A 71650-nucleotide genomic window follows, 5' to 3' on the forward strand; every position below is an offset into this window, starting at 1 on the left:
GCCCCATCTCTCCACCCATTACTTGGGCACTTCCTCCCTGCTCATAGCCTGCCCCCACCTCCCATCCATTTGCCTCAGGCCCAGCATTCCTCTTTCAAGTTCTTCCCTTGCTGACATGGGAAGGTAACTTAGGAGAGCATTTACCATACTGCAATCTGCCCTACATCCCAGCTGGTCCTGGGCTTTCACTTCTGGTAGCAGGAGGACATGACAATTATGCAACAAACCCTATGGCAAGTGCAGTAGACACTGCAGTTACTGAAGCCACCTGGGTGTCTGACAGGCAGTGACACTCTTGCAGGAGTCATAAGTCAGCAAGGTCCTTTCCTCCCAGTCTGGGTAGGGCAGAATGGATTGTGCTAGAGAAACAATGAACAGAACTCACCCAATCACATGCAAACTTCATTCTGAGACCCAAATTCAGCAATCCTGAGCTCACAGACAAGACCCCAGCTGCAGAATTCACCACATTGCCGCAGAATCAGGCTCCAGGACCTTCAATTTTATTTAAAATTAAAATATTTTTAGCCTTTATGGTTGTGACAAAAGCCTCATAAATGTGATCAAGTGTAACCAATACAATAATGCCTGCCTGAGTCTTCAGAGAGACTGAAAGTACAGCTTGGAGAGGTGAGACCTGTCCTGTTCCTCTCAATCAGAGTTCATGGGCTCTATGATTCCACAGCTGTGGACTAATACATTTTGCCAAGATGCCTCAGAATTCAGCATTTTTCTCCCACATCCCCCATGGTGCTGCACCAGATGACTGACACTGTGGTTTCTGTATCCCTGGCTGGGAACTGCCCACAGCTGCCTCATGTTCCCCAGCTTTCCCACAGGTGCAGGAGCCAGGCTGCAGTGTATCAGGGTCCAGCGTGCAGCCCAGGGGGTGGGGGAGCAAGAAGCCCAGCTAGATAGAAGCCTGGCCTGGAGATCAGCTGACCAGTAAGGAGGAAGGGAGCAGAGCAGAGGACCCTGGAAAGCACAATGGAAACCCAGCTGTAAAAATACTCACAAGCCTCACCCCAGTGACCATTTTCAGTTCGGCACTAAGGGGTGGGTGTATGTGGAAGGGGTGAGCCATAGGGGTATGGGAGGGCAGATGAGCCATAGGGTGTAAGGGAGGGTCTGTCATGGTGGATGGTGAGCTTTAGAGGTGTGCATGTGCATTTGTGAGAACTAGAACATGGGGGAAGAGAGGGAGCTAAGTCTTGGGGGCATGTATTTATGGTGTGGGGTGAGCCATATGCCATAGGGCTGTGGGGAGAGTGGATGAGCCCTGGGTAGGAGTGGCTTCCTTGCAGATCAAGCACCACCAAAACTGATCTCTGGTCTGGCTGGATGTTCACAGTTTGTCCATCACTGGCACTTATCACACCACTGAAGCTTTTGGCACCCATGTGATCGCCAGCCAGTTCATGGCATTCCTTGGTACACGTGCTTCAGAATTCATTGATCTTCCATCCTGACATGACCATGCCAAGATAACTGTCAAAACCAAACCCTTGCCCATTTCTGATCCTGTCCTGCCTTAAATAAACAGTTGATGATGATGGACAAGAACTGAAAACGTCAGTCCATGCTCTTCAGTCTTCCTCAGCGTCCATGTTTCACTTCCATAGAATAAAATTGGTATAACCATAGTTCTATAGACCTACAGTTTTGTGGTAAACTTATGTCCAAACATCTTCACAGAGGCCACGTGAAGGGCCCAAAACATGGCAGTAGCTTCTGCTGTATGAGTGTCCATGTCTTTTGAGCATCCTCCAGCACTGACACTACCCAAATATTTGACAGTTGTCACCTGCTCAACGTTCCACCAGACAGGTTAATACTGAGGTGCTTGTAATCTGGAGCTGGAGGCAACTTGTTGGCAATGGCCGGGGCCTACTTAAGGCCAGTGGTGAGCTGGAGCCGGTTCCCACCGGTTCGCAGGAACCGGTTGTTAAATTTAGAAGCCCTTTTAGAACCGGTTGTTCCGGGACAACCGGTTCTAAAAGGACTTTTAAATTTAACAAAAGCTTCGGCAACTGTCCACCCCACCCCTGGCCCCAGCTCACTTCCCCCTCCCCCCCCTGTACACTCCGCCCCCCTTCTCCCCCTCCCCTGCTTCCTGCGAATCAGATGTTCGTGGGAAGCCTGAAACAAGCAGCAGGCAGGTAAACTGGGGCGGGGACGCACGAGGAGGGCTCCAAGGAGGCGCGGCGCAGCCCAGTCCGACTCCGGCCGAGCGGCTCCCTCCGGCCTGGCCCCCCAGCCCTGGCCTGGCCCCACTGAGCGCCCCAGCCTGGTCCCGGCCCCGGCCGAGTGCCCCCAGCCCCGACCGAGCGCCCCCAGCTCCGGCCCCAGCGGCGCCGGCCCCAGCGGCTCCGGCCCGACCTGGCTCGGGCCCCGGGGTGCCGGTCCCGGTCGAGAGGCTCCAGCCCGGCCTGTGCCCCGCGGCGCCGGTCCCGGCTCCGGCCGAGCGGCGCCCTCCAGCCAGGCCCCCCGGCCCCGGCCTGGCCCCATCGAGCGCCCCAGCCCGCTCCCGGCCCTGGCCGAGCGCCCCCGGCTCTGGCCCCAGCAGCGCCAGCCCCAGCGGCTCCGGCCCGACCCAGCTCGGGCCCTGTGGTGCTGGTCCCGGTCCCGGCCGAGCGGCTCGGCTCGGGCCCCGCGGCGCCAGTCCCGGCCCGGCCCGGCCCGGCTTGGCTTGGGCCCTGTGGTGCCGGCCCCGGCCCTGGCCAAGTGGCTCTGGCCCTGTGGCGCCGGTCCTGGCCCCGGCCGAGCGGCTCCGGCCCGGGCCCCGCGGTCCCGGCCCTGGCCGAGTGGCTCCGGCCCAGTGGCTCCGGCCCGGGCCCGGACCCAGCCGAGCGGAGCCGGACCCGGCCGAGCGGCTCTAGGCAGCGCGGTAAGGGGGCAGGGAGGGGGGTGTTGGAAGAGGGCAGGGGAGTTCGGGGGGTTGTGGGGGGGTGGATAGGGGTTGGGGTGGTCAGAGGGCAGGGAACAGGGGGATTGAATGGGGGCAAGGGTCCCAGGGGGGCAGTCAGGAAGGAGCAGGGATTGGATGGGGCGGTGGGGGACAGTCAGGGGCAGGGGTTCCGGGGGTAGTGAGAAGGGGTGGTTGGATGGGGCAGGGATCCCGGGGGCCCATCAGGAATGAGAGAAGGGGTTGGATGGGGCGGCAGGGGGCAGTCAGGGGACAGGGAAGGGGGGTGGATGGGGCAGGGGTCCTGGGGGTGGGGCGTCAAGGAACGTGGGGGGTTGGATAGGGCAGGAGTCCTGTGGGGGGGGCACGACCCCCTCATGGGGTGAGGAGGAGGGAACCTGTTGTTAATATTTTGGCAGCTCATCACTGGTTAAGGCTAAGCAGCACTTTCTGTTTAGATGTACTGATAACTCCACTTTAGTGTCTCTCTTGTTACAAATTTTGAGGTGGGCTCTCCAAAACAACGGCATTTCCCCAGAGCTGGCAAAGTACCAGCACAGGGCCAAAATTATCTAGTGAATGCCCACACCTGCCCTGCCCTCTCACTACCTTTCCCACGTGCACAGCAGTTACAAAGCTTTGTTTTGTGTGTGTGAGCACAGCAACCCACAGCAGGAATAGACATTGGGGGGAGGAAGGGTCCATTTAAAGGAGTGAAAATGAAAAGTCATTTTGGGGAGTGGAACTTGCTCCCAATTATCCATCCCCTTGAGAGTGCCTTCTACATGGCGTGGCTGGCACAGGTGATAGGGCAATGCAACCAAAAAGTCTCTAGCACTTGGAGTTCTGTAACTTTTCAAAAATCAAATCCTTCTAACACTGGACTCTCTAAAATACTTTAAGAAAAGTCCAAAGATCCTTGGAAGCAAAAAACAGTGACCTGAAGGATGGGGCTCATTCTTTGCTGCTTGCACCATCTTATTATTAGTTACACCACTAATTCTTCACTACTTGCTGACTGCTGAAAACAAAATTGTTTTTCCTCAGCAACCAAATGACTGTGAGGCAAATTCTGGCCCAGCCACAGGCCTGAACTCCTCTGCAAGCTACAGGGGAGGTGCTTGTGGCTGTGGGGGAGCTCAGCACAGGAGGGCTTGCTCTCATCTCAGACTGAAGGTGTCCCACAAACACAGCGAACAATCTCCCAACTTTCTCACCCTGCACTATTTAGCCACTGGATTTATTTGTAGATGACAATAAATTAGTGAATTAAAGAGGAGATTAATTCCATTCCCCTAGCTTAGCCTTGCTATGCTTCATTTCCCCCCCGGTGAGTCCTATAACAAAGGAAGGGGGTGGGGGCAGCTCCCCCTTCCCCCCCCCCCCCCCCCCCCCCCGCAGCAGGGAGATGATGCTCAGGAGCAGCCCTGGTTATTATGAGAGTAGGGAAATCCGTCGGAGGGATTTCCTGCCAGTTGCATCCTGCCTCACAAAGGAAGAGCAAGTAAACTGAGTGGCCTTGAATGCAAGGCCACAGGCTCTGGGAACAAAGGGGGAGCCTGTACCCTGCAGTTGCAGAATGGAGGCTGGAATTGAGAGCAGGTGCCAGGGGACAGCTGCTGTCGTGAGGCCAGGCCTACACGCAGAGAAGCACCAGTTTGACTACAGGGAGAATTTGCTACTGAATTAAAACAGTCCAATTTGTGTGTAGATACTCTTAACACAGATTAAACCCTGCTTGTATCGGCTTAGCTTGTGTGGGTACATGTACAGGCGCAGGCAGAGATCAGCATCTGTTTGACTTAATCGGCTTTTAACTGATTTAATTAAACTGCTGCAACTTGTGTGTGCAGAGCCACTGTGTGACCTGCAGCCCTGGTGGCAAGTCATGACATGGTGCCAGACACTGCCAGACAGTACAGGTTGGGGATGGACCAGAGAGCCAAGTGCAGCTCCAACGTGGAGCAGAGCATTGGTGTTCAGAAGAGGAGCCTCCAGCAAGGCCTTCAGGCCAGCAGAGACAGTGAGGCGCTGGCCCAATTCACAAAGCATGGGGGCTGAGCTGGGTTGGGCTGTGTGAATGCATGTAGTTAGGCCCCTGGGCCAAGTCAGAGTGGAGGAGCTGGGGCCCGGGGTTGGCTGGGGCAGTGTGAACTTAGGCCAGGTAGTGCAGAATAGTAACAGTAGGGCACAGGGAGACTGCTCTGGAAGCACCTGTATCATTCCTGTTCCATTAGAGAACTTGCACTGCCCCCTCCTCTCCATACACCATAGCCCACCCCTTTCCGCCATCACCCCGCCCCCTCCACACTGCTGCCTCTCCCCAAGGGCAGGTGGAGTTACGGGAGGATGGTACTGCTCCTCTTGGGCATGATTTCCACAGGAAGGGATTGTTTCCATTTGTACCTACTAGCCAAGTGCTATCCCCTGAGAATAGAGCACTGGCTGTGGCTCCAGGCGGGAAGAATCCAATAGACTTGCCGAGTGTTCTGGGGCTGGATTCCATCTCAGTCAGCTGATGTCAGCCCCCGCCAGACTGCCTGTGCTCCAGGAATGGGGCAGGGGTAAAGCACGACATCCCGTCGGAGGGGCCTGGCGCTGCTCTGCTAGTTGCTCCAGGACCCAGAGGCAGGGGCTGGAGGAGAACGCTCTCATTCCAGAAGGTGCTGGATGGCTGCTCTCTGCGGCTGTCAAGCCCACAAAGAGGAGACGTTACTGAAACCCTCAGGTTGCAGGTGAGCAATCCCACCATTCAGCATCCTCAACAACCAACCAGTGAGCACAGGGCAGGGTGGAGAACAAGAGGAGAGACCCTTACTGCAGCAACATCGACAGCCGCGGTGTCTCCCCTCACGGCAGTGTTGTCAGGGCCTCTGGTGACAGGGGCTTCCCACTAATGGGGGCCCAGCCTCTGGTGACAGGAGCTTCCCCCCACACGGGAATGCTGCCTGAGCCTTTGGCATGTCCCTTTTGCCCTGAACCTCTGCTGCTGTAGTACCTGCCATCTCCTGCTCAACAACTTGCACTCTCTCCTGAGCATGTCTGTTTCCTGCAGCAGCCGAGTGCTGGTAATGCTCCATTGCTTCTGCGAAGTTCTGTTGTACTCCAAGGCCCTTCTCATAGCAAACACCAACAAGGTATCTGCTTTGGGAATCCTAGATGTAATATACACACAGCAGTCAGGGAGGAGGGGGGTCAGACTATTCAATTCAATTGATATGACATACATCTTTGGCAAATACAAAAAGAAAAACATTCACAATCTAAAAACAACACCAACATCCATATAATACAATAACATGTCAATCAGAACTTTAAAAACCTATCTTCTTCAAGACAATGCTAAAAGGGCAAAAATTGCCACCGATTTCATTACTACCAGGGATTGAGAAAATACTAAAAACATTATCTTCTGAGATGATGATAAAAATTATTTATTATCGAAAAGAGTAAAATCCAGCGTGCTTTCAAAAGCTGGAAAATTCTACAGTCCAAAAGATAATGAGGTAAATCTTCCAACACTCCAGATTTACATGGGCAAAAACACAGACATAAAGGGACTTTTCCATATTTACCTTTAAGGACAGCAGTTTCCATGGTGTGAGATCTTTACTGAGTATATACTTTATATACCTTACGTAAATGAGGATTTGATAATTCATTCAAATATGGTTAAAAAGCATGGACTGTCTTCAAAATAGAAAACCAAAAGGCAAACTAAGACTCAGACTCATACTAGATCATCTTGTTGGGTAATATCTGTCACTCTCTTGTTGAGCATATACTCTCCTGCATCCATATATGATCATGGATGCAGGAGATATCAATAATAACTGAGTGTGACAGGGTGGACTAGGTCCAGAGGCCCCCTGCTAGAGGTCTCAGGGTCCTGCCACATCCGTCCCAGGAAAGGAGCAGTAGAGAGGCCCTCCAAACGGGCTAGAGGGACAGTGCAGAAAGCAGCCAATGAGAGAGGCTGCAGGGAGCAGCCAATCGGGGCCCAGGAGGGCCATATAAAAGGAGCTGCAGAGCCAGAGATAGGCACTTTCTTGCTGGAGCTAGATGAGTGCAGATGGCACTCCTGGCTGGCTAAAGGGAACTGCAGGAACACAGACAGCTCAGTGCTGGCAGGGACCTGGGGAGCAAGGAAGAGCATTGGCTGGCTGCTAGGCCTGAATGTAAAAGAGCCCTGAGCTAAGGGTGAACCTTTGGTAAAGGCTGGGGCCATGGGGAAGTGGCCCAGGGAACTGAAAGCAACATAGTTAAAGGGACACGGCAATGTGTGGCTGCTATTCTTAGGGTCCCTGGGCTGGGACCCAGAGAAATGGGTGGGCCCAGGTCCCCCCCGCCCCTGATAGGCCACTGGGAAATTGGCTTACAATCAGACAATAAGAAACCCTCAGAAGGGGAAAAGAACTACTTAGTGGCCCAGCTGGAGAGCTGGGGCCAGAGTAGATCAAGAGAGTGAAACCATTGCCTTCAGGGAGGAAGCCCTGGGGGTACGGCCCAATACCAGGGCTGGGACTGGTTTAAAGACTGCAGGCACACCCAACCAGAAGGGGTGCTCATGAGAGGTGGGTGCCACGCTACTACTGTGAGTAACAGAAAACCCCAACCTAGACTGGAAGGTCTTATACCATGGAAATATGGAGTATACAAATTATTCCTCCATTTCCTGGAGGAACAAAGATAGGGCAATCTATAATCTGGAAGAGTACAGACCTTTGACCAAAATTTAAGAAAAGCAATATAAGATCTACTACAGGATCAGACTACATGAAAGGGGAACTGACAAGCTTTAATAAACATAGGAGAGCCCAAGTCTTGAGGCTTCTTTTTGGTCCTCTATCATTCACCTTGGCTCTCCTAGACTGCTACTTACTCCTCTGAGCATCTCTTGAGAAAGAATTTGTCAGACACCTCCAGTCTGTTCCTTTTACCATCCCTTGCTAAACAATTTGATTGCTCCCCCCAACTTCTAGGCCTATGCTAAAGGAAGAAACCAACCCCCTAGCTCAAGCAAACATTCAGATTGCACAGGGAAGCACCCAGAAATTGGGATACCAGAGCTAAGGGGGCATGTGCAGCCCTATGTATGTTCCCTTGTCCATGAGCAGAGCAATCATTAATGCACGGTCACACACAAAGGGTGCTTGTCCCTCAGGACACCTTGCCTCCTGCACAGAGGACACACTGAATTGTGAGGATTTACAAAGTCCTGTAAAGCTGTACTGAGTGGCAACTCACAAGCAGCCCACAGCTCTGACTCAGCAGCCACAGCTCCCCATTGGCAACCTAAGCACTATAGCCTGCCTGCCTGCCACACAATGGACAACCACACTACTGCTCAGTCAAGCCTAAAAGAGGATTGCGAGGAACTTCAGGAGATCAAATAAAGCTAAGCAAATAAGTAACACATAGGGACAATCTGGATTACCCAGATCCCAGATTTACTGACTGGCTCTAAATAAACTGTAATCTCTTGAGTAAAAGACCTGGGGGTGTCACTGTAAACAGCTCACTAAAACCACACCTAAATCAGCACAATTCTGGATAGATATGCAGCTCTGGGCAGCCCATCCCAGAGATCTAGAAGGAAGAGAGGGGGCCTAGAGATGGGCCCTGCAGAGAGGGGTTGGAAAAAGTAGGACTGCTTAGTACCGATAGTTGTGTAAGAAGGGACATGACAGAGACATACAGAAGAACCAGTGCGCTAGAGATGATCCCTTGGGCTCTATTTACCCTCTCTTAATGGAAGAACAAAGGGATATTTACTGGGTACATCTATGCTGCAATTGAACACCCACAGCTGGCCTGGGTCAGCTGACTTGGGCTCGCAGGGCTCAGGCTATGGGGCTGTTTAATTGCAGTATAGATGTTCGGGCTCAGGCTGGAGCCTAGGCTTGGGACTCCGCGATGAGGAAGGGGCTGTCACCCCCAGGGTGAGATGGGTGAGTGTAGTGGGGTGTGTGACGTTGTGCAGTCTATATGGTTTTATAAAAACATGATAATAAGTGAATATAATGTAACTGGGATAGTTTTAGAAAAATATGGTAATAAGTGAATATAACGTAACTGGGATATGCTTCATGCAAAAGGTCTCTTGTAAGGTATCATTACAAAGCTCATAATCTACTGAGTGTGATCATCCTATTTGTATAAATGTACCACTCTTGTATCTAAAACTAGAAATATAAAATATAACTCTGAGGGCCTATTGTAATTATGTAAAGTGTGGGCCATTAATGATGGTTTGGAATCTTGATGACTCCCATTAACAAGGACCATTATCCGCAGATGGCTGTGTTTACCTGTGAGTCTTCCTGTATATGTGTGTGCTGGCAAGTGGGCAATGAAGTCTTGCAGTGACATGTGATCATGTCACCTGAACTGGAATCCATCTTTAACCTGGTGCTTTTCCAGGGGGGCGGGGCGGGGGGGGGGGGTGGGAACCCAGAGGGACAAAGGGTTCCCGCCTTATGCAAAAGATATATAAAGGGGTGGAAGAGAACAGAGGGGGAGAGGAGCCATCATGAAGAATCCCCTAGCTACCACCTGAGCTGGAACAAGAGCTGTACCAGGGGAAAGAATTGTGCCCAGGCCTGGAAGGTGTCCAGTCTGAGAAAAAACTTACTGAAGCATCTCTGAGGGTGAGATTATCTGTATTCAGTTTGATTAGACATAGATTTGCGCATTTTATTTTATTTTGCTTGGTGACTTACTTTGTTCTGTCTGTTACTACTTGGAATCACTTAAATCCTACTTTCTGTATTTAATAAAATCACTTTCTACTTAGTAATTAACTCAGAGTATGTATTAATACCTGGGGGAGCAAACAGCTGTGCATATCTCTCTATCAGTGTTATAGAGGGCGAACAATTTATGAGTTTTACCCTGTATAAAGCTTATACAGAGTAAAACGGATTTATTTGGGTTTAGACCCCATTGAGAGTTGAGCATCTGAGTGCTAGAGACAAGCACACTTCTGTGAGCTGTTTTCAGGTAAACTTGCAGCTCTGGGACAAGTGATTCAGACCCTGGGTCTGTGTTGGAGCAGACGGGAGTGTCTGGCTCGGCAAGACAGGGTGCTGGAGTCCTGAGCTGGCAGGGAAAACAGGAGCAGCGGTAGTCTTGGCACATCGGGTGGCAGTTCCCAAGGAGGTTTCTGTGATCCAACCCGTCACAGGGTGGTCCCCCGCTCCTGCCCTGAAGGGCTTGAAACAGCCCAGAAGAGGGCTGTGGCTGGGGCAAGAAGCCTGGGCTGATTGGGGAAAGTGGGCTCAGCTGGCCCCTATAAGAGGCTGTGAGCCAGGGAGACAAGGGCCTGGCTGCAGGGAGCTTAACCAGGTACCTGGAGTGGAGCAGGGCTGGGGAAAGGCCAAGGGAGCCGGGGAGCTCCAGCCTAGGAAAGCCCCAGGCTGCAGGCCTGGTAAGGCCTATTAGGTACTGGGTTGCAGGGGGCAGCCCTTGGGTAGCCAGAGGCAGTAGGTCCAAACCCCTTTGCCTGTGATGAGTGGCTTATACTGCAGTCTGCCCCAGTGAACGGGGGCTAGATGGAGACTGGGAAGGAGCCAGGGCCGGCTCGAGGGTTTTTGACGCCCCAAGCAGAAAAAAAAAAAAAAAAAAAGCCGCTTCATTCTATGGCGGCAGGTCCTTCGCTCCGAGACGGAGTGACAGCCCCGCTGCAGAATTGCTGCCGAACAGCCGGACGTGCTGCCCCCCTCTTCATTGGCCGCCCCAGGCACCTGCTTGCTACGCTGGTGCCTGGAGCTGGCCCTGGCAGTAGCCAAGACTGAGGCAAAGTGGGGATAGTGGGTGGGGGTTCCCCTGGGTGGGAAGACCCTGAGACTGAGGGGTTACTGCCAAGGGGGTAGCACCCCAAAGAAAGGGGCACCGGGGTCCTGGGAGGGACACAGGCCCAGCGGTAGCAGATCACCGGCCGACAGAGGGCGCTCCAGAGGGCTGGAGAGCATTCCTGCGGACGACCAGCAGGAGGCACCGCTGGGTGAGTCTGCGCCTGCTTACAGGGAGGCTCCAGCTGTGAGCTTGGGCTGTCAGCCCCAGGGTGAGGGGGCTCCAGCTGTGTGTGCCCCATACTGCCCCACTTTAGTGGGTGGAAGTGCTCCGGGTGAGGACACACACCACCGACAGAAGGAGCACGTGTGGGCACGAACCGCCACTTTAATTACTGTGGTGGCTGTATTTCGACTTAATTTTGTAGTGTAGACATGCCCAGAGACACTGTTTTTACGGTTCATTACAACAACTGGTAACTCTTAATTGCCCACTTAATTTTAAGTGGTCTACTACAGCATGTATGAACCACTTACACTTAACAATCTGTCCCATCTTGTATTTAGCTTAGACACTCTGGTTACCTTCTCCTTATCTGAAGAAGAGCTCTGTGATGCTCAAAAGCTGGTCCCTTCTACCAACAGAAGCTAGTCCAATAAAAGATATTACCTCACCCACCTCGTCTCTCTAATATCCTGGGACCAACACAGCTACAAAAACACTGCAAATTTTTAGAGAGAATCTCACTTCCAGCAATCCTAGCTCCTGGCCTTTGAGCTCAATTGAGAAGACCCAGCGAGCCCACAACCAGAGCAATTATCGCCTTCCGCAGGCAGAGAAAGCACTTACCCCATTCTTGGCCGCCAGCCACAGGTATTTCAGAGCCCTCTGCTTTGCAGACTGCAGCCCCTTCATGTAGAGCACCCCAAGGTAGGCCTGTGCCTGCAGCAAAACCACACAGCACAAATCACTAGGGATTATCTGTCTTTATTATAGATCATGCCCATCACCATAGTATCTGTGTGCCTAGTGACTCACTCCCTGTGGGGTGTCAAACCATGGTCTCCGGTGCCACAGGCAAGATGTTCACCAGTAGACTGGAGGGGAGAACATCCTCCCTGCTGCACAGCCCATGGAAGGGGAAGAGGTTGTCCTGAGAGGATAAACCTGGGCCTCTGTCATGGAAAAAATGCGGAAACCACAAGTGTATAAAAATGAGGAAGGCACAACTGTATAAAAAAAAGGCAAAAGGCTCCGAAGCAGGGTGCTTGGAGGTAAATACCCTTTACTTTGCAATAAAACCACTGCACTAACACTCAGGTTACGCTCTCATACTCCACTGCCCTGGGCAAACAGAGCCACATGTGTGCATGACCATGGAGGAGTCCTGACCACGAGCTGTTACCCCAAACCCTACAGACTGTCACTTATACAGTAGCTATGCGTGTTTGAACACCGCCAGCATGGAGTGCTCCACACAACGCAGAAGCTCTGAACTTTCTGGGAAGCAGTGTCCCTGGGGCTGGCATATACCGTTCCTATATATTGCCATGTCCTCCCCCATCTGAAGATACGTATGAGGGAGCAGAGCCCCAAATACAACTCAGTGCCTGCCACAGAATCACCACTTTGGTAAAACCCCAAACTAGTAGAAAAGGAGGGAAGGGAGCATAGATCCATGCAGGTGAGTCATGTCAGAGAACTACAATTACTGGGTAAGTAACTGTTCTTCCTTCAAGCATAGCCTGCAGCAATCCCTCCTTGTGGGGATTTGCAAGGCTTCAATGAGGTGAAGTTTAGGAGTCTCAGTTGAGAGTTAAGATTGCAGGTTGGTTTAGGTCCTAGAGGCTAAATCTGGTGAACCTGGCCAGGGGCATGTGTGGCTGGAACTCCAGATAATAACCTTGCATGTCTCAGAAGTGGAGGCATTTCGAAAGCATGCAGTCTGGTGGCATGTGCTCTCTTTCTAGTACCGGGATCCTAGCTACTTCTTAGCAAGAAAGTGCACAATGTAATCTCCTTGGAAGAAGTCTGTGTGGAACTTTACTGACCCCTTGTACTATTCCCAGGCGCTACAATAATCTACGTTATTTATGAAACCCCTTCATCCTGTTCAGACAGTTGGTATGTCTGCACTTGGTTGTGCCATAACCCTATTGTCCACACCTAAACCTCACAATCACGTCTGAAGGCGAGTAAAAGGCACGTATAAGGCTAGCACCATTGAGGGCCGTGGGTAAGTACACACTGCAGGCTGTGGCATAGCTCCATATGACTGCCAGTTTGCAGTATGGACAGGGGTAAAAGTCCTCCACCCCCATTCCCACAATGCACTGAACTCTTTTCTTCCTGACTCTTACCCAATCTATAAAGGTCCCGGTCCCCCTGTTTTCACCAGTGATAGTGAGCTGCACTAACCACATGAGAACAGCTTCCTGGTGCACAGATCAATCCAGGTGAAAATGGATCCTGCTCCAAGAACAGCCACTTGGTCCAACGACCACACCTGGGTGTCAATCAACATGTGGTCGGAGTACACCATCTTCCACAATGTCACCTGGTGTGGCAGGAACATGCACCTGTACCAGGAAACGTCATGGAAGTAGGACCGGGCAGGCATTCAGCAGACTCTGGCCTAGTGCCTGGAATGTATCAAGCTCTTGAGTTCAAATGCAAGAGGGCTAAAGATTCCAACAATCACTCCAGGAGGGTTCGCTGTACATGCCCCTTAATATATGGAGATATACCTATCTCATAGAGCTGGAAGGGACCCCGAAAGGTCATCGAGTCCAGCCCCCTGCCTTCACTAGCAGGACCAAGTACCAATTTTTCCCCAGATCCCTAAGTGGCCCCCTTAAGGATTGAACTCACAACCCTGGGTTTAGCAGGCCAATGCTCAAATCACTGAGCTATCCCTTCTACAAGGAGCTTGTCCGGGTGCTGTCATGGGCTCCCAGTAGAGTCTGGAGTGGCTCACAATTCTCTCCTCAATCTCCCCAGCCTCCTGTGTCTCTGTGTTTGTCAGCCAGTGGTCAGGCTGCAATGGTCCCAGCGCTGAGCAGACTGAGGGATGGGAGTGGGTGGGTTACACAGCTCCTGACTGGGGAAGGGAAAGTTGTAGAAAACTTATAGTTGGTTGTCTAAAGTTAGTCACAGCTGTCTTTTGTCCCCTGGAAGATTACACAGTTTCAGTGCTTCTCCCACCCCACTGATCTTACTGCCCCTTTACAAGTAGGAGACAAGCAGAACAGGGCCGGGGAGTTAGGTTTGAGAAAGAAGGGGACAGAACACAGTTGTAGAAAACTTTTGTTGTCTGTAGAAAAATTAGTCACAGCAGTCCTTTCTTCTTTGGTAGATTACAATTTTTTTTACCATCCCTGAAGTCTGGGTTCTCCCTGCACTAAGCCATGCTGCACAAGCGGGGAAAAAGGGAACAGGAGAAGGATATCATCTGGTGGTTGGATAAACACAGTGAAGGGTCCCTTTGCAGTGGAGAGGTGAGGGGCTTGCAGTGCTTGTCAAGCTGTCCTGCAGTGACTCAAGACCATAAGTACCAACCTCAGGGAAGACGGTTAAGAAAAAGGGCACAAACCCCAAATTGGTTGAGAGTTCTATACTTAGATTTCACCACTCAAGTGTGAACTCCTCAAGCACTATAACCTAAACTATAGCCTTAACATGGAGTTACAGACAGTCCCCTTGGGTACTCTGATCTATCTTGCTACCCAGAGCCTGCCTTTGTGACAGATGGTCCCTTACACCAAAGATCACAGCAATATTCAGGTTATATCCAGTCCTAAAGGACCAGTCACTTACCCTGGTCAATTGCACATTCAATTTCACACTGAAGACAAAGCTTGTAGCCAGTCCTATAATAAACTAGCTAAAGATTTATTAACTATGAAAAGGAAATAAGAGTGTTATTCAAAAGGTTAAACATATATACATAAAAATCAGTTCCAATCTTAAGTTTCAAAAAGTAATAGAAGCTTCTATAATAAGCAAGCTCTATGTGTCCTTTTGGGCTAACCCAGGCCAAACACTGGGGATCTTTTGTTTATGCTTAGTAATCCTTGCCCCTCAGAAACCAAGCAGCATAAAAGATACTTGATAGTGCTTTTAGTCCTTCCCCCCTTAAGTTGCAAATTTGGCTGTTCGGAGGAATTCACTTGTTTGTCTCCCCTTCGGGGGGGGGGGGGGAGGGGGGGAAGAAAAGGGCAATCAACAAAGTCTTTTGTCCTCTGATGTTCCACAGTAGTTCATCAGGCATTGATGGGCCTCCTTTGCTGGGCAACAGATAACACCTCTTGTTGGAAACTTTCACACTCAGTGTCTCTTTCCTCTCTGGTGATTTACATACAGAGCAAACTACCTGAAGGGGGGTCCCAAAGAGGATGGAGCTCGGCTGTTCTCAATGGTGGCAGATGACAGAACAAGGAGCAATGGTCTCAAGTTGCAGTGGGGGAGGTCTAGGTTGGATATTAGGAAACACTAATTCCAGTGGTGAAGCACTGGAATGGGTTACCTAGGGAGGTAGTGGAATCTCCTTCCTTAGAGGTTTTTAAGGCCCGGTTTGACAAAGCCCCTGAATGGGATGATTTAGTTGGGGTTGGTCCTGCTTTGAGCAGGGGGTTGGGACTAGATGACCTCCAGAGGTCTCTTCCAACCCTAATCTTCTATGAGTCTATGAAACACTTAAACATTACCTTAGAACAGGGGTTACAGGTATTATAAGTGAGATTAATGCAGGCAGCAACTTAAAAGCATTTCATAAAGTCTGAACACTAAACACATTCTTATAATTCTAATACTTATTTTAACAATATCAACACACAGGTGGAGCCAAACTGGTTCCAGCTATATATTGATCAGTGTTCAGTTGAGACCTAGGGGCCTTGGCACAAGCTGGTGCCTGGTCCGCCAGCATCACAGTGCTGATTTGAAACCGCAGGGAACCAAAGTGACTGGGGCTTTAGGAAAAATACAGGTAGATTGATGGACTGATTGGTTTGGTAGAAACTGGAGGACATCTTTGATGGATTTTAGGGTGTGGGCATAGGTACCACCTTGTCCTTAGAGGGCACCGCATACGCTGGGTGAACCAGTAGTGCCTGTATCTCAGACTTTCCAGGCCAATGTGATTCCCAGAAGGAATTCAGTCTTCAGTGAGAGAAATGATGATACCCCGACAATGACTGGGGCGGAGTGTCACATTGATGTTCCAGTATGGAGGTGGTTCCTGAAGAAGTCAGAATGTTAACTGTAGGTGAGAGGACATGGTAAAGTCCTGTCTGGTGTGTGGAAGGCTGAAATCTCAGTGGGTCAAGCAGCATCCGGCTCAGACTCAGGGCAGGATGCAGAATCTGGCTCTACCCATGAGACAGCAGATCCAAGTTGGACCAAAGAATCCAGTGGCAGGTCCAGCAGGTTGGAAAAGTCCATATTGGGAAGAGAGCAGCACCTTGGCCCGGTCCACTGCCTGGCAATGAGGACTGGGGGCTGCCTGGTTTCAGTCCAGGAGGAGTGGGTCTGCTAGAGACCCAGGGCTGTTTCTGCCCCAGGAGCAGAGCTGGCTGCAGGTGGCATTCTGTGCTATTGCATCAGAGTGGCTCCCTATTCCAAGATCTGAGCACTGGTTAGTGAGTGTCTGAGCACTCCCTGCTGTGGCAACATCCCAAGCAGCTCTCTGCCCAGAAAAGATGAGAAGTGGTGAGTCTGATGTGATGATGGACACACCATCATGTGAGCTGAGCCAGTTGAGACAGACAGTGATAGTGAGTAGTGAGACCTGTCCTTTGCCTTCTGGTTGCCTTTGTGCAGATCGCTGTCGTGGGTCTCTGCTTGGCAGCTGAAAGGGGGATGTGTCCCTATTGGCAAGCGTTTTCTGGGCATGGAATATAAAAGGCTGCTGGTGTCAGAATCCACAGTGCAGGACCAAGACCTTGACACCGACTCCTGGATGCTTGGCATTGGGGAGGAGCCCTCTTTGAGGGCCTATCGATAGCTGGCTCCTCCGGCCTCTCTCCTTGTTTGAGCTTAGTAAAGGCCTAATCCAAGGGGAATCAATGCTGACAGAAAAGGCACTGAGTGTGCATGTCCACCACGGGCCTAGCACCATAGTGGGAGCAGGGGGCTTGGACTTATCTGAACAAAGAGCTGCACACTGGAGTGGGGAAAGCTCATCACAACTTTGACACACAGGAGCCAAAACAACCTAGCATAGTGCCAAACCCCAAGGCTTCTACACGCCTAAAAATACAAGGGCAGGAACAAACCTTGCTGAGGAGGTGATGCTAATGCGTCACTGCAGCTAGCTGACTCTGGCATGCCCCGTATATTGGAGGGGGGGAGCAAGGACACAGGCAGGGTTTCCCGCAACCCCATGGACACTGCCCTACAGAGGACCCGGTGCTGTGCAGAGCGGGTTCCCTGGTGGCTCCATGCTACTCAAACACTCAGCCTTAGCAATAACTCATGTGCTACAGACACTCACCTCCACTAGCCCTGCTGCTGCTGCCTGCTCCAGCAGAGTCACAGCCTTCTGCATGTCAGCCCCTTCAGCTTTGAGCCCATGGCGTAAGAGGAACCTGGCATAGCGGTACTGGGCCGTGGGGTGCCCATTGCTGGCTGCACGATGGTAATAGAGAGCTGCCTGGAAACAGAGAAACACCATCATGAGCGCCCGGAGGTATGCATGCCAGGCCGCGTTGTCCCAGGCATCTTTGTGAGGAGGCTGCCACTCTCCAATACTTACCCAGCCTGGCAAGGACACCATAGCATGCATCTGCATCCAAACCCCCTTGCCGGTTCTCATCACAAGCTATGCATACTCCCCCAGGCAGCCATTAGCAGAAATACCCTCCCTAACTGTGCAGCCTCCTTCATACTCAGCGCCCTGCAGATCCCAGACATGCACCAGATTTAGCTGGGGATTGGTCCTGCTTTGAGCAGGGAGTTGGACTAGATGACCTCCTGAGGTCCCTTCCAACCCTGATATTCTATGCTTCTATGAAACATAAGACTATTTGGGTGAGATCCTGCTTCTCAGGTATGATCAACAGGGAGAGAACTGACTATGGGAGACATGCAGCCTCTCCCCAAGTGTGCACCATCCCTCAGGAACAACCCAACCCCAAGCACACATAGCACATGCCTGGCACCACTGCCCCATACACAATCATACCCATCCTACCATCCAGATGCCATCACATTACAGCCCTGTGCTAGCTGCAGCAACTGCTCACATAGGAGAGTGAAAGTAGGGAAGTGGGATGATTGGCAGCTGGGGACTGCACCCATTCCCTCTTTTCCTAGCCACAACCCCTATTCCATAGCGGGTGGCATAGGGCCAGCTACACCAAAGATTCTTCTATGCCTTGGGACTGGCACAATGCCCAACTAAGCTGGTTTTGCAGTTCCTTTGCACCAGCTGAGTGGCACAAAATAGCCACAGCAGGGGCACTCCTACAAACAATACTCCCTAGGTTCAAGATGTGCATCTCAGTACACCCACACAAAGCTGCTGGGAGGTGGTCCAGGCAGGACATGGCTCCTGCACATGTGGTGGTGTTTTACATATGTACCGTATGGTAACAGGATTCCCCAGTACTCTCCCAGCCACTACTAATGCTGCATACATAAGTGTATGGAACAGGGCCTGGGAAGGTATGTTTGAAAAGGACAGGGCTGCAAAGGAGCCCAGTCTCCTCCTATGAGGGGCAGTCTTCCCTAGGCACCCATGCAATTAAAGCCTACACTGGCACACGTGCAGCCTTAGCTTTAGCATCTCCCGATGGGAAGGTGTTTGACTCTGCAGCCCTAACCTTCCCTCCTAGGAGTTTCCTGGCTGGAATAATTAATAGTTTGCATTTATGTGTACAATACCTCCCACTAGAGCCCTGCAACGGGACTGGAATCCCGCGGGTCCTGCAGGACCCGCTGCTATAATAGCTGGAGTGGGATAAAAATTCAAGGAACAATGCGGGAGCGGGTGGGAGTGGGCACTGCGGGGCGGGATGGGAGCAGGATTAAAAAAACAGTCCTCCATCACCACAAACATAAACACCCCAGCCAGCAGTGGCTGCACTCTGGCCCCCAGCTCTGAAGGCAGTGCTGCTGCCAGCAGCAGTGCAGAAGTAAGGGAGAGCCCCCATTGCCAAACTATCTATATCTGGAGATGGCAGGGCGTGGAGGCCTTCCATCCCCTTAGCATGATAATGCAGTGGCTCTTCAGCCATTTGCATGGAGGGATGGGGGTTTCTAATCCCTTTGCGTGGGGAAGGGAAGACACAGGGGCTGCTCATCCCCTCATAGGAGGGCATGAGGACTCTGACCCCTCTGTATGGGTGATTTGGGCTGGTTGGGCGGTCCCCATCCCATTGCACGGGGATGTAGGGAGTGGGTGGGTGCCGGTGGGGAAACATCTGCTGACAGCAGCACATCCAGCCATTGCTGGGACAATTTTAGATTCCTGCAGTGGGACTGGAATCCCGCGGGTCCCACAGGATCCACTGCCATAATAGCAGGAGCGGGATAAAAATTCAAGAAACAATGTGATAGTGGGTACTGTGGATCTGAACAGTGGGATTAAAAAAATAGTCCCGCACAGAGCTCTACTTCCTACCCCAGGACTTCTGAGGGCTCCCCCACACACCCAAGGGTTTCGGGGTGCCCCTGCACTGAGAGGCATTCACTAATGCACACAAGGGTATAGATGGGAACAGCGCCTTGCTCCCTGAGGCAAGGGACTTTGGAGCAAAGTGTCTCACAGGCACTCCCTCCCCATCACTGCTCCTACTCATGCTGCTGTGAAACAGGGCTAATAGTGCTCCCCCAGCCTCCTGGCAGGGGTGTGTGTGTGTGTGTGTGTGTGTGTGTGTGTCTCTCTCTCTCTCTGCATGCCACCAGGTACCTTTGCCAGGTCTTTCTCCGTGCCTCTGCCATGCTCATAACACAGGCCCACGTTGAACTGGGCTTTGCTGTAGCCCCGATCTGCTGCCAGCTTGAAGCAGGAATAGGCTGCCCTGTAGTGGCCATCACTCACACTCTCAATCCCTGGGGAGGGAACAGTGCATGTTCAGCAAAGCAGCATAAAGGCAGCAGGCAGGACAGGGTCATGGAACTCATCGTGCCCCACCCATGGCAGGTGGCCTCACTGCACCCTGCCAAGTTTGCCAACTCTTGGCCCCGCCCCACCTTAAGCCATGGAGTTTAGGAGGTGGGAGGGACCAATGACCCGACCCTATGTTGAGGGAGGGGTTCTCTGGCCTCCTCACCAGCCTCTCCAATGCTCCAGGCTCCCTGTCATTTCATTTCCCAGAGTTCATTGCAAAGCAGGGTGAATGCCAGTAAGAGGTGGCACAGAAGAATCTGAAAAGCCTGACAATGGTTGCAGGAACCCCTCCCTCTGGACAGGTAATGGGACCGTGAGAACAGCCAACTCACACAAAGAACACCTGGGAACCATTACTAGTGCTGCAGATTCCATAGACTACAATAGCAAGAGGCTTCCCAACATATTTGAGGTCCTCCAAAAAGGAGAGGGTGTGTGGGTGTCCCTGTCTCTATTCCTGCTATCTGCAGTTTAGGACACAATGAAGCCTGGTCCACGTTACCACGGATATTGAGCGCAGTGGAAACGCTGACCCGGAACACCTGCTGCAGCTGGGTAGCTGCTTCCTCCAGGCGTTCCTGCTGTGCTGGCTTCCCCTGCAGAGTGGAAAATGACAGCCCCTAGGAGGGAAGAGAATTAGAGGAGTGTTAGCAAACCTCAGGCCAGGTAAGCCACCTCAACGCTCCCCTAGCCCACCCAAACAGCCCTTGGAAGCCAGAGGTTCCAGCTCAACATTCCCTGGGTCCCATACAGGCTCCTCAGACCGGGGTAGCCGCATCGACGTTCCCCCAGCACAGTGCCATCTAGACCCTTCTCCAGCCCGGGGCAGACCCCTCAGGCCCGGGGAGCGTTGTGCCACCTCTTACTCAGCAGCAGGTCAGTAGAATCCAGGAGAACCTTGAAAAGGCAGTCAGTAACTCTCCCACACAGAAATACCACCCGCTCCTCCCCTTCCTAGGTCAGGTTCAGCAGCATAGGCAGCATCTCCCTACAGCGAACATGGAGCAGCCCATTTCCTGGCACTCTAAATCATTCAAACTTAAATAGCCTGTCAGCTAAATAAATCCTTCCCCATTGTCCTTGTTTTATGGCTTTTTCCTAACTTCCCTGCTAATTAGCAGCATCCCCTAATTTGCCTAGTCAGGAGTGGGAGGGAATCAGGCTTGGAGTAATTGTTTCCTAGTATCTAGGATACAGTTTGGTGCCACCAAGTGGCAGCAGTGCACACTTCAGCTAATTTCAGATTAGCTCCACACTACTATTTACAATGCAGTTCTAATCAGGAGAGGAAGGATGGATTCCAGCAGGTTCGCTTCCCACCTGTCAGTCAGAGCAACCCTCAGTAAACAGAAATATAGGGATCTTTTCACTCCTGCAAGCCCTGCAGAGCCAGCCCAGCCATGGAACAGGGAGCTGGGGCCATCCCTCAGGGCCCTGCAGAGCCAGCTCAGCCACAGGGGAGGGAAAAAATAGTGCAGAAGTATGTAATTAAAGACGGTACAATAATACAGATACAGGAAGAGGTCTTGAACTAAGGCAGTCTTGATTCTGATATTTCCTATTTTTTTGTGCTTGAGTTTGCACTTAATGTTATTTGAGTGCACTTTGTGTGATATGTACGTACAATGGGGTCCTGATCAATGTTCCCTCTAATTTTTTACATCCATGTGCGGAATGAATTTTGTTATGTGCACCAATATGGAGGTGATGTGTGGCAGAGGTGGGGCTGAGGGGTTCAGTGTGGGAGGGGCTCAGGGCTGGGGCAAAGGGTTGGGGTGCAGGCTCTGGAGTGGGACCGGGGATTAGGGATTTGAGGTGTGGGAGGGGGCTCAGGGCTGGATCAGAGGGTTCGGGTGCGGGGGTGTGTGTGTGAGCTCTGGTTGGGGGCTCTGAGGTGGGGCCAGGGATGAGGGGTTTAGGGGTGCAGGCTGCTGTGGGGAAGAGGTGCCTCGCCCCACTGTGGCAGCTCTGGGGCTGGGGCTGTGGGAGAGGCGCCTCTCCCCGCCGCATTCCTGCACGCCCCCTACCTCACTCCTCTCCAGTCCAGGCCCCTGTGGCTGCGCACCTGCACCTTGATAGTTTGCTGTGCGGCCGTGCGGTTTAGGTCCTGATCCCGACTGGGCCCTATCAGTAGCGCGTTCCCACAGCACTAGTGTGTGTGCTGTGCAGACTCCTAGGGCAGGATGCCACTACACACAATCTGTGGAAAGGGGGCAGAAGTGCCATAGCTATGACTCTTGCTCTGTGACCATGACTCTCCCGGGATATGGTGCATCAGTCAGGCTGTACTGGAAAAAGCACTGACTATGTGCTTTGGGACAAGCTCCTTCTAAAGCCAAAGACCCACAGAGAAACAAAGAGACTGTACCTGTGCACTGCAGTGGGCTGGCCCCAGGCTGGTGCTGCAGCTCTCAGGGAATGGACGCTCCCCTGCAAGGAGAGATCAGGGTGAGACATGGGCCTGAGACAGACCAGTAATCCTACAACCCTTCTGCCTCCCTCCTTCCACTCCACCCCACTCTGGAGAATTGAATCCTATCCCTATTCTGCAACAGAGTTCCTATAGGATGCCAGGCAAATCACTGCAACCAAACTTTCACACTCATTGTGTGTTCCTCATTTCCTGGGTGCCCAACCTGAGCCCTTTGGGTCTGATTTGCAGAAGCTCTGAGCGCCCACAGCTGTAACTGAACTCAACAGGAGCTGTGCTTTGAACACAAAAAGTGCTATGTAATGCTGTGTACTCTAAAAATCAGGCATCCAAAATTAATGAACACTTTTGACTTTAATCTTCCTGTGCCTCATCTGTAAAGCAGAGATAATAACCCCTGACCGCCTTACAGGCATTGTGAATACAAACTGGACTGTGAAGTGCTCAAACACTGGAGTGACAAGTGCCAGGAAGCAATGAATTCTGCTGTGTTCAGTGTGGGGTTTGGATGGTAGCAGCAAATAAGGCAGAGGCCGCAGTGAGAATATATACTGAACAGGTAGCTAGCCATTCAGTGAACACCTTCCTGTAGCAGTATTCTGGATTATGACACCAGCGTCCCTCCTTGATGCACCGCTGCTCTAGGGCACTCACAGACACAGCCTCACACTCATTGACATCAGGAACTGGAACATATGCTATAGTTCCAACTGGAATTGTTTTGGGGAAGTCTCTGGCCTGTGTTATATAGGGGGTTAGACTAGATCAGTAGTGGGCAATCTGCGGCCCGTCAGAGTAATCCGCTGGTTGGCCGTGAGACAGTTTGTTTACATTGACCGTCCACAGGCATGGCCGCACGCAGCTCCCAGTAGCTGCGGTTCGCTGTTCCTGGCCAATGGGAGCTGCAGGAAGTGGCGCGGGCCGCAGGGACGTGCTGGCCGCCGCTTCCCGCAGCTCCCATTGACCAGGAACGGTGAACTGTGGCCACTGGGAGCTGTGGGCAGCCGTGCCTGCGGATGGTCAATGTAAACAAACTGTCTTGTGGCCTGCCAGCGGATTGCCCTGATGGGACGCATGCGGCCTGTGGGCCGCAGGTTGCCCACCACTAGACTAGATGATCACAATGGTCCCTTCTGGCCTTGGAATCTATGAATCCTCCTCTTCTTAGTGACATCAGCTCTCCACATGGAGAAACTGCCATGATGGGTTATCTGGATTTATGGCTCATTACAACAATTTGTAACCCATTAATACCCTCTTTTTGTTTTACGAGTACAGGGGGGTTAACGGGCCACTTCACCTTGAATGGTTTAATACAAAGTGTGTTAACGACTTATGCTAATCATAGAATCATAGAATCTTAGGGTTGGAAGAGACCTCAGGAGGTCATCTAGTCCAATCCCCTGCTCAGAGTAGGACCAACCCCAACTAAATGTGTTCGTCAGTCTGTTTGTTTGGTTGGTTGTTTGAAGGACCGTGTGCTGTGGCTGGCAGTTGGAAGCTGTGAGCTTCAAAGGAAGGTTTGAAACCTAGAAGCCTCTGGTAATTGGCTGAGCCTTAATCAGTGGGCGGGGCATTCATACAGGCCAGGGCTTTATAAAGCAGCGCACAAGCGACCAGGGAGCTTTTGCGACCAGGGGCTGCTAACAGGGAGTTTCGCAAGGGAGTTGGGAAGGGGTGAGGGTCCCTTGCCGGTTCTATCTGTTTTCCCTTTATTCCCCTTAAAACCTAAAACTTCTTGCTTAAACAACCCTTTCAGCGGACAGGGGGCTGCAGACGGGAGTTTGACAGAGGGAGGCTTACGATGGTTAGGAAGACCCGCAACACCTGTGCCAGCACTGCTTCTGTCTCCTCCACCTGCGCCTGTAGCCAGACAGAGCGCCTGAGCATGGATGCTTCTACCCAGATCCTGGTGTGGTTTTGCAGAGACTGTAACTTGCAATTTCCACTTACTGATATCCAGGCTGGGGGGACCATCCAATGTGAAAGGTGCCTGCTGGTGGAATCTCTCAGGCAGCAGGTGGGAGAGCTACAGGAGGAGGTGGCTAGGTTGAGAAGCATCCAAATCCACGAGCAGTTCCTGGACAGTGTCCATGTGGAGACAGCTGAGGTAGCTGTCCCAGTACACAGGACTGCTGATACACCACTGGTGGAGGAGGAGATGGCTCATGGTGGACACTGGCAGCTGGTTACTTCTGGCAGCAGGCAGTGCTCCACCCCTGCTCCGAACCCTCCCGCTGTGGTAATAGGTAACCGTTATGCTCTTCTTGATACAGGAAAGAAGGCATCACACCCTACAGTAAAGGAGGAGAAGCCTCGTACCCCTAAGGCTGGGAGGTCTGCTGCCACCACTGCGAATAGGAAACGTAGGGTAGTGGTGGTCGGAGACTCTCTGCTGAGGGGGACGGAGGCGCCCATCTGTCGCCCTGACATTTCATCTCGGGAGGTATGCTGCCTGCCGGGAGCCCGTATCCGAGACGTTATGGAGGCATTGTCGAGGATTATCCAGCCCTCTGACTACTACCCCATGCTACTCATCCATGTGGGCACAAATGATACTGCGCGGTGTGACACTGAGCGGATCAAGAGTGACTACAGGGCTCTGGGAGTACGGGTGAAGGAGTTTGGAGCGCAGGTGGTATTCTCTTCGATTCTTCCTGTCAAAGGTAGGGGCCCGGGCAGAGACAGATGCATCATGGAGGTGAATGCCTGGCTGCGAACATGGTGTCGCCAGGAGAGCTTTGGCTTCCTAGACCACGGGATGCTATTTGAGGAAGGACTGCTAGGCAGAGATGGCGTTCACCTTTCGAGGAGGGGAAAGACCCTATTTGGACACAGACTGGCTAACCTAGTGAGGAGGGCTTTAAACTAGGTTCGACGGGGACAGGTGAGCAAAGCCCGCAGGTAAGTGGGGAACATGGAGACCTGGGAGATGGGTCGGAAACGAGAGGGAGTGTGGGCTATATTGGCAGAGAGAAAGGAGGGTCAGGACAAAACTGGGAGGAAAGATCAAACCAGTATCTTAGATGCCTATATACAAATGCGAGAAGTATGGGTAATAAGCAGGAAGAACTGGAAGTGCTAATAAATAAATACAACTATGACATTGTTGGCATCACTGAAACTTGGTGGGATAATACACATGATTGGAATGTTGGTGTGGATGGATACAGCTTGCTCAGGAAGGATAGACAGGGGGAAAAGGGAGGAGGTGTTGCCTTATATATTAAAAATGTACACACTTGGACTGAGGTAGAGATGGACATAGGAGATGGAAGTGTTGAGAGTCTCTGGGTTAGGCTAAAAGGGGTAAAAAACAAGGGTGATGTCATGCTAGGAGTCTACTACAGGCCACCTAACCAGGTGGAAGAGGTGGATGAGGCTTTTTTTAAACAACTAACAAAATCATCCAAAGCCCAAGATTTGGTGGTGATGGGGGACTTCAACTATCCGGATATATGTTGGGAAAATAACACAGCGGGGCACAGACTATCCAACAAATTCTTGGACTGCATTGCAGACAACTTTTTATTTCAGAAGGTTGAAAAAGCTACTAGGGGGGAAGCTGTTCTAGGCTTGATTTTAACAAATAGGGAGGAACTCGTTGAGAATTTGAAAGTAGAAGGCAGCTTGGGTGAAAGTGATCATGAAATCATAGAGTTTGCAATTCTAAGGAAGGGTAGAAGGGAGAACAGCAAAATAGAGACAATGGATTTCAGGAAGGCGGATTTTGGTAAGCTCAGAGAGCTGATAGGTAAGGTCCCATGGGAATCAAGACTGAGGGGAAAAACAACTGAGGAGAGTTGGCAGTTTTTCAAAGGGACACTATTAAGGGCCCAAAAGCAAGCTATTCCGCTGATTAGGAAAGATAGAAAATGTGGCAAAAGACCACCTTGGCTTAACCACGAGATCTTGCATGATCTAAAAAATAAAAAGGAGTCATACAAAAAATGGAAACTAGGACAGATTACAAAGGATGAATATAGGCAAACAACACAGGAATGCAGGGGCAAGATTAGAAAGGCAAAGGCACAAAATGAGCTCAAACTAGCTACGGGAATAAAGGGGAACAAGAAGACTTTTTATCAATACATTAGAAGCAAGAGGAAGACCAAAGACAGGGTAGGCCCACTGCTTAGTGAAGAGGGAGAAACAGTAACAGGAAACTTGGAAATGGCAGAGATGCTTAATGACTTCTTTGTTTCGGTCTTCACCGAGAAGTCTGAAGGAATGCCTAACATAGTGAATGCTAATGGGAAGGGGGTAGGTTTAGCAGATAAAATAAAAAAAGAACAAGTTAAAAATCACTTAGAAAAGTTAGATGCCTGCAAGTCACCAGGGCCTGATGAAATGCATCCTAGAATACTCAAGGAGCTAATAGAGGAGGTATCTGAGCCTCTAGCTATTATCTTTGGAAAATCATGGGAGACGGGAGAGATTCCAGAAGACTGGAAAAGGGCAAATATAGTGCCCATCTATAAAAAGGGAAATAAAAACAACCCAGGAAACTACAGACCAGTTAGTTTAACTTCTGTGCCAGGGAAGATAATGGAGCAAGTAATTAAGGAAATCATCTGCAAACACTTGGAAGGTGGTAAGGTGATAGGGAACAGCCAGCATGGATTTGTAAAGAACAAATCATGTCAAACCAATCTGATAGCTTTCTTTGATAGGATAACGAGTCTTGTGGATAAGGGAGAAGCTGTGGATGTGGTATACCTAGACTTTAGTAAGGCATTTGATACGGTCTCGCATGATATTCTTATCGACAAACTAGGCAAATACAATTTAGATGGGGCTACTATAAGGTGGGTGCATAACTGGCTGGATAACCGTACTCAGAGAGTTGTTATTAATGGTTCCCAATCCTGCTGGAAAGGCATAACGAGTGGGGTTCCGCAGGGGTCTGTTTTGGGACCGGCTCTGTTCAATATCTTCATTAACGACTTAGATATTGGCATAGAAAGTACGCTTATTAAGTTTGTGGATGATAACAAACTGGGAGGGATTGCAACTGCTTTGGAGGACAGGGTCATAATTCAAAATGATCTGGACAAATTGGAGAAATGGTCTGAGTTAAACAGGATGAAGTTTAACAAAGACAAATGCAAAGTGCTCCACTTAGGAAGAAAAAATCAGTTTCACACATACAGAATGGGAAGAGACTGTCTAGGAAGGAGTACGGCAGAAAGGGATCTAGGGGTTATAGTGGACCACAAGTTAAATATGAGTCAACAGTGTGATGCTGTTGCAAAAAAAGCAAACATGATTCTGGGATGTATTAACAGGTGTGTTGTGAGCAAGACACGAGAAGTCATTCTTCCGCTCTACTCTGCTCTGGTTAGGCCTCAGCTGGAATATTGTGTCCAGTTCTGGGCACCGCATTTCAAGAAAGATGTGGAGAAATTGGAAAGGGTCCAGAGAAGAGCAACAAGAATGATTAAAGGTCTTGAGAACATGACCTATGAAGGAAGGCTGAAAGAATTGGGTTTGTTTAGTTTGGAAAAGAGAAGACTGAGAGGGGACATGATAGCAGTTTTCAGGTATCTAAAAGGGTATCATAAGGAGGAGGGAGAAAACTTGTTCACCTTAGCCTCTGAGGATAGAACAAGAAGCAATGGTCTTAAACTGCAGCAAGGGAGGTCTAGGTTGGACATTAGGAAAAAGTTCCTAACTGTCAGGGTGGTTAAATACTGGAATAAATTGCCTAGGGAGGTTGTGGAATCTCCATCTCTGGAGATATTTAAGAGTAGGTTAGATAAATGTCTATCAGGGATGGTCTAGACAGTATTTGGTCCTGCCATGCGGGCAGGGGACTGGACTCGATGACCTCTCGAGGTCCCTTCCAGTCCTAGAATCTATGAATCTATGAATCTTTGTCAAGCCGGGCCTTAAAAACCTCTAAGGATGGAGATTCCACCACCTCCCTAGGTAACCCATTCCAGTGCTTCACCAATCTCCTAGTGAAATAGTGTTTCCTAATATCCAACCTAGACCTCCCCCACTGCAACTTGTTCTTGTTCTGTCATCTGCCACCACTGAGAACAGTCTAGATCCATCCTCTTTGGAATCCCCCTTCAGGTAATTGAAGGCTGCTATCAAATCCCCCCTCACTGTTCTCTTGTGCGGACTAAATAACCCCAGTTCCCTCAGCCTCTCCTCATAAATCATGTGCCCCAGCCCCCTAATAATTTTCATTGCCTTCCGCTGGACTCTCTCCCATTTGTCCACATCCCTTCTGTAGTGGGGGGACCAAAACTGGACGCAATACTCCAGGTGTGGCCTCACCAGTGCCGAATAGAAGGGAATAATCACTTCCCTCAATCTGCTGGCAATGCTCCTACTAATACAGCCCAATATGCCATTGGCCTTCTTGGCAACAAGGGGACACTGCTGACTCATATCCAGCTTCTCGTCCACTGTAATCCCCAGATCCTTTTCTGCAGAACTGCTGCTTAGCCAGTTGGTCCCCAGCCTGTAGCGGTACATGGGATTCTTCCTTCCTAAGTGCAGGACTCTGCACTTGTCCTTGTTGAACCTCATCAGATTTCTTTCTTTCTAAACAATCTGTTGACATTCCATTTTGCTGTGACACTGGGAGTTCCTTTCAAATACCTGAAAAAGAGCTCTGTGGCTCAAAAACTTGTCTCTCTCACCAGCAGAAGTGGGTCCAGTAAAATATATTATCTCACCCATCTTGTCTCTCTAATATCCTGGGACTGACATGGCTACAACAGCAAGACCCAATGATGGCTCACCGGCAGGTAACCCTCCAACACACACCACTTTCACTGCCCCCTACAGCAAACCGTTAGGGGATGCAGCTCTTCTGCAGGCCCACCCCTCCCACAGCAAACTGACAGGGGCCCGCAGCTCTTCCTCTCCCACCAGCCCCACAATGAACTGAGAGGGGCCCGCAGCACTTCCTCACTCTCCCCACCACTGCCCAGCCCTGTTGGGAAAACACAGCTGTTTCCTTACAGCCCCTTGCCATGACCCTCACAGAGGGAGGGATTTGGCTGTGGGGATGAGGCAGTTCTGCTGCTAGCACCCTTCTTCCCAGGCCCTTCTTGGCAGATGCCTTCCCCCTCCGCTGGCACCCATACATCCTCTCCTGAACAGCAGGAGCTCTTGGGAATGGGCAGAAGGTGGCATGGGGAGGTTGCAATGATGATTTCATTGTGTACAGGATTACTAGGAATCATAGTGGCACTATAAAGCCGGGTGAGATCCCATGCTCCCACAGCTGGCTCAGAGAATGCAAAATCCATCACAGCCTGAGAGCAATTTTCCCAATGGTCAATTCCCTCACTGTTAAAAACATGCGCTCTATTTCCACTATAGATTTGTCTGTTTTACGCTCCCAGCCAGTGGATCCTGCTGCTTTTGACTGCTGCATAGGAGTCCTCTGCTCTCCAAAATCAACTTGTGCACAACTAGCTGCTCATGATCAAAGTTATCTCCTAACCTGGGATAAGCTAAAGCAGTGAGTCTCAAACGTTTTTACTGGCGACCCCTTTCACATAACAAGCCTCTGAGTGCGACCCCCCTAATAAATTAAACACCCTTTTTAATATATTTAATATCATTATAAATGCTGGAGGCAAGCGGGGTTTGGGGTGGAAGTTGACAGCTCGCGACCCCCCTTGTAATGACGTTGTGACCCCTGAGGGGTCCCGATCCCCAGTTTGAGAACCCCTGAGCTAAAAAGATGGGACTCCCTACAATTCTGACTGTGAGGCAGGTTTCTAATTGCTCTTGAGGCTCTTTCCTGGACCCTTTCCAAGTCAACATGCAGAATCCCAGGTGCCAAGGCCAATCAAGCCCACCCTCAGTTGCATCATAGGCTCCTTCCCCACCTCCAGGAGACACCCTGCACTCTGGGCTCCTTGAGACTCCCCAAAAATCCCTCTGCCTTGGGTACCCTGCCCCATACACCCTGGGCTGGTACCTGTTTCTGGGCAGAGCTGAGGCTTTCCTTGCCCTGAGGGGATGCCAGGGGATGGATTCTCTGGTGCAGCGTCTGGAATCCCTCCCAGCAGGAAGCAGGGCACCTTTTGGTTACTGCGGCAACTTGATGAGCCTGCAGCTGGCACTGAAACACAGAAGACAAGCCCCAACACCTGAAAGCCATGCAGGATGTCACCTGTGGGACATGCCTGGGGTCGCCCCTCCATGTTTGGCAGTGCCTGGGGCCCCTGAGCATTTGCCCAGAGATCTCCCATCTCTGAGCATGGGGCCAAAGGGCAGAAGAAGAGAGAACTCCACAGAGTCATGGGCAGGGAACACAAGGAACCTGCTGTGTGTGTCTCAACCCAGAAGGTGCCCAAGCCAGTGTGAAGGGATAGGGTATTTCCCAGCGACATGACCCCCAGGCTCACAGGACTTCACACCCTGCTGGCTCCCAATTTCAGACTGACAGGTGCCTTCTGCACAGGGGCAGCACAGCCCTCCCTGTACCCTCACAGCGCTCCCACAGCAGAGACCCTCAACCGACAGTCACCCTGGGCCCCCGTCCTCCTGCAGGAGGCAGAACTGACCTGAGTGCTGATGAGATAGCAGAGAAGAGAGGAGCCCGCCCACATGGGGATGCCCATCCTCTCTTCCTGCCCCTGGCACAGGGCTCAGCCATGGGATCTGCCTGGCCAACTGCAGAACAAGCACAGCTAGTGCGCCCTAAAGGAAGGAAAAGACAAGTCAGAGAAAACAACCACCCCTTCCTCTCTCCCCTCCCTGCAGCACACAGCTCTCCCTTTCCACTGGGTGCCCAGACACAGCAGAGCATCCTGCCCACAGCTCCCCACCTACACAGCATCCCAGCTGCAACTTCCCTTCACACTGCCATACGCATCCCGTCCTCAGCTCCCCAGACATCCCTGACTCCCCACCCCATTCCCGCAGGGCATCCCAGGCTCAGCTCCCCACCTCACTCCCGAAGAGCATTCCATCTGCTGCTCCCCATCCAACTCAGCTGCCCACCCCATTCCCACAGGGTGTCCACCCCACACACCTCTGCAGGGCTTCTGGGTCACAGTTCCACAGCATCCCATCTAGCCACAGCTTCTTCCCTCCAACTACCCACATCCCTGCAGGAGACATCTTGATCACAGTTCCCTCCAACCCCCCAGCTACAGCTCCGCCAACTCCCTCCTCACAGGTGCCTTGGCCACAATCCCTTTATAGAGGCATGTTTTGGTTGCAGCCCCCTCCCCCACCACCAGAAGAGACTGTCCCTCACCCAGGTGAAGGCATCCAGGACTGTGTAGTGAGGCTGCAGGTTCAAGAAGGGTCGCTGCGCATTCCCTTGCTCCCAACCATCTCGACCCCGTCCGTTCTGCCAGCCAGGTGAGAGAAAATAACTGGAAAACAAACAATAATGTAAAACTCCTTTCCCTGCAAAACTGGGTGAGATAATGAGCTCTCTAGACTACAGGGGCCCAACCCACACCACAGTTAAGTCAACCAGAGTTTTCTATTTAGATCTGAATTTTCAAAGGGCTCTACAATGCAAGGCAGACAAAAAAGTCTGATTGGAGACCTGAGGCTGGGTTTGCAGTGCAAATCTGAGGTCCATCGATGCAGGGGTTCAGGAAATACAGGACCCCATCCTCCCCGACCTGCTTTTAAAATGTTCAGGTTATGAGGCTTTTGGCAAAGACCTGGGGGGAAAACTATGGCCATGAGCCACATAAAACTAGCATTGTAGGACTTCTTGATCCAAACTAGTGTCCAGCACCAAGAACCAGTCTGGTAAACCAATATTTCAAGTTACTGGACTTTCATTCTGGTTCTCCCAGCACTAAACTGAGCTACTATAATCCCGAGTCAGCTGACATAGGCCAGACCTGGGTGGTTTACTGCAGTGTAGAGATGTCCCCATTCTGGTTCTCCCAGCGGTGTACTAAGCTACTGCATGCAACAATCCGGAGTGGAGACAGGAAGCCACTGCACATGTTCGTTAGTGCGCTCAGTTCTACAGATCAGCCTGAAACTCACTTCAGACCAGGGGTTATGGCACAAACACAGGGTCATTAGGTCAGGTGGTTCCCAGGATAAGGCACTCCCATCCATACACACCCAACAATGACCTGGCTCTGTTTATCAGCCTGTTTTAAAATGTACATGCAGAGTTAGATTGACTTGAAAATGTGAATGTTGGGTAAGGACCAGCAATAGACTGAAGAGAACAAATCTGGGGGCATTCGCACAGAGGTTCCTGAGATGCAGCCCCCTCAAAATGACCTATCTGCAAGAGCAGCGTCGCATGAAAATTGACCTGCCAGTTGAATGCCTGTATAATGTGCTATGTGGGAAACTTGGCATCATTTAAGGGGACTCCCAAGCTATTAGGTCCCAAAGTATAAGCATGAAATGGAGTGAACATGGAGCTGGCGCTAAAGCTGTGTCAGGAGAGCAGCTACCAGCTCAGTTTCTCTGGAGGCTTGCTACTGCAGGTACAGAGCTGGCAGCTGTGGGGTCTCGACTCCCCTTAACCCTGCTCCCAGGGAGCCAGCAGTAGGCCATGGGAATGAAACATAACCTCACTCCTTCCTAACCCTGCCATTTTCTCTGTGCCCAGCACAGCTCCAACCTACCATTCCCATCCATGTCTCCTGATGCCCATGTCACAGGATGCATCAGGGAACACCACCAGCAGCTGGTGCCCCACACCTGACACTGACATCTCAGGAGGCTCATGGCTGCAGCTGTAGGGATCAGAGCTTTAAAAACTTTAATGCCACTATTCACCAATTCTCCTTCTGTATCCCCGCCAAGCTGGCAGAGGGAATCCAGTGCTGCTGCTTGGCTGCTCCTGCCTCCACAGCACTAACTACAGCTCTGTTATTCACTTCCCAACCTTTAGGTGGCACTGCTTGGTGCTCTCCCTGAGAGGTATTGGGTGGGAAGCAGGGCAAGCAGCAGCAATGTGGGCAGTGGCAGAGGCCACAGCAACTAGGGGCAGTGAGGGGAGCCCAGTGTGAGGGTGGGAAGGAATGCAGAGAGGATAGATCTGGGATGGAGCCATGATTTGGACAGTCTCTGGTGCTGTGGATACAGCTTAGCCAAGATGCTGGAAGGGCAAGGATTGCAGAGATGATCTCAGCAGTGGCACTAGAGGGCATCTGGGCAGTTTCCTGCTCTCTGTTACTCCCTCTGTTCCTGGATTTCATAGTTGCAGCTGTTACCAAGAGCACTCTTTATTGCCTGAGCTTTGCAAGAATGTTCCAGTCCAGCCTTCCCAGGGCTTCTAGGCCCCTGTGTTACTGCTGTATTGCTCTCTGCAGGGCAACGTGCCTGAAGAGCATTCACAAACTGTTGCAGATGCCTGCCTGCAAATTAAGCAGTGCCTCATGCCAGGGGCCACACTGATTGCTGATTCCTTTCTAGGTGACGTCTGAGGTCCTACTGGTGACCTATAAACATGGCTTGAAAACTCCACTCAGCCAATGGCTTAGGGCAATGAAAATGAGGATGAGTAACTGGGCTGAGTTTCCTCACTGAAATGCCTTGAGTGCTGGGTTCCACGATGAGGTGACCTGCTCCAGCAAATCTGCAACTTCTTCTCCATTCAGGACAATGCAGGGAGTAGGAAAGTGAAGCAACTGAGAGCCCAAAGGCAGAGCAGCAAACTGAACAGACTGGGATGGGGGCAGAGGAGAGGGTCAGCTGTGGGAAGCAGAGGTACTGGTGAGGGTCTGTTACCGACCATCAAATAAAACCAGAGGACAGATGGTTACTCCTGTCTGTAATGTATGGACAGAAAAACTATGTTGTTTTGAGAGGCTTTTAGTTTAGGAGACATGTTGGAAGGTGTCCTACAGTCAACAGTAAAACATCATTAATTTCTAAACATTACGATTTTCTATCCCAAAAGGACAACATTGGCTAACCCATCCTGGTTCAGTGGCAAAATCAAGGCAGCAATTAGATATAAAAAAGCAATATATAACAAATGGGTAAAAGGGGAAATAGACAATCATTATGAATCAAAAGTTATGATGTGCAGAAATATAAGGGAAGCTAAAGATGGAAAAAATCCATGGTTGACAGGACTTCATATGGACAGTATGAAGGAATTTTTTAAAGTATATTAGGTACAAAAGTATCCAAGCAATGGCGTAGGCCTGTCACTATATGGAGATGGTAAAATTGTTAATGATGATGCAGATAAGGCAGAAGCGTTAAATAAATGTTTCTGTTCTGTGTTTGGAAAGAAGCAGAATGACACACTCACATAACATTAGGATGAGGAAGTACTTTCCAGTACATTAGTTACTAAAAAGGATATTAAACTACATCTACTAAGGACAGATATTTTTAAATCATCTGGCCCAGATAACTTGCAACCAACATTCCTAAAAGGGTTGGCTGAAGATATCTGTGGCCTGCTGATTTTATTTTTTAACAAATCTTAGAATACTGGGGAAACTCCAGAAGACTGGAACAGTGCTAATGCTGTGCCAATATTGAAAATGGGCAAGGGGGATGATCTAGGTAACTATAGGCCAGTTAGTCAGAAATCAGTCCCATACAAAATAATGGAAATGCTGAGCTGGGATTCAATGACTAAAGAATTAAAGGAGGGTAACACAATTAAGGCCAGTCAAAGTGGTTTATGGAGCATGGGTCTTGTCAAGCAAACCTGATTTCATTCTTTGATGAGATGACAAGTTTGGTTGATACAGGTAACTGCACAGATGTAACATACTGGTTTTTGTACAGAAAGAGTTTGACTTAGTACAACTATGATATAATACACTCCTATGTTCACACCCAATACATTATTGTAATAATCTTTGTACAAAGTATGCCCTGTAAGGTATCATTTGAAAACTCAATTTGCCGGTCAGTATTGTCCTGATAAAATGTGCGGCAACATTGTATATGAAGTTCTAAGATTCCCCCGTATGATGTTATTAAGGCTATGTCTATACTAGCACTTTTGTTGGAAAAACTTTTATCAGTCGGGGTGCGAAAAAAACACCTCCCCTGACCGACAAATTTCACTGACAGAAGCGCTGATGTGGACAGCACTATGTCAGTGGGAGACACTCTCCTGCTGACACAGCTATTGCCGCTCATTGGTGGTGGTTTAATTATGCCGATGACAGAACTCTCTCCTGTTGGCATAGAGCAGCTACATGGGAGACCTTACAGTGGCACAGCTGCAGCATTACTGTGTCGCTGTAAGATCTGTAGTGCAGACATAGCCTAAATGTTCCAAATCACACAGCTCTGCCCAGGTAGAAGTGAGGTCTGTCCTAAATAAAGGAAGGAATGTCTACTTGGCTTAATTTGGATTTAAGTAGTAAATCAAGCAAGGAGAGAAAACAAAGAAGTTCAAACATGTGGAAAAAAGCCCAGCAGGGAATATCCTTCCACACAGACTCTTTGTCTTCTGGGTCTCAGCTAGAAATGTTTTTCAAGAGGGGACTGAAACTATAAAAAGTTGGGACAAACATCCTAGGCACCTCTCTCTCTCCCTGCCTATTGCTTTCTCTGCACCTGAAGAGACAAAGGAAGCAGCTGTTGGATTCTGGGGGAGGGTTCCGACCTACGAGTTTGGTTAGTAAGAGTGCTGAAAGCATGTGGTGAGAAAACAAACTACACCTCTACCCCGATATAACGCTGTCCTCGGGAGCCAAAAAATCTTACCGCGTTATAGGTGAAACTGCTTTATATCGAACTTGCTTTGATACACCGGAGTGCGCCGCCCCGCCCCCCCGGAGCGCTGCTTTACTGCGTTGTATCCGAATTCATGTTATATCGGGTCGTGTTATATCGGGGTAGAGGTGTATATTAGATTCAAAGCAAAGTTAGGTTGGGCACCCAGATAGCATTCTACCTTTATTTTTCTTGTAAGCAATTCTGACTTTTACACTTCATAACTTGTACTCACTTACAATCTTTTTCTCTGTAGTTAATAAACTTGTTTTAATGTGTTCGCTGGAATGTCCGGGAACACCATTTGGGGTAACAAGTTGTGTGCATATTATTTTTTCAAAAGAAGAACAGACTCAATATATTTGCACTGTCCAGGAGATGGCTGGACAGCACAGATATATGTTTCTGGGGAAAGATCTGGGACTGGGAATGTGCTGGGCTCACCCTGTGGACTCTTTAAGGCTGGTAAGAGCCAAGGGGTGGCTGGCTGGCTGCAGCACACACAGACATAGCTGGGAGTGACTTACATACTGCAGGCTGTTTGTGAGCAGTCCAGGTTGGTGGCTCCAGCAGCAAAGCAGTGCAAAGGGCACCCCAGGTTACAGGGCAGGGGTGACAGATACTCATTGGTCTGGATTGTACCTTGGTATGTCACAACATTCTGGTTTTAAAATGAGCACTATACAATATCAAGCCACACTAAAAGGATTAAGAACTGGCTAACTGACAGATCATCGTGGAAGGGGGTATTTCTAGTGAAGTTCTGCAGGGATAGGTATTAGGCCCAACACTATTCAATATCTTTATAAAGACCAGGAAGAAAATATAAAAAACCCACTGATCAGATTTGAAGATTACGAAGAGACTGACAAAGTGGCATATAATGATGAGGACAAGGTAGCCATACAGAGCAACCTGGATCACTTAGTAAGCTGGGACCATTCAAATAGAATGCTTTTTAATACAGCCAAATAGAAAGTTATACGTGTAGGAAGGAGGAATACAGGTCAGACCTACAGACTAAGGGAGGCCAGGGATTTGGAGCAATCAAATTTTTGAATTGCTCTGCTCCAGCTCCGCTCCGGCACCAATAGTGACTGCTACAGCTCCGCTCCAGCTCTGGGCAAAAACCTGCAGCTCCACCGTTCCGCGCTCCAGCTCCGGGCTCCACTCCAAAGCCCTGGGGAGCATATCCTGGAAAGCAGGGACTCTGACAAGGATTTAGGGATCATAGTTGACAAGTAACTCATGAGCTCCCAGTGTGATGCTGTGGCAAAAGGGCCAATACAGTCCTTGGAGATATAAACATGAGTGTAGAGAGCAGGAAGATGATTTTATCTCTGTATAGGACATTGGTGAGACCAATATGGAATACTGCATCCATTTCCAGTGTCTGAATTTTAAAAGTGTTGAAAAATTGGAAAGGATGCAGAAGAGAGCCATAAAATGATGTAAGGGCTGAACAAAATGCCTTACAGTGCCAGACTCAAAGAGATCAGTCTGTTTAAAGTTATCACAAAGAAGACTGAGACACTGGGTACTAAAGCACTCTTTAATCTAGCAGAGAAAGGCAAAACAAGAACCAATGGCTGGAAGATAAAGCCAGATGTTTAAAATAGAAATAAAGCACAATTTTTTAAGACAGTGAGGTTATAAACCATTGAAACAAACTAGCGAGGAAAAGAAATTGTGAATTCTTCATCACTTGATGGCTTCAAATCCAGGCGGGCTGTCTTTCTGAAAGATGCTTTAGCTAAATACAAGTTGCTGGGCTCAATATAGAGGTAACTGGGTGGAATTCAAGGGCCTGTGTTATACAGGTCAGACTACATGGTCTAATGGCCTTAAAATTTTTACTCTATGAAACCCAGGGCCATCAGCGACAGAACTGGTGGGGAGGAGGTGGTGGCAGGGGGATACAGACAGAAACAAGCGTGTGCCAGGGGGAGAAACGGATGGAAACTCCTGCAATGTTTTAGCAACTCGAGGCTTTGCTTGGGCTGCGTGGACCTTTCTCACCCTGATTTCTCTGGGATCATTTCAGTTTCAAAATTCAATCTTAAGCACTACTGAATTTTGAACCCCTCACCCTCTGTTCCCCCTGGGTTGGAAGAGCAGCCACTCTAAACCCTCCCCTAGCCCTGTCCTATTTCCCTGGGACACCTATTTCTTCCCCCCTCCCAGGTTTTCCAATAAGACTGGGCCATAAGGACCCCATCACCTAATCCTGCATCAAGGACAGTGAGAAGGGTCCTGGCCCCACAGCATTGGATTCTTGCCCTCATCAGCTGAGAGCACCTGGGCATCCAATCGCCAGCAGCAAGCACAAGTTGTATGTAAATTCTAATCCTGCTGGTAGTTTGCCAGACTACTCTGGCTGGTGTGCTGATGACATGCCCATTGCACCGAGCCACTAGGCTCAGTCTTCAGGCCAGCAGTGCTCAGTAATGTTTTCCAGGCATGTATAAAGCCTTAAATGGGTCAGGCATGGGGGGTTGAGTTGGGAGAGCCACTGTGGACATTGTTTCCAGGCACTCAGACAGCAGCTTCACATCAGCAAATCACCATCCTCAGGAAGATGAGGCAAAGGGCAACACAGGACTGGAGGGGAGAGGAGAGGAGTGGAGAGGAATAAAGCAGCTGCACTAGCACTGGGTGCCATTCACTGCTGCTGGGGGAGCAGCAACAGGCAAGCACTACCCTGGTGTCTAGTTCTACTCTGAGTAGGCAAAGTTACATGATAAGATGGCAGAGCTCCAACTTCACTGCAGCTTTGGAGCAGCACCTACTGCAAATGGTGGTGATGAGGTTCCTGTGTAGACATGGCCAGGGTGCAGCACAGGGAGAGAGGCTGTGCCACACTGTCAGACCCATGCTGCAGCACCAGTATGACTCACCAGTGGGAGTGCTCGGGAAGAGAGCAGGCATGCACCCGGACCTTGGGCCTGCACAGGCTGGCCAAAGGGGTTCCAGAGCACCATGGACACCTCACTCAGTCAAATGCATGCCACCCATACTGAACTCCGGAGGGTATGCAAAGGGTTTAGCTAGAACACTCTCCCTAGTGTGGACATCTGAGGCAGGAGGGGAAGAGACACAGGGAGAGGGGACTACACTGGAGCTCTGCCTGGGGCAGGAGGGAGAAAGACATGGGGTAGGAGCCTGGGACCAGAGGTGAAGCTGAGTTAGGTTATAAGAAGGGAAAAACAGAGAGAAAACCAGGACCTGGATTAAAATACGATGACTTCAGCAATTCCTTAGATCACCATCAGGAAAAGGGATTTAATGTTGCAGTTCCTGAGAACAGGATGGCCTTTGGGGCATGTTTGCTGTTGTCTCCAACACTGGCTGAGGTGAAGGGATGGTATGACCAGGCCAAACCCAAATGGGAACCATTCCCCAGGACTCCCCTTTACAGTTCTTGCCTTTGGCTAAGAAGTCCAGTCCATGCAGACCCCCAAAAGCTGCTTCCCTGCTGCCTACAGGCATAGTGGGCACTGAGGACTATGGGAGAGCCCTCAACTGCCTCTTCCCCAACACAGAATGGGACATGTGGGCTCTGCAGGGCTCTCCCTGGGTTCCCTGACCCTCATTCTGCATTCTAGCCACTGTATTCTGCATTCTAGCCACTGTAGGGGCTGCCCAGGTCTCCTCCCTGCTTCCCCCATTGGAAGGCTACCCATCCTCACCTCTGTTCAGATGGAGTCTGTCCAGCACTGAGTGCTGAGGTGGCGTTCCGGAGCTCCTCATTGCTGGGGAGGGTTGGGATCCCATGGATAGAGCTTGAAGCATTCAGCGCATGGAGGCGGTGAAGGGCTGCATGTGGAGTTAGAAGGAGAGGGGACCAATGCATTGGGATTCTGCTGGGAGGAGATTCCAGACACTCCAGCATGTAGCTTGAGGACAGAGCAGCCTCCCCAGCATTAGGAAATGCTCTGTCCCCTCGGGAACACTGGGTCTGGCTACATAAGGGTGTCTGTGCTGCCTCACTGGCATGCATTCTGCTCCACAGGGAGCCAGAGACCCCATTCTCCATTCCCTTCAGGAGTGAACTGGTGCTAGCACAAGGAAAGTCAAGCCCCCATCTTTAGTTATTTGGGGATCAAGCAGCCTGAAGTGGAAGCTGTCGGAGCATTTCCAGTCTAACCCCACTTGGTGTGGAACTTCCAGGAACTCTCTTGTTTGGGGCAGAAGTTCCCAGCCTCAGCGTCCATCCAAAGAGGAAGGACAGATTGCAACCAAAACTGGCTCAAGCAATGTGGGCAGCACATTGCTTCTGCTGTGGGGGTCATAAAGTAGGGTTACCATTCGTCCGGATTCTCCCAGACATGAGAGTTTTGAGTTAAAAATAGCCTCCGGGGGGAATTTGTAAATGTCCGGATTTCCCCCCCATGCAGAGCACGCACGGCTGACAGGGCAGCCGGCCGGATTGTGCCACTCGCATCGGGCCTCCGGCAGTCTGGAGCTCCTCCCCCTGTTCCCCCTCCCCTGCTGCCCAGCGCGCCACTCTGCAGCACTCTGTTCTGAGCAGCACGGTAAGGGGGCCAGGGGGTCGGAGAAGAGGCAGGGAGGTTCTGGAGGGGGCAGTCAAGAGACAGGGAGCAGGGTTGGATGGGTCGGGAGTTTGGGGGGGGCTGTCTGGGGGTTGGGGGTGTGGATAAGGTTTTGGGCAGTCAGGGTACAGGTAGGGGGTAGGGTTCTAGGGGGGCAGTTAGGGTGTGGGGGGTCTCAGGAGGGGGCAGTTAGGGGACAAGGAACAGGGAGGCTTAGGTGAGAGTCGGTAACTGGCTTGGATAGCCAGGCGGATTGCGGAGGACGAACCCACATCCCACATTCAGTGGGGTGTGGGATGGGGTTGGGCAGCCCCATATGGTGCCACATGGATGCCCCCCTGGTAAGGGTAGCCTCCCCCAGGTACGGGTTGACTCCCCCTGGTAAGGGTTAGATTCCCCCTGGTAAGGGTAGTCTCCCCCAGGCACGGGTTAGTTTCCCCCTGGAAAGGGTAAGTTTCCCCCAGGTACGGGTTAGTTTCCCCCTGGAAAGGGTTAGTTTCCCCCTGAGAAGGGTAAATCTTTTAGCTATGGAAAAAAGTAATTTATATTTTTATACCGGATTGGCGCTGGACCGGGTTAATAACGCCCCCGCTGTTGGCTTTGATGCCCCGGCTGACAGTGTTAAATATATTAGGGGTGTGATTAGGGTCGCTGGACCAATGGATAAAATGGTGTGGACTATAATGAAGTCTCATGAGCATGAGAGTGAGAATCAAGTCCTCCCAGTGGAGCATGGAGAGGAGGTAGAGGAGACTGTTTGTGATGATCATGGTGAGGAGATTTTATCTATCTTACCGATGGTTTTTACAAGGGACACTTTTAATGATTTAACTATGGAAAGTTTTAATCCAGATTTTAAGTATTTAAGTACATTTGATGATCCATATGTTAGCGAATCGGGATATCTTAATGCTCATTTAGTTAATGGGTCTAGTTTATTAAATAGTTTTAGACCAAGTACTGATTTTAATAGGGATCGTAATAAGGATCTTAACAGTACTGGTAGTAATATAAATATATTAGAAAGTAGTTCGTGGAAGGATGGGGTTTTTTATTTAGAGTATCCCGTTGATAGTTTTAATTGTCCAATATGTCCCCAGATATTACCAACATTTGGTAAATGGGCCAAACACATTAATGTACTTCATAAAAGTAAAGCCATACGAGTTGTATGTAGTAAATGTGGAAAATCTTCTCAATATCATAATATAGCTTGCCACTACCCCAAGTGCATACCCAAGAAGGCGGATACCCCAATGAAGAGCCATACGTGCTCGGTCTGTGGGCTTGGTTTTCATACTAGATCTGGATTGAGCCAACACTGTAGACATAGACACCCTGCTGTGAGGAATGAGCAAAGAAAAGAAGATATGGCTGCTAAAAGTAAGATCAAAGAGGGATCGACTAGATCTCGTATATGGACCAAAGATGAGGTTGCGCAGCTTATACAGTTGGAAAGGAAATATATTGGGAAAAGGAATATAAATAAATGTATTGAGAGCGAGATGAGGACCAAAACGAATAAACAAATATCAGATAAAAGACGAGAATTAGTAAAGAAGAAGTTAGTGGTAACAGGAGATAGGGAGGAAGTGACTGAGGTAGAAGACATTAGAGTAAATATATTAGAAATTCCGCCCCCAAGAGAGAGGATTTTCCCACTAAAAGGACATCCAGAAGTGGATTTAGTGGAGAAAATATGTAAACGGGGAAAACAAAGTAGGGAGGGAAGAGAAATAATAAATAGTTTAGGGGAAATTGAAGGATTATTAAAGGAGGATTTAACAAAAGCTCTCGGATGGGCAATGTTGGAAAAATTATGTTATTCATTAGTAGAGGGAAAGGACCCTAGAAATGAAAGTCAAATAGAGTTGAGGAATAAAGGAAAAGGGAAGATGAGAAAGGAGGGGAGAAGGAAGCAATTTAATGCAATTAGGAGATATGCTACAAAGAAAGCTAAGTATAAATTCTATCAACAATTATTTGATAAGGATAGAAGAAGATTGACTCGCATTATAATGGGAGAGCCAGATAAGGCTAAGTGTGCTATCCCTATGAAAGAAATTGAGGAATACTATGTGAATATTTTGGGAACAATTGGACATGGTAATATGATAGGGTGGCCATCATCCACAGAGAATGCGGATAATGATATATTAATGAGTCCGATCTCTGTGGATGAGATTAGAATAGCTTTAAGAGAAATAAGAAAAGATAGTGCTCCTGGCCCAGATAAAGTAAAAGTGAGCAATTTGTGGCATATTTTTAATTTAGACTCCTTAATACTTACAAAAATTTTTAATATATGGTTTCTAAATAGACAGGTACCAGATGAATTTAAGAAAAATAGAACGATTTTAATACCAAAGACACAAGATGAGGAGGAAATGAAGAAGTTAACATCTTGGAGACCATTGACAATTGGGTCAGTTTGGATTAGAATCTATACCAAAATATTAGCAAAAAGACTGGTGGAAACAGTTAAGATATGTAGTAGACAAAAAGGGTTTATATCCGCCCCTGGGTGTGAGGAAAATATTGCTATATTAGATAATTTGATTAAAGGGGCTAAACGAAATGGGAATGAAATTGCAATAGTGTTCGTAGATCTGGCTAAAGCTTTTGATTCTGTGGGACAGGGACATATAATAGCCGGGTTGAGAAGATTTGGTATAGATGAACATTTTATAGATATTATTAGGGACCTTTATGATAATTGCACAACTAGGGTATGGGTGGGTGATGAAGTTACTGAGTCTATTTTAATTAGGAGGGGGGTCAAGCAGGGTGACCCGTTGTCCCCAATTTTGTTTAATATTGCTATGGATCCCCTTTTAACTAGATTAGAAGTAGAAGGAAGTGGTTTTTATGTTAAGGGTAATGGTGTCACGTCATTGGCTTTTGCCGATGATGTGGCAATTTTAAGTAGCTCATATAAAGGAATGATTAAAAATTTGGGTATCTTAGAGGAGTTTTGTAAAAATACTAATCTCTCTGTTAATGTGAAGAAAACGAAAGGCTTTCATATTTTAACTAAACATAAAACCTATGTAGTTAATCCTAAGGATAATTGGCAGATAGGGTCAGAGGAGATTGAATATGTTCAACCAGGGGATTTTGAAAAATATTTAGGAGCTAGAATAGATCCCTGGATAGGTGTAGGGGGACCGGTACTTAAAGAAAAATTGAAAGATTGGAGTGAGAATTTAATTAAGGCCCCATTAAAACCGGCCCAAAAAATATTAATTTTACAGACATATATTTTACCGAAGCTATTTTATAATCTTCTTTTAATAGAACCCCCTTTTAATCTTTTAGACGATCTTGATGTGTTAGTTAGAAAAATAGTTAAAGAGATTTTACATTTACCTCAGTGTACCACAGATGGGATATTTTATTCTAGAGGTAGGGATGGTGGTTTAGCTCTCACTAAGTTTAGTGTGCAAATCCCAAATATGTTAATTCGTAAATGGAGGAGACATATTGTCTCGAGAGATGATTGGATGGACCTATCTTATCTATATGCAGGAGAAAATCTTGTGGATAAAATATTGTCATTTAGTGCAGTAACATCTCATCCCAAGAAATGGAGGGAAGAGGAATTTTTAAGATGGTCGGAACTGAGATGTCAGGGAATAGGGATAAAATATTTTAAAAATGATTTAATTAGTAATTCGATTTTTAGAAACTCTAGTAAAGTTAAATCGTCAGCGTATATCGCAGCATTGCAGCTTAGGGCAAATATTTATCCTACTAGGGAGACATTAGCAAGAGGAAGAGGAGGTGTGAATGCTCTTTGTAGATGGTGCGGTAAAGTGCGGGAGACTGTTCCCCATATCTCAGGACAATGTTATAAGACTAAGAATGCTAGGATAAAAAGGCATAATAGAGTAGTGTCTGCAGTTGTAGATAAGGTTGGTAAATTAGGGTGGAAGGCAATGATAGAGCCCCATTTGAGAAATAGTAAGGGTGAGTTAAGAAAGCCGGATATTATATTTATAAAAGGAGATACAGCAGTGGTGGTTGATGTTACAGTGCGATGGGAGGATAATGCCGGAAGTTTGGAACAAGCCCACAGTGAGAAGGTGGCTTATTATCTTGAGTTAGAGGAAGAAATTAAAAACTTAACGGGAGGTAAAAATATTCACTTCTTTGGTTTTGTGCTTGGGGCGCGTGGCAAGTGGAATGAAGGTAATAATGATTTGTTACAATTATTGGGAATGGACAGAAGTAAAAATTTTAAGGAGAGTATATGTAGACTTGTTTTATATTCCACTATTGGTATGATGGCTATATTCAGTGACAGGTAAAGATCCCGGAGTTTCCATTCCGTGTATCTTGCCAAAAATAAATTTTAGCTATTTTGGTTTCCATGCTCTAAATTTTCAAATTTTTAATACTGTTTTGAACATTAATTTATTTAGTGTTATTTAATATCTGTCCTTCAATAGAATGGTTTTAATTATATAATAAATACTTATTAATGGATGAAATTCCAATTTAAATTATTAGTTTATTTAATTACTGGATGTGGATGCGGACTGGCCGCGTATAATAACCAGGAAAGGGCAGGTAGTCACGCCTGTACATAAATAGGGGGTGGGGTTCTGGAGGGCAGTTAGGAGCAGGGGTCCCAGGAGGGGGCAGTCAGGGGACAAGGAGCAGGGGGGTTTGGGAGTTCTGGGGGCGGGGCTGTCAGGGGGCAGGGGTAGGGAGAGGGATCGGAGCAGTCAGGGGACAGGGAGCAGAGGGGTTTAGATGGGTCGGGAGTTCGGGGGGGGGCTGTCAGGGGGTGGGGAGTGGTTGGATGGGGCATGGGAGTCCCTGGTGTCTGTCTGGGGATGGGGGTGTGGATAAGGGTTGGGGCAGTCAGGGGACAGGTAGGGGGTATGGTCCTAGGGGGCCAGTTAGGATGGGGGGAGGGTCTCAGAAGGGGGCAGTCAGGGGACAAGGAGCAGGGAGGCTTAGGTAGGGGGTGGAGTCCTGGGGGGCAGTTAGGGGCAGGGGTCCCAGGAGGGGGCAGTCAGGGGACAAGGAGTGGGGGGGAGGGTTGGGGGTTCTGAGGGGGGTGGGAAGTGGGAGGGAGTGGAAGGGGCAGGGGCGGAGCTAGGGCAGGATGGGGGCGGGGCTCCTCCTGTCCTCTTTTTTGATTGTTGAAATATGGTAATCCTACATAAAGTTCCCTAAAAATGGGGTATTTTGAATTGAGGGTTAATTGAAATGGAAATTGTAGTTTAGCAAGTACTTGAATTTACTAGAGAACTGCCACAGCGTAGTGAGCATGTAATAAATGAAAGGGGGGTGGGGGTGGGAAGCTCCCTTCCAGGTAAAGGAAAAGGAGTGGGCACCTGACCAAAACAGCCAATGGGAGGTTAGAACTTTTTAAAATGGGGGGAAAACCCTTCCTTTTTGTCTGTTGTTCTCCGGAGGAGGAGACACAGAGCAGCAATGCTACAAGCAGTAATGCGATGTAAGGCTTGAACCAGATATAAAAATTCATCTTCCATACCTAGAAGAAATCATTGGACAAGATATGTTTAAGTAGCCACAATTAGGTTTATTTCTTTATTTTGGCTTGTGGATTAAGGGTTTTTTTTACCATTAAAACATAAGCTTTCGTGGGTAAGAACCTCACTTCTTCAGATGCATCTGAAGAAGTGAGGTTCTTACCCACGAAAGCTTATGCTCCCAATACTTCTGTTAGTCTTAAAGGTGCCACAGGACCCTCTGTTGCTTTTTACAGATTCAGACTAACACGGCTACCCCTCTGATACTTTTACCATTAAAAAAGTTCTAGCCTCCCATTGGCTCTTTTGGTCAGATGCCCATTCCTTTTCCTTTACTTGGGGAACTTTGTTAACCCTTTACAGGTAAAGCAAGCAGAAAACAGCCACTAAGAGGGACTTTATAGCTAACTGGCTGGGTTCTCATGAAAGAGAGCTAGCTCTCCCCCTCCCCCCCCGCACGCCGCCTTTTCATTTATTACACTAACCAACGCTGCACGTGTGATTGAGCCACTGAGGCCTGGGCACCGCTTTACCGAGCCAGCGACAGGCAGGGGAGGGAGCTCAGGCCGGGGAGGCTGATTGCTAGGACCGGATTACAGGGCTGGACGGCCCGGCTGGGCTCTGGGAACGTTAAGGGTTCAGGATAGGAGTTGAGGCAGCCAGCGCGGGGCAGTCTATGGAGACTTGCTAAGAAGAAAATGCGACCTTGCGGTGGGAAGTTGGCCGGGCCGCGCCGGGCCAGCCCTTCCAGCCCCGCCCCAGCGGCAGCTCCGCGCAGCCCGTCCTGTCCCCGCCGGGCGGCTGGCGCCCCAGGAGTACGGGGCAGGGCTCGCCGGGCTGTGCCTGCGCCCAGGCTGCCCCCGCTGCGGGCGTCGGGACATCGCCTAGACCCGCCCTAGCAGCGCTGCCGAGCACCGGCCCGGCCCTGTCGCGACTCTCGCGATACACAGCGGGTGTGAGAGCCCCGCTCCAGACTCCTGACCTCGGCTCAGCAGTCCCGGCAGCCGCCACATCTCGGTCCCGGGTCTCAGACGGCACCACGCGAGAGACTACAGAGAGGAGCCGTCAGGGGTAGAGGGGCCCCGCAGAAACCATGGAGAAGGAAAGTGAGGACTAGAGGGAGCCAAATGAGCCCATAGAGAGGCAGTGTGAAGGCTAGATGGGACACACCAGAGAGGGTGTGTGAAGGATAGAACACCTCCGAAACCATAAATAAGGTGTGTAGACCAGAGGGACCATATACTATGGGAAGGATAGGCGGTGCCAATACGACCATAGAGAGGCAGTATCTAGAATAGACTAAGCCGGAACCATAAAGGAGGCACATAGGCTAGAGGGGCCATATGCCATAGAGAGGAAATCCTGGGCGCTGGAGAGACAGACTGCTGAGAGAACCTGAGGTTGCAGGCCGATCGGCCCCACTCGCACGGAGACTGGCAACGTGCGGGCTGTGGGGCCCTGGAGGACCGGTGGGTGGCTGGAGCAGGAGCCCATTCACCCAGGTGATGGTCGCTGATAGGGTTCCTAACTTTCTAATGGCACAAAACTAAACACCTTTGCCCCACCCTTTCTCTGAGGCCCTGCCCCCAGTTTATTACATTCCCCCTCCCTGGGGTGCAGGAGGGGGTGAGGCTCTAGGGTTGGGATAAGGGTTTGGGGTACAGGAGGGGGCTCCATACTTCAGGGAGGGGTTGAGGGATTTGGAGGGGGCTGTGGGTTGAGGCAGGGGGTTGAGGTGTGAAGGTATAGGTTCTGGGCTGGGGGTGCAGGCTCTGGGATAGGGCTGGGGATGAGGGGTTCAGATGTGTGAGGGGGCTCTCGGGTGGGGCAAGGGGCTGGGGTGTGGGGGTGAGGGCTCTGGCTGGGGGTGCAGGCTCTGGGATTGGGCTGGGGGTGAGGGATTTGGAGTGCAGGAGGGGGCTCTGGGTTTGGGGGGGTCAAGTCTGGGCGTGGGTTTACCTCATGCACTCCTGGTCAGAGGAGCACTGGGGCTAAGGCAGGCTCTGTGCCTGTCCCAGCTCCGCGCTGCGCTATAGCAACAGCCAGGCCCGATCCCGGCGGGCAGCACTTTACGTGGAGTCCCGCCCCTAGATGAGACACAGGCCTAGGGATGCAGCTGCCCAGTGCCCTCTGAATGTGCATCGGCACTGGGGGCCAGACCCCCTCCCTCCTCAGCATGGCCAGCCAGGCTCCAGAGCGAACATGGCCTGGTTGCGGTGGGCAGGCTCGCAGGGCTGCTGCAGTGACTCAGCCCCTGCTGCTGGCACCGCACACCTGGCCGAGTATAGTGCGAGAAATTGCTATCCGTAGGAATTTGCTACCTGTAGCGGTTACTCATGTAAGGGATTGTAAAAAAAAATCTGCTGTTGTAAAAAACTGCTATCTGATGTACCAAATTCCTACAGATGGCAGTTTCTCACACTACACCAGCAGGGCCTGAGGGCAACACCTGCACCACAGTGCTGGTATGGGTGCTGCAGAGAAGTTGTGTTCTCTTGCCCCCAGCCAGTGGCTGGCTCTGCCCCAAAGCAGGAAGGATGTGTTATGTGGTTCAGTGAGGCCATGGATGTTCTCATCCTTGTGAATGTCTGAGTCCCTGAATCCGGCCAATGCAACTCCAGCGGCCTCGTCAGCTCGTGCTGGGAGTAGGGCCATAGCCCTCAGTGGTAGTCTGCAAAGAGAGGCTATCCTCCCTCTGCACAAGGAGGTGGGTGCAACAGGGGAGGCCTCCTGATTCATACTGAGAAAGGGCAATTGGCTAGTTATCTTCGGTGCCTGTACACAAATGCAAGAAGCCTGGGAAACAAGCAGTAAGAGGTAGAAGTCCTGGCACAGTCAAGGAACTATAATCTGAGTGGAATAACAGAGACTTGGTGGGGTAACTCACATGACTGGAGCACTGTCATGGATGGGTATGAACAGTTCAGGAAGGACAGGCTGGGGAGAAAAGGTGGAGAAGTCTTACTGTATGTAAGAGCGCAATATGATTGCTCAGAGCTCCAGTATGAAACTGGAGAAAAGCTTGTTGACAGTTTTGGGGTTAAGTTTAGAGGTGAGAGCAACAAGGATGATGTTCTGGGGGGCATCTGCAATAGACCACCGGACCAGGAGGATGAGGTAGACGAGGCTTTCTTCAGACACTAACAGAAGTTTCTAGATCACAGGTCCTGGTTCTCATGGAGGACTTCAGTCATCCCGATATCTGCTGGGAGAGCAATACAGCAGTGCACAGACAATCCAGGAAGTATAGGGGACAATTTCCTGGTGCAAGTGCTGGAGGAACCAACTAGGCGCAGAGCTCTTCTTGACTTGCTGCTCACAAACAGGGAAGAATTAGTAGGGGAAGCAAAAGTGGATGGGAAGCTGGGAGGCAGTGACCATGAGATGGTTGAGTTCAGGATCCTGACAAAAGGAAGAAAGGAGAGCAGCAGAATACAGACTCTGGACTTCAGAAAAGCAGACTTTGACTCCCTCAGGGAACTGATGGGCAGGATCCCCTGGGAGAATAACATGGGGGGGAAAGGAGTCCAGGAGAGCTGGCTGTATTTTAAAGAAGCCTTATTTAGGGCGCAGGAGCAAACCATCCTGATGTGCAGAAAGAATAGTAAATATGGCAGGCGACCAGCTTGGCTTAACAGAGAAATCTTCAGTGAGCTTAAATACAAAAAGGAAGCTTACAAGAAATGGAAACTTGGACAGATGACTAGGGAGGAGTATAAAAATATTGCTTGAGCAATCAGGAACGCCAGTGCACAATTGCAGTTGCAGCTAGCAAGGTATGTGTAGGGTAACAAGAGGGTTTCTACAGGTATGTTAGCAACAAGAAGGTGGTCAGGGAGAGTGTGGGACCCTTACTGAATGGGGGAGGCAACCTTGTGACAGATGATGTGGAAAAAGCTGAAGTACACAATGATTTTTTTTGCCTTGGTCCTCACAGACAAGGTCAGCTCCCAGACTGCTGCACTGGGCAGTACAGTATGGGGAGGAGGTGAACAGCTCTCAGTGGTGAAAGAACAGGTTAAGGACTATTTAGAAAAGCTGGACATGCACAAGTCTATGGGGCCGGATGCAATGCATCTTAGGGTGTTGAGAGAGTTGGCTGACGTGATTGCAGAGCCATTGGCCAAGGGCAAGTCATGCCTGACGAACCTGATTGCCTTCTATGATGAGATAAGTGGCTCTGTAGATATGGGTAAAGCGGTGGACATGATATACCTTGACTTTAGCAAAACTTTTCATACGGTCTCCCACAGTATTCTTGCCAGCAAGTTAAAGATGTATGGATTGGACCACCTTTGGCCCACGGCCCGCCAGGGTAAGCGTCCTGGCGGGCTGGGCTGGTTTGTTTACCTGCTGCATCCGCAGGTTTGGCTGATCGTGGCTCCCACTGGCCGCAGTTTGCCATTCCAGGCCAATGGGGGCGGCAGGAAGCGGCGGCCAGCACAACCCTCGGCCCGCGCCGCTTCCTGCAGCCCCCATTGGCCTGGAGCGGCAAACCGCAGCCAGTGGGAGCTGCGATCGACCGAACCTGCAGAGGTGGCAGGTAAACAAACTGGTCCGCCTGGGTGCTTACCCTGGCAGGCCACGGCCAAAGGTTGCCGATCCCTGGACTATAAGGTGGATAGAAAGCTGGCTAGATTGTTGTGCTCAATGGATAGTGATTAACGGCACAATGTCTAGTTGGCAGCCGGTATCAAGTGGAGTTCCCCAGAGGTCGGTCCAGGGGGCCGGTTTTGTTCAACATCTTCATTAATGATCTGGATGATGGGATAGATTGCACCCTCAGCAAGTTCACGGATGACACTAAGCTGGGGGGAGAGGTAGATACGCTGGAGGGATAGGGATAGGGTCCAGAGTGACCTAGACAAATTGGAGGATTGGGCCAAAAGAAATCTGATGAGGTTCCACAAGGACAAGTGCAGAGTCCTGCACTTCGGACGGAAGAATCCCAGGCACTGCTACAGGCTGGGGACCGACTGTCTAAGCGGCAGTTCTGCAGAAAAGGACCTGGGAATTACAGTGGATGAGAAGCTGGATATGAGTCAGTGTGTCCTTGTTGCCAAGGAGGCTAACAGCACATTGGGCTGTATTAGTAGGAGTATTGCCAGCAGATCGAGGGAAGTGATTATTCCCCTCTGTTCGGCACTGGTGAAGCCACATCTGGAGTATTGCATCCAGTTTTGGGCCCCCCCACTACAGAAAGGATGTGGACAATTTGGAGAGAGCCCAGCAGAGGGCAACAATTAGGAGGCTGTGGCACATGACTTATGAGGAGAGGCTGAGGGTACTGGGCTTATTTAGTCTGCAGAAGAGAAGAGTGACGGGGATCTGAAGGGGGGTTCCAGAGAGGATGGAGCTTAGCTGTTCTCAGTGATAGATGACAGAACAAGGAGCAATGGTCTCAAGTTGCAGTGGGGGAGGTCTAGGTTGACTATTAGGAAATATTATTTCACTGGGGGAATGGTAAAGCACTGGAATTGGTTACCTAGGGAGGTGGTGGAATCTCCATCCTTAGAGGTTTTTAAGGCCCGGCTTGACAAAGCCCTGACTGGGAAGATTTAGTTGGGGTTGGTCCTGCTTTGAGCAGGGGGTTGGACTAAATGACCTCCTGAGGTCTCTTCCAACCCTAATCTTCTATGATTCAATTAATATTAACAACAAGAGGGAAGGAATGGAAGCCAAAATAGGGAAAGAACAGGTTAAAGAATATTTAGATAAGTTATATGTATTCAAGTCAGCAGGGCCTGATTAAATTTTTCTTAGATTACTCAAGGAACTAGCTGAAGCAATTTTGGAACTGTTAGTTATTATCTTCAAGAACTCATGGAAGACAGATGAGGCCCCAGAGGACTGGAGAAGGTCAAACATAGTACCTGTCTTTAAAGGGGGAACAAAGAAGACCCAGGGAATTATAAACCAGTCAGCCTAACTTTTATATCTGGAAAGATACTGGAACAAATTATTAAATAATCAATTTGTAACCACCTGGACAATGATAGTTATAGTAAAGTTATAAGGAATAGCCAGCATGGATTTGTCAAGAATAAATCATGCCAACCAACCTAATTTCCTCCTTTGACAGAGTTACTGGCCTAGTGGAGCGGGGAAATCTGTAGACATTATATATCTTGATTTTAGTAAGGCTTTTGCACAATCCCACATGAAATTCTCTTAAGCAAACTTGGGAAATGTGGTTTAGTTGAAATTACTGTAAGATGAGTGCACAACTGGTTGAAAGGCCATACTCAAAAAGTAGTTATCAATGGTTCACTGCCCAACTGGGAGGACGTATCTAGTGAGGTTCCTCAGGGGTCAGTTCTGGGGCCATTACTAATCAACATTTTCATTAGTGACTTTGATATGGAGGGGAGAGTAGGCGTACACAATTTGTGGAAGACACCAATTTGTGGGAGAGGTTACTAGAACTTTTGAGGATAGTGTCCGGGGAGATTTTGGCAAACCAGTAAAATGCCTGAAACCACTATGGCTTATTGTTAAAGCAACCTATTAAGCCGTCTCAGCTTGACCAAGGCAGGAGAGGGTTTGGGGTGCCACAGAAAGGGCAGCTTGACCCCGCGTCCTTCCTGATAAGAATTGTGTTGAAGTTGCTGATACATGCATTTTAAAAGAGCAGGATGTGCCCCAGGAATTGGGGTCTCAAGGCTGCAAACTCTGGAAAAACCCACACCTGGTTAATAAATAATCAGAAGGAAACTCTTGCTTGACCATCGAAACTGCTTACTTAACAAGTTTTCTTTAAGGGACATGTCATTCTATTACTAATGTATAAATAAGGGGGGAAAGTTTGAGATAGTTGGACTCATTTGGTGACTCTCTTGGACTCTTTTTGGACTCTCCCTCTGGATACATCTTGCGGTCCCCACCGGCAGGCGGAAGATTTGGCCACCGGAAGCCTGCTGCTGTGTCACTCGAGAGCCACACTCAGCTTTGGTAATTATCAAGGGTTGGGGGTGTTTTACTAACTTGTTGCGGACGTGTGTAAGTGCTTGAGACTAAGTAAAGTTTAGCTTTAAGTGAAAACACTCTTGTGTTGTCCTGTTTGTGCCAGCCATCTATCGGTCGGATGGCCGTGTCTCCCCTGATTTATTTCCTGACACCACCTCGCACAGAGTAAAAGTTACCAAGAGCTTTGGGTTGAAAGAACCCTGGGTAACAGAATTTGGAGGCCACAGTGAGGAGTGGTAGAGAGGAAGGAGACGGATGTTACAAAGAGTTTGTAGTTTGTCCATTGCAATAGGAGGTAAAAGACAGCGGGGTGGGGGCGCTCCCTACAAGTTCCCATGTTGCAGTTTGTGAGTTAATCTACGGATACATTCCATTACTGGGACTCAGAACTCAGGCTGATTGCCTGCTTGAGTGGAGAAATTATGTCCAGAGACAGGGAAACAACTGGAAAGAATGAACAGCTGAACATGATGTTGGGAAACAGCTTGACAGATTTTGTACAAGAGTATGGGGGTAATGGACCCTGGAAGCCCGGTGCCTTCACTTGTTGAGATATTGAGATATATATATATATGGTTTTGTAATTTCATAGGTATAGATATGTCCTCTTTTAGGCTCCAAACCAAATCAAGCCAACAGAAAGGAATATAGAAGCTCGAGCACCAAGGACAAGCTAATTAAAACTATCCTCCCTGTATCTCTATGTGAAAAGTTACAAGGACAACTTGCTAATTGTACTAGCACATCCAGAGACAGAGTTTGTTCTAGGAGGAGATAAGTTGTTGTAAAAACAACTGTGCTCTGGAATTGGTCTTGCAGAAATCCCTTACCCCCTTTGTTTATTATCCTGCTTGTTTTCTACTATTGTATCAAAGAAGTTAAATAGATTGATGGAAGTCTGTCACATCTGGAGAATAGAATTGTAAAATAAGGATGTCAGGAAGAGGAGGTAGTAAAACATAAGTGCAAGATATGACTTAAAGATAGAGAATGAATGTGAATGAATGCGTGTGATGCAAATAAATAATTAGCAAATCAAAGGTGCCAGCCTAAGAGTTATAACTGTGATATCCCATGGCTGAAGAATGCGTAGCACAGAGATAACCAGATGACCCCGCAGGGCAAGCCGGAATCCACCCAAGTGCCCCCTCGGATGGAGGGTTGAAGACTCGGAGAACAAGATAACACTCAGCCGTCAGGGATGTGCCATCTGCTGATTGATTATCACTTCAAACAAACATCAGCATGATGAAACGATTCCCCTAGACTTGTATAAGGACAAAATCCTATAAGAACAGAACCAAAACCCAGGAACTTTGAGTCTGGTTCTGCATCACCCTTCAGGAGCATCGGATGCACATCTGACAAGGACTTGGCTCCACCCTCGTGTGCAGGCTACCTGGCCAGTACTCTGCCACGAGCAACCTCTAGGCTGGTAACTATAACAACTCTGCAGAACTTGTATGAATGTGTGTGTGAATGAATAAGGAATAGTAGTGAAATAATATTGAACTTCATATCCTGATTTCTCTCTATTTCTCTGTATTTACAATAAACACGGCATTTTGCCTTATCCCTCTTATAAGATCCTGTTGGTATTATTTTATTAGTGTAACACACTGGCCCCAGAGCCTTCCTGCAGCTTCACAAGCAATGGGATATCTGGGTTAGTGCAGGAAGGTGGGGAGGTTCGAATGTTAGGGCAAAGAAAAAGGCTGCTTTGCAGGGGTTGTGGATGGTTGCGACAACACTGGATCAGGAGATAGATCGGTTAAAAGACCAGGTGCAGGAATTGGAAAGAATCAGAGCTGAAAAGGAAAGTGAAGTGATTAATTTGAAGGCAGAATCTGATGCTCTCAGAGCTACGTCTCTGACACAAGCAGCACAGATTGTAGGAATGCAGAAGCAGGTAGGTGACAGTGAGTGGGTCACTAGTAAGTTGCAGGGGGAGGTGTCTGAGTTGAAACAGCAGACAACGGAGAGGAAAGCTGCAGTCAGAGCCCCTTCGAAGGTTTCACAAAGCAGAACCCAGGCAGACCACGGGGAATGCCGGAGACAGATTTGTGCCCTTAAGGCTCAGTTGGGAGAGCAAATGGGGATTGTGGCAGCGATCAGAGGGAATTGTAGCTGGGAGGAAGACATAGAATCAGAGGAGGATCCCAATGTATCCGCCCCCCTTATTGCAATTATGAGCTGACGGACCCTGGTGAGTTCACCCTGGATCCCATCGGGCAGTCTCCATATAGCCCCCTACAGGAATCACTGGAAGAGCTGCAAAGGCCTCCCCCGATGGCCCCCATAGTCAGTACCTCTGTCACCAAAAGGGGACCTCAGGGAGGAACAGAGGAGTGGCTGGAGACTAGACCCTTTACCCCTGACCGGGTTAGGCAGTAGGGAAATCAGTTGGCGCGCTGAATAGGAGCACAGCCTTGGGGTGGATGGTAAGAGTATCTGGCATGGCTGGATTCACTCTGGCTGATGTGGCAGCTATATGCAGGGAGTGTATGTCCCCCGAGGATTTTGCAGGGCTCCTTTATGATATCCTGCCCCCCATCCCCCGGAGCAGATGATACAGAGAAGCATATAAATGTGCAGAGGGAAGTAATACCCTCTTCCTGGGAGAAAGCCCCACAGTTATATTTCACCAGGAGAAGCAACAGGCTGGGGAGAGAGTAGAAAGTTATGTAGCCAGAAAGAAATTGGCATGGAGACCTTCTGGGCTGACAAATGTCATTAACCCAAACTTTGCAGCCCTCCCTTTCAAACCAGCTTTAATCCAAGGATTTCTTCCTTTAATTCGTATGGCCTTAGTGGGTATGGATCTGGCAGCAGTTCGAACAAGAGATAGTAAGGATGGAGCAAAGCAGGCCTATGAGGTCCAAAAGGATATGCACTCTCCTAAAAGGAAACCTGATAAGGTGGCTGCTATAGCCCCTCCAAGTAGCACGCAGGGAAAAGAAAGAGGAGACAGATCCCATAAGGGTCGAGGCAGAACCCCCAACCCATGGTATGGGGAAATTTGGAAGAGGCTTTTTAAAATATGAGCAAAAGAAAATGATAGACCAGCTGCCTACTGCTGAACTTCTAGCGAAATTGGCAGAACATGAACTGGCCGAGCATCGAGGAAAAAGTGCCAGTGCACCACCAATTGCTGTCCTATAGGGAGGCCGGGCGCCCCAGCATCCCCAGTTGTGGCACACTTAAACACCGATGAGTTCACGGTTTATGTGAAGTTTGCAGGAGGGGCGTTTGGACAGAATTTACTAGTGGACTCAGGTGCCACCTACTCCCCAATCAGTACCCAAAATAAGCACCTGTTTGGACCTCTGGCTGGAGTCAAAACGTTACAGGGATTTAATGAGACACAAAGCATTGTCCCCGTCTGTGTGTGTGTATAAAAAAAAAAAAAAAAAAAAAAAAAAAAAATTCCCATATAGTGTGGGGACAAAGAAAAGCCAAGGGCAATTTGGCTTGATGGATTTGGGGGGAGAAGGTATTCTAGGAATAGATGCTCTGAGGGAATTGAGAGTGCTAGTTGATTGTGCTAACAGGGTTTTGTGGGAAATGCCTCCTTGCACCCCATGGGAGCCTGTGGAGATTTCAGCCAGCTATCAAGTAGCAGCCCTTAAGGCATCTGAGGAACTGGAATGGCCTGCTTGGCCCCCAGCAGTTTTGGAAATTGCAGAGAAATACCAGGAAGTGTGGGCCAAGAATAAAATAGAATGTGGTAAAATTGATGCAGAAATCCTAGTCACAGGCCCTGATCTTCCACCCCAGAAGCAGTATCGATATCCAAAGGAGGCAGAAGCCAGCCTTAAGGAAATGATAGATGGGCTTTTGAGCCAAGGCGTTTTAGTGGAACAGCCCAGCACTAACAATGCTGCCCTATGGCCTGTCCTTAAGAGTGATGGCAAAACCTGGGCCTCCAGGTTTGTGGTGGATTTTTGCCCCCTTAACCGTGTGACTCCACCTATGGCCCCCGTAGTGGCTAAATATCACGAGGTAATGGCTTCCATTGTAGGAGGGGCCCAGTGGTTTTCAGTTTTAGATTTGGCTAATGCTTTCTTTGCTATCCCCAGCTACTATAAATTTGCTTTCACCTTTCAAGAAAAACAATTGTGTTTTGCCCGGGTCCCCATGGGATGGAATGATGCACCCGTTATCTGCCATGCCCATGTAGCAAAAATGTGGGAGGGAATGCCTGAAAGGGATAGTGTGATTTCTTATGTGGATGATGTCCTGGTCTGTACACAGACCCAGGAGGAAAATTTAAAGGTGTTGGACAGAGTGCTGCAAAAGATACTTTAAACCCTGTTTCCTGAAAGCCCAAAGAAGGCCCAACTGTGCTCCCAGCAGGTACGCTATCTTGGGGTAACCCTGAAACAAGAAGGCCGCTCTCCTGACCAACAGAGGGTTGAGCTGATTCTCAAACTTCCAGCCCCCACTGACGTAACCGCTCTAAGATCCTTCCTGGGCATGGGGTTAACTTTTCCAGAGATTTTATAGAAGGGTTTTCAGAAAAAGCAGCTCTGCTGCATGAATTGTTAAAGAAAGGGGCAGAATGGACCTGGGTCCCACAGCAGCAGGAAGCCATGGCACAGTTAAAACAAGCCTTAGCCCAAGCCCTATGATATCCCTGGGTAGGAGAACCGTTTGTATTACAACTAGCAACTACAGACAAGGGAATGGGAGCTGTGCTAAGCCAGAACCATGGGACAGGTCTCCAACCTGTCGCTTATGCCTCCAAGACCCTGAGTGAGATAGAGAAGGGATTCACCCCATGTGAAAAGGAGGTCTTGGCACTCGTTTGGGCACTACAGCATTGGGAATACCTGGTGGGTTTGTCCCCTGTGTTACTAAAAACAACCCACTCCCCAGTGAAGTATGTACTCACTGGTAAAATCAACAATGGCTACGTATCTAGCCCTTGATTGGCAAAATGGACCCTTGCTTTGTTAAACAAAAATGTAGATATGGAAAAAACTCCAATACTGTCCCCAATACCTTATGGCCTCCTGATAGAGGGGGAAGAGCACGAATGCCCATTACCTGAGCCACTGCCTCGGGAGCTGTCGCTCTTTGAGGGAGGGGCTATGCTGAGTGAGATGGTGGGAGTAGCAGATGTTGTTTGTTGTGGACGGCTCTTGTTTTTACAAAAATGGCCATCCGCATGCGGGCTTCGCTGTTGTAAAAGTGCCTACGGGCGAGGTGCTGAGGGGACAGTATACACCATATTCTGCCCAAACAGCTGAAATTGTGGCTATAGCTGTAGCACTGGAAAATACCCCCACCACTGAGTAGGTAGCCATTTTCACAGACTCAGACTGGGTCCTTCGTTCCCTAGTGGATTGGGTTCCAGAATGGAAAAAGAGAGGGATGAGGTCTGCAGACAGGAAACCAATAGTCCGTGCTGACAAACTGACATACGTGTGGACGTTGGTGGAGGCCTGGGATACTGTGGTACACATGGGAAAAGTCAGAGCACACAAGAAGGGGACTGAGGAATCAAAATGGAATAATCGGGCAGATGAGGAAGCAAGGAGGGGGGCCAGAGAAGGAAAATTGTGGCAGCCAAGAAATGGGGAAGGTATAGCTCCTATAGCAGCAACCAGAAAAAGAGACTCAGTTCAAATAGATTTAATAACCCTCCAAAGCCAGGATCCCAGCTTGGCAAAGTTTGTGAAAAAGGGAAAGCACTGGGAGTGGAAAGTGTGGCGGAATGAATCAAAATTAATTCTGGCAACTAAAGAAGGGGAACCAGAAGCAGTCTAGGTGGTTCCTGCAGCCTTAAGAACAGAAATGATTTCCCTAGCTCACGATGGGGGACACCTAGGAGTAGAGAAAACCTTAATCTGATTGCAGGCTGCTGGCTGGTGGCCACACACGAGCAGTGATGTGGAGCAGTTTGTAAATAACTGTCTACCATGTGCAGCCAATAATGCTGATCCCAAAATAATCAAAGGACCTCTGAGACATCAAAAAATAGAGGGACCATGGGCCCGACTGCAAATTGATTTTATTGGGCCCCTACCCAGGACACCAAGGGGTAATCAGTATTGTCTGGTGATTGTTGATCCCTTTACTAAATGGATTGAGGCCATCCCTACTCGAAATAACACAGTTCAAACCACAGCTCGGGTGCTCACTGAACAAGTAATAACCAGATGGGGCACCCCGAGGGAAATTGATTCAGATCAAGGGCTCCACTTTATTGGGGAAATCACAAAAGGAATCTGCCAAGTGTTTGGGATTAAACAAAGGCTACATATAGCTGGACACCCCCAAAGTTCAGGCCAAGTGGAGCGAACTAACCATCTCTCAAAACAGCTCTCAGAAAAGTAGTAAACCAGCAAGGGAAAGATTCGGACCAAAGACTGCCATTTATCCTGATGGCTATCAGGGGGTCCTTGGCATCACATGGAGTAACTCCATTTAAGGCAATGACTGGGAGAGATATCTGTCTCCCAGAACAGTGGTGGGTGGATGGAACGCCACCTGACAACCTACAACCCCACATCCTCACAGATGCAGCAGCTGTTAAAAGTTGTTGCTGACACCTATTGGCAGGTCACTGTAGCCTTGGGAACTAACATTCGGAAAATGGACACAAGAATGGGTCTTGTCTTAAATTCCCAAGAATGGCAGGTAGGAGACATGGTTATGTATCGACAAGTAAGGGAAAAAGCACATAATCTCAGTCCTATTTGGGCAGGACCTGTTAGAATCTGTAACAAGGCTAGCCCCACTGTCTATCAACTAGAAATTCTGTCAGGAATGAAAAACATACTGAAGTGGTTTCACTCCTCACAGCTAAAACGATGGAAGGGAAACCATCCCAGTCAGTCTTAGATGAAGCCCAGCATCAGGCCCAGGTACTCCCAGCTTGGGAGAAACATGATTCAGACATCAGTGAGTCTGAATAAATATTAGCTCTAAGACTCTTTACCACTCCTTCCCTCTTGAAGGGGGGGGCGGGGGCGGGGGCAGGAACTATGTGTGCTTTGTGTTGCAGAGTCCTCTGTCAGCAGATGTTCAACAGCCCTGCCTGTAATGTGGTCCTGGATGTGTATATTGCTATCTGGATTCTTGCGTTTGTGGGTCTACGCTTCAGATGTTGGTGCACCAAAAGCTGTTGTGATCGAGACATGGGAGAACCACGCATGGAAGATACTGGAGTGTGAAGTAAACAATACCCTCGACATTGCTCCAGGTCCCACATATCTCTCAGGGGAAAGCCTCCATCTTCTTGGACCCACAGATGGATATAACCCCACTTCCATGAGGTTAAAAGGTTTGAACAAAGAAAACATCACTGTCGGAATGAGTGGGAAAGCAACATGTATGTAAATGATAGTCCACTTTGGCAGCTAAAGAATCCCAGAATGATTGGTGGAAACATCACTATCCTCATGCATACCATAATATCCCCTTCCCCTTTTGGGCCCGGGAGAGCAGATTTATTGGTGGGAGGAATTGGAAAATACTACTGTGACGTTATTGATATAATCTGGGACCATATAGATCATTGTTGCAACCAAGGTCCTGTAGTGGCACGCAAATCTTGTATAAAGGGGGTCAAATGGGGTGTCTAAGGCAAGGTTATGGTTTCCTGGTTATGATTAGGCTGTCTATATGTGTGTATCAATTTTGTAGTTGAAGTTATGAATATTGGCTCTATACTGTCTGTATTTCAAATTTATGCTATGCTGCTGGGTGACATCCCAGACAAACTGGTGTTAGCTCTGCCTAGCCTGCTTGATGGCCCATTAAGGACCATCAGCTATACAATGGACCCACTGAGAGAAGGCAAATATGCCTTGAGACTCAGCAAAGTATGCAGGAACTTGCCCATGTGACTCCAGACTCCATTTTGCTGTAATTTTCCACAGTAAGAACAAAGAGGTGTTCTTACACCTGGAAAAGACTATATAAGGCTGATGCCTCATCTCCATCTTGTCTTCAATCCTGCTTCATACCTCTGGAGGAACTTTGCTACAAGCTGAAGCTTTGAACAAAGGACTGAGGACCCATCCCAGCGGGGGATGTATTCCAGAGACTTGATTTGAACCTGCAGTTTATTCTATCGCTGCTGCAAGCCTGAACCAAGAACTTTGCCATTACTGTATGTAATTGATTCCATTTAACCAATTCTAACTCTCATCTCTATCTTTTTCCTTTTATGAATAAACCTTTAGATTTTAGATTCTAAAGGATTGGCAACAGCGTGATTTGTGGGTAAGATCTGATTTGTATATTGACCTGGGTCTGGGGCTTGGTCCTTTGGGATCAGGAGAACCTTTTTCTTTTACTGGGGTTTTGGTTTTCATAACCATTTGTCCCCATAACGAGTGGCACTGGTGGTGATACTGGGAAACTGGAGTGTCTAAGGAGATTGCTTGTGAGACTTACGGTTAGCTAATGGGGTGAGACCAAAGTCCTCTTAGTCTGGCTGGTTTGGTTTGCCTTAGAGGTGGAAAAAACCCCAGCCTTGGGCTGTAACTGCCCTGTTTGAGCAATTTGTCCTGAGTTGGCACTCTCAGTTGGGTTCCGCCAGAACCGCATTGTCACAACTACCCAGATAAATTAGGCTGTCGTTGGGTGGGAACAAACAGGCTGCTGCATAATTGTAACCAACCTAGGTGTGCGCAGCTGTGGACTGACCTGCCTGAGAAAACAGCCCCTGGAAATAAAACAATCCGATTTAAATTAGAATATGTCATCTACCTCACTGGGAAGCAGATGAATTTGGAAAAACAGAATTGCAAATAGTCACACCAGGAGGGGAACGGAAGATCCTCCTGTCCTGTTCCAACAGGAACCAGTGACCGCTCAAAGAGAAGCTCCTATCTCCGCGATGTGGAGAGCAGCATCAGTTAATCTGGTGTGCTAGTGAGAAAATTATCAACATGCGGGTTAGCATGACAGGAAAATGGCTTCTGCGAGGGCCTCATGGTGTAAAAAGTTGCAATGTTTGGGTTTTGGACCCACCAGTCACCAATTTAATTGGTCCCTATGTTGTCCGAACCAATGTCAAAAAGCAATTGGTGACTGACCCTACTCACTCTCTCAAAAAGGTCATTCTAGACCTAAGTTTGACAAAGGTCTCAGTGATAGAGTAAGCAATTTGTTCCGCCCTTATTTGAAGGTTGGAAAAATTGGATGGAAACACACAATATTCCCAAACCAGACAGTTCTAGCAGGGAATGTAGAAGGGTAAAAAGAGACTTATGGGGAGCAATTGGAACGGGAGGAGCAGTCCTTAATAGCATTAATGTGGAGGTGCTTGCAAACAAGATGAATGCAATGGGAGCTCACATAAAAGATTTGGCTACACCTATTAGGGTATCATTCAAGCAATTAAGCTCTCTGCAATCCGAAGTAACAAATATCTTAGAGGAATGGGGAAAAACCCAAGAGGAAGACCATCGCCGCCTCTTGCAGGCTGTTGGCACTCTGCAAGCTAACACTTCTTTAGCTATGGTGTGTATGCAAATGCAAGTATGGATAATTGATGTAGTAAAAGATATGATTCGCGATGGTATGAATGGGGTGCTCCCAGTAGACATCAGAAGCATCATTTGGAAATATTCCACCCAAACTGAAAGAGAGTTACAGGCCTGGTGGAAAATGGTAAATTTCACCTATAATCAAGAGTCAGAGGAAATCACGGTCTTTGTTTTGCTAATGTCCCAAGCAGAAATAAAATGAGTTTCTCCCATTGTGGCTTTAGGCCTCAATATTAATCAGACCATAATGGAACCTATCGACCACAGAGTGTGGGTGGTGAAAGATGATCAAAAATGGAAAACAGTAGAATTGGGAGCCTGTTTAGAGGAATCTGGAATTGGATATGAATGTAACAAAAATGCCCTCCAACCTCAGGATGTATGTTTGGAAGTAGCTGAAGGAAAATGCCATTATGCTATTAACCCATTTGTAAGTAACAATTCTGTGTTTGTGTATCTAGGAAATCATTGTGTATGTCTTAGAAGTTGACGTCCTATGTTTCTTGTTAATTCTGTGCATAAAGTAAATCATAATCCTTATGAGAATAAATGTTTCTGTCATATTGTAGCAATTAGGGGATGTGATTTTGAATTTCATGTACCCGAATTTAAATATAGTCAGTTAAAAGTGCCTTATACTTTGTATTCTATTGTAAAACCTGTGCCCCTTGGAATGGATCTAACTGCTTTACAAACATTGCTTGTACACCCTGATTTACAGAACCAGTTACATACTGCAAAACAGGAAGGGCGCAGAGTCATGGTTACCGTGCATCATAATGCCAATGAAATTAAACAGGTATTTGCCAGAATTGGCCAGGACCTATCGCACCACTAGTGGGAAGTGTTATTGGGATGGTCCCTCACAGACATCCAGGATTTGGCCCTACACCCCATCATAGTAATCTTGGGGTGCCAAATAGTAGTGGTTTTTGTTACCAGCCTAATGACATGCTGGACCTGGTGCAAAATCCGGCAATTGCAAGTCCCCCGACAGATGAGTCAGTGGTTACTGCCACCGGCATTCCTACCCCCGGGAAAGGAACATATCGAACTTGTCACCCCTCCCTCAAATGGGAAAGGAGGCTAAGGCGATCGCTTGTCAATTGCTGAGCTGGTGTGCTAAGTATGGGGTGCCAACAAGATCATCATTTGCTCGGTCTCGGCTGAGAGCCTTGAGCTTTCGTTGGATCTCAACTCAGGTGCATCCAGAAAGGTGTAACAGCGATCATGTAAAGGCCCCCTTGTGTGAAAGGTGACCTTAAAGGAGGGGCAACTGTACAGGGAGATTTTGGCAAACCTGTAAAGTGCCTGAAACCACTATGGCTTATTGTTAAAGCAACCTATTAAGCCGTCTCAGCTTGACCAAGGCAGGAGGGGAGGGGGGTTGGGGTGCCACAGAAAGGGCAGCTTGACCCTGCGTCCTTCCTGATAAGAATTGTGTTGAAGTTGCTGATACATGCATTTTAAAAGAGCAGGATGTGCCCCAGGAATGTCTATTGGGGTCTCAAGGCTGCAAACTCCGGAAAAACCCACACCTAGTTAATCAATAATCAGAAGGAACCTCTGCTTGACCATTGAAACTGCTTACTTAACAAGTTTTCTTTAAGGGACATGTCATTCTATTACTAATGTATAAATAGGGGGGAAAAGTTTGAGATAGTTGGACTCGTTTGGGGACTCTTTTGGACTCTTTTTGGACTCTCCCTCTGGATACATCTTGCGGTCCCCACCGGCAGACGGAAGATTTGGCCACCGGAAGCCTGCCACTGTGTCACTCGAGAGCCACACTCAGCTTTGGTAATTATCAAGGGTTGGGGGTGTTTTACTAACTTGTTGCAGACGTGTGTAAGTGCTTGAGACTAAGTAAAGTTTAGCTTTAAGTGAAAACACTCTTGTGTTGTCCTGTTTGTGCCAGCCATCTATCGGTCGGATGGCCGTGTCTCCCCTGATTTATTTCCTGACACCACCTCGAACAGAGTAAAAGTTACCAAGAGCTTTGGGTTGAAAGAACCCCGGGTAACAACAGGATTTGAATTCCAAAGGACCGTGACAAATTAGAGAATTGGTCTGAAATCAACAAGATGAAATTAATAAAGACAAATGCAAAGTACTACACTTAGGAAGAACAAAAATCAAATGCACAACTTCAAAACGGGGAATAACTGGCTGGTCAGTAGTACTGCTGAAAAGGATCTGGGGTGGATATTGCGGATCACAAATTGAGTATGAGTCAACAGTGTGATGCACTTGCGAAAAAGGCTAATATCACTCTAGGTTGTACTAATAGGAACGTTGTATATAAGACCTGGGAGTAGTATATATAGGTTCCACTCTATTCAGCACCAATGAGGCCTCAACTGGTATTGTGTCAAATTCTGGGTGCCACACTTTAGGAAAGATTTGACCAAATTCGAGAGTCCAGAGGAGAGAAACAAAAAATGATAAAAGGTTTAGAAAACTTGACTTATGAGGAAAAGTTAAAAAACTGGGCATTTTTAGTCTTGGAAAAGACGACTGAGGGGAACCTGATAACAATCTTCAAATAGGTTAAGGACTGTTATAAACATGATGGTAATCAGTTGTTCTCCTTGTCCATTTTGTTGCCCAGAGACCCAGTTTTGTGAGATCCCTTTGTAATTCTTTGAAGTCTGCTTTGAACTTAACTATCTTGAGTAACTTTGTATCATCTGCAAAGTTTGTCATCTCACTGTTTATCTCTTTTTCCATATCATTTATGAGTATGTTGAACAGCACTAGTTCCAGTACAGATCCCTGGGGGACACTGCTATTTACCTCTCTCCATTCTGAAAACTGACCATTTATTCCTACCTTTTGTTTCTTGTCTTTTAACCAGTTACTGATCCAGGAGAGGGCCTTCCCTCTTATCCCCTGACTGTTTACTTTGCTCAAGAGACTTTGATGAGAGAGCTTATAAAGGCTTTCTGAAAGCCCATGTACACTATATCACCCTTGTCCACATGTTTGTTGACCTCCTCAAAGAATTCTAATAGATTGGTGAGGCATGATTTCCCTTTACAAAAGCCACGTTGACTCTTCCTCAACAAAACATGTTCATTGATGTGTTTGATAATTCTGCAGCAATGAAATTTAGGCTAGCTGTTAGGAAAATCTTTCTAATTGTAAGGGTAGTTAAGCTTGGGAATTAGGCTTCCAAGAGAGCTTGTGGAATCCCTGTCTCTGGAGGTTTTTAAGAACAGGGTGGACATACACCTGTCAAGGATGGTCTGCCTCATTTACTTGGTTGTGCCTCATTGCAGAGGTCTGGACTTGATGACCTTTCAAGGTCCCTTCCAGGTCTATAATTCTATGACATCTAAAGAAGGCAAGTGAATTGTTGGCTGCAGATTGCATATCAGTGTTTGCCTGCCCCCATACAACTGGATTACAGTTGTTGATGTTTCTTGTTTAGTTTCCTTCACTCAGAAGATGTTGCTACGCCCAGCATTCCCTCTAATTTTTCCCACGCATGTGCGGAATGAATTTTGTTGTATGCACCAATATGGAAGTGTCTGGTGGGTGTTCCCCAAGTGTAAACACAGTTGTAATTGTTACACAGTCAATATTCCTAACTTCAGATACAGAAATGATACATGCATACAAATAGGATAATTATATTTAGTAAATCATGACCTTTCCACTAATACCTCACATGACCCATCTTGCATAAAACATATCTTAGTTATGCCATATTCATATCATAAGCATATCTCTATGAAGATTATGGGGTGTAGAGTCACACTGTTGTCTCTAGTAGAATTGCAGTGAGTTAGGGTATGTCTACACTACGGGAGTACTTCGATTTTAGTTAATTCGACTATGTGGAATCGATATTACAAAGTCGAACGTGTGTGTCCACACTAAGGACAGTAATTCGACTTTGTGAGACTTTGTGAGTCCACACTAACGGGGCAAGCGTCGACATTGGAAGCGGTGCACTGTGGGCAGCTATCCCACAGTTCCCGCAGTCCCCGCTGCCCATTGGAATTCTGGGTCGAGCCCCAAATGCCTTCTGGGTAAAAAAATGTGTTGAGGGTGCTTTTGGGCGCCTGTCGTCATCCGTCCGTCACTCCCGCCCTCCCTCCCTCCCTCCCTGAAAGCGCCAGCGGGAAATCAGTTCGCGCGCTTTTCTGATTACTGACAGCGCGGACGCCACAGCAGTGCGAGCATGGATCCCGCTGCGACCATCGCTGCAGTTGTGGCAGTTCTCAACGCCTCGCAGCTTCTCATCCACCTGTACCAGAGGCAGCTGCACATAAATCAGGAGAGGAGGCTACGGCACCACCGTGACGGCATGAAGTCGGACACTAGCTCCGACCTCTCAGAGAACATGAGACCCAGCGCCCAGGACATCTCGCTGTCACTGGGTCTTGTGGATACTGTTGAACGGCGATTCTGGGCCCGTGAAACAAGCACGGACTGGTGGGACCGCAATCCCAGTGGCTGCGCAACTTTTGCATGCGGAAGGGGACTTTCCTCGAACTGTGTGAGTTGCTGTCCCCTGCCCTGAAGCGAAAGGACACCCGGATGCGAGCAGCCCTGACTGTCCAGAAGCGAGTGGCCATAGCCCTCTGGAAGCTTGCAATGCCAGACAGCTACCGGTCCGTCGCTAACCACTTTGGTGTGGGCAAGTCTACCGTGGGGGTTGCTGTCATGCAAGTAGCCAAGGCAATCGTCAAGCTACTGCTATCTAAGGTAGTGACCCTGGGAAACGTGGAGCTCATCATAGATGGCTTTGCCGAGATGGGATTCCCAAACTGCGGTGGGGCTATAGATGGGACTCACATCCCTATCCTGGGACCGGACCACCAGGCCAGCCAGTACATCAACAGAAAGGGATACTTTTCCATGGTGCTGCAAGCACTGGGTGGACCATCGGGGATGTTTTACTAATATCAACGTTGGATGGCCTGGCAAGGTTCATGACGCTCGGGTTTTCAGGAACTCTGGTCTGTTTAGACGGCTGCAGGAAGGTCTTTACTTCCCGGACCACAAAGTAACTGTTGGGGATGTGGAGATGCCTACAGTCATCCTCGGGGACCCTGCATACCCGCTAATGCCCTGGCTCATGAAGCCCTACACTGGCGCACTGGACTCAGGGAAAGAACTATTCAACTACCGGCTCAGCAAGTGCAGAATGGTGGTGGAGTGTGCTTTTGGCCGTCTCAAGGGGAGATGGAGAAGCCTACTCACTCGCTGTGATCTCAGCGAGACCAATATCCCCATTGTGATAGCTGCTTGCTGTGTGCTCCACAATCTGTGTGAGAGCAAGGGGGAGACCTTTATGGCGGGGTGGGAGGTTGAGGCAAATAGCCTGGCTTCTGATTACGCCCAGCCAGACAGCCGGGCGATTAGAAGATCCCAGCGGGACGCGCTGTGCATCAGGGAGGCTTTGAAAGCCAGGTTCCTGACTGAGCAGGGTCTCCAGTGACTGTTTACTTTGTGGACACAGATGCTGAACCTGCCCCCGTTTCTTTACCCAGTTACTGTGGACTATCCTTCCAAGTTACATACCCCCTTCACCACCTTCCCAACAAATAAAATCTGTTCCGTTTTGTTAATGAACAAGGTTCTCTTTCTTACTGTTTTCGCGGGAATATTTTAAACCGGGGACGCAGACTGTGGCGGGGGGCGGGTTTAGTGTTCTGATGCAAATGATGCTTCTAAACTCCGGGAATGACAGGCTCCGCAGTGCTGGATTGGTTGTTTCAACGCAGCCTGCCAGCAGTCCTGGGCGGGACTGCGTGTATGTGTCGGCCAAGTGACTTTCTGGCAGGGGGCGGAGGGTAACAAGACCCCCTGCTGCGTGGCTCTGTGATCCAGGATAAGGACCGCGGCATAAGATCTCTAACTGCCCTCCCCTGCCACAAAGTCACAGATCAACCCCCTCGCACCCCAGAACATGAAAACCGCCTCCCAGACTGACCAGGGTAACTGGTGACTGCACTGTGTATGTGTCCTGATGCTGGACCTGCCCCCGCCTCTGTAGCCTGCTAAAGGTGATTGTCCTGTCCCAGTAACAAACCCCTTCCCCCCCTTCAGACAGAATCCCCTCTAAAAGACACTCTCGGAAACAGTACTTAACAGAAACAGATGTTTTATTATGAACCGCACATGAAAGGGGGGGGGAGGAAACTTGGACGTGGGCTAGTGTGAGATGGGTAGGAAAGGACTTTTCAAACTTTGTGGAACGAGAGCCTTCCATTGCTGCAGCAGTGTGCAGGGGCTGACTGAAAGTTTTAACGGCCCTTGCCGCCCCTCCTTCTTTGGACTTTTGGTGAGGGGGGTGTGGGACTTGGTGGCGGGGGAGGGCGGTTAGAGATAGACAGCAGCAGGGCTCTGTCCTCCTGCCTCCGGTCTTGCAGAACATCCACTAGGCGCCGGAGCGTCTCCATTTGCTCCCTCATTAGTCCAAGCAGGGTTTGAGTAGCCTGCTGGTCCTCCTGGCGCCACCTCTCCTCCCGTTCCATGACTGCTCTGTGCATTTGTGACAAGTTCTCCCTCCACTGTGTCGTCTGGGCTGCCTGCTCTCGTGAGCAGTCCATAAGTTCATAAAACATGTCTTCACGCGTCTTCCTCTTCCTTCTCCTAATCTGCGCTAGCCTCTGGGAGTGTGATGCCAGGCTGGGTTGGGAGACAGTCGCAGATGTGTCTGTGGGAATGGGAAAAAGGGAGTGAATTCCTGAGACAGATAAATGAAGTTGCTAACAAAGACCATAGTCTTTCTCTGTGAACAACACCATGCACTGGACCTTTCACATGCGCACTCAGGACAAGGTCGAATTTTCGGCCCTCGCCTTCAGTGCCTGGGGTCTTGCATTTGCGATCAGAGAAGCGTGGCAGGACACCTCTACTTTTGTTGCAGGAAAACATGGTAAGCCGTAGACTTGTGGCAGCTTAAAAATGTAATAGTAGCACTGGGCTCCTTTCGCACTGAATGCAAGGCCACTCTCTGCTGGCAGCAATCAGGGAAGCATGAGCTCTGCCCCTGTCCCACCACCTCGCGGCTGTCCCCGGGAAAGCTCCCTGTATGCTGCCCCTCTGCCGCCTCCACCGCGTGGCTGCAAAGCAGTCCCAATACTAACATTCCCCTCCCTAATTTAAAGCAGGGCGTCATGTGCGATATAACTCTGATGAGGATCTCGGAGACCGAGAGGGGAAGGATGCTTCGGGAGACCATGCAGAGGCCAGGGCCGTATGCCGCCATGCTGTGCCGTGCCATGATCCCGGACTACTTAATGGACTCATGGCGTGGGAACGTGTGTTACCACGGTGGACCGAACAAGATCGCCCTGCCACGGAACCTGATGCGCATGCTTGAGCGGTACCTCCAGGAGAGCTATGCCAAGCTATCCCAGGAGGACTCTCTGTCCATTCCCGGGCACATTGACCGTCTTTTCCTTTAAGTGCAGTATAAGGGACTACAGAGTGGAGCGTCCTGTAGTGGCCTAATCATGAATATCCGGACATTTTTTGATTTTTTATACATAGTTAGGACTCAATAGTTGACTAAGCCAAATAAATCATGAACACCAAATTGCTAATATAGTTAATATTCCTGTTTTGTTATAAATAAAAGTTTCTATGTTTAAATGAGTGAATGAAAAGCCCATTCTTAACAATATAAATATTCCAGTTATGTTAAAATGAAATGTTTAGATGTTTAAAGCACTCACTGCTTGATCCTTCCCCTGATTCGGTGTCCGGGGTAACGGCTGTGGACGGTTGGTAGGGGATCTCGGTAAGGGTGATGAAGAGCTCCTGGCTGTCGGGGAAATCAGCGGTGCAAGCACTGTCGACTGCCTCGTCCTCCTCCTCTCCTTCCTCATCTTCCCCGTCCGCTAACATTTCCGACGAGGAACCGGCCGTGGACAATATCCCATCCTCAGAGTCCACGGTCAGTGGTGGGGTAGTGGTGGCGGCCGCACCTAGGATGGAATGCAGTGCCTCGTAGAAACGTGATGTGTGGGGCTGGGATCCGGAGCGTCGGTTTGCCTCTTTGGTTTTTTGGTAGCCTTGTCTCAGCTCCTTGATTTTCACGCGGCACTGCGTTGCATCCCGGCTGTATCCTCTCTCTGCCATGGCTTTAGAGATCTTCTCGTAGATCTTTGCATTCCTTCTTTTGGAGCGCAGCTCTGAAAGCATGGACTCATCGCCCCACACAGCGATGAGATCCAAGACTTCCCGATCAGTCCATGCTGGGGCCCTCTTTCTATTAGATTGCACGGCCATCTCTGCTGGAGAGCTCTGCATCGTTGCCAGTGCTGCTGAGCTCTCCACGCTGTCCAAACAGAAAATGAGATTCAAACTGGCCAGACAGGAAATGGAATTCAAATTTTCCCGGGGCTTTTCCTGTGTGGCTGGTCAGAGCATCCGAGCTCGAAGTGCTGTCCAGAGCGTCAACAGAGTGGTGCACTGTGGGATAGCTCCCGGAGCTATTACCGTCGATTTCCATCCACACCTAGCCTAATTCGATATTGCCATTTTGAATTTAGCGCTACTCCTCTCGTTTTCGAGGAGTACAGAAGTCGAATTTAAGAGAGCTCTATGTCGAACTAAATAGCTTCGTGGTGTGGACGGGTGCGGGGTTAATTCGATGTAACAGCGCTAAATTCGATATAAACTCCTAGTGTAGACCAGGCCTTAGAGAATGTGAGCTAAGGTGTGAAGATGGAATTCCAGTATAAGGAAGAGAGACAGTTTCAAGCTATAAGTGCCTGGAAAATCTACAGTCCTCCTTTGCCAAATGGCTGCTGGCAGGAGAGTGAATATTAGTGATCCTGACCACATTCTTGCTAAAGAGCATGGTATGCGTAATGTGATTTACTGTGGAGAAAAGACAGGCTGAATGAGGTTGGTGGGAGGGGGATCATGCTCATGAGTTGGATGCAGCAAAAGCAGGTGGAGGGATGAGGGAGACAGGGTGGGGTGAAGTAAAGTGATTGGGGGGCCAGAGGGGTGAGATATGAACCTCAAGGCGTGTGAGCGATCTGGAGAGCCAGGGCACCAGAACTGATGTTCACCCCACACCAGCCCCAAAAGGGTTAAGGAACCTGAGACAGGGCTAATTAGTGAGATAGACCACACATGAGGGATTTAGTTGGGGAAGCAATCTCTGATTGGAAGATGGAGCTCAGCTGAAGAGGTGAGGGCTGGCCCAGTATAAAGCTAGGAAACTGGCACTAGAAAT

General features: G+C 49.1%; 1 protein-coding gene across 1 annotated transcript; it reads right to left on the reverse strand.

Moving 5' to 3' along the window:
* Positions 1-5416: 5416 nt before the first annotated feature.
* DELE1 (DAP3 binding cell death enhancer 1) lies at positions 5417-46980 on the reverse strand. The gene is made up of 12 exons (XM_065410226.1): positions 46950-46980; positions 39597-39723; positions 31481-31601; positions 30783-30918; positions 30194-30337; positions 22180-22241; positions 20314-20431; positions 19611-19753; positions 17193-17351; positions 11549-11641; positions 5904-6060; positions 5417-5592 (listed from the first exon to the last, which is right to left on the reverse strand). The coding sequence occupies exons 1-12, from the start codon at positions 46978-46980 to the stop codon at positions 5417-5419; spliced, it is 1467 nt and encodes a 488-aa protein (XP_065266298.1).
* Positions 46981-71650: the final 24670 nt, after the last annotated feature.

The sequence above is a fragment of the Emys orbicularis genome, chromosome 8, assembly GCF_028017835.1.
Source record: "Emys orbicularis isolate rEmyOrb1 chromosome 8, rEmyOrb1.hap1, whole genome shotgun sequence".
Taxonomy (NCBI): Eukaryota; Metazoa; Chordata; order Testudines; family Emydidae; genus Emys; species Emys orbicularis.

Excerpts from the sequence above, each read along its gene's own strand:
- DELE1 (XM_065410226.1), bottom strand. The coding sequence starts at position 46,980 with ATGTGGCGGCTGCCGGGACTGCTGAGCCGAG. Across the intron at positions 19,754-20,313 it reads CACTGCGCTCAATATCCGTG|GGATTGAGAGTGTGAGTGAT; the intron begins GTAACGTGGACC and ends TTCCCTCCCCAG. Across the intron at positions 11,642-17,192 it reads CAGCAGCAGGGCTAGTGGAG|GCACAGGCCTACCTTGGGGT; the intron begins GTGAGTGTCTGT and ends GTTTTGCTGCAG.